This window comes from Lathyrus oleraceus, chromosome 7 (genome assembly GCF_024323335.1).
Source record: "Lathyrus oleraceus cultivar Zhongwan6 chromosome 7, CAAS_Psat_ZW6_1.0, whole genome shotgun sequence".
Taxonomy (NCBI): Eukaryota; Viridiplantae; Streptophyta; class Magnoliopsida; order Fabales; family Fabaceae; genus Lathyrus; species Lathyrus oleraceus.
In genome coordinates, this window is record NC_066585.1 from 48,669,530 (window position 1) to 48,730,477 (window position 60,948).

Here is a 60,948-nt window from a genome sequence, read left to right on the forward strand (position 1 = left end):
TCTTCGATCAGACAGTAAAATAAAGGCGAAGGAATAAAATATTGTGATCTAACGTAAGGTTAGATCTAGTTAAAGTTACACAATAGTTTCTGGTGTAGAAACTATTGTGAGAAAATTAATTGAATGCCTATAAAATTAAACTAACAAAGGAAATAAATTGCTGAAGAAAAATATGGAATGCTGAAAAAAAAGTATAATGCTGTAAAAATAATGGCAACAGAAACAAGGTTGCTGAAAAAGAAAAAAAATGCTAAAAGCTAGAAAGCTGAAAACTAAATTGCAGAGCGTAAAAAATGTAAAAGTAGGCCGTCCCCAATTTTTCCCATTTGGGTCCTTTATATAGTGTTCATTTGGTCTTAGTGGTTGAGAAAATCAAGGGTGACTTGGTTTTGAATGAGGGATCCGTGGAGAAAAGTTTGTTGGAGCAAAATTTGGCACGTTTGGCTGACTGCTTCAAAGCGTACTTCGTGGATGCGTCAAAGCCAAAAATATAGGAGTGGGGTGTGACGTCTGTCACACCATGTGTTACGCTCGTAACACAGAGTAGCAAGGCGTGACGCTCGTCACACCATGCGTGGCGCTCGTCACAGCCTCTCAGCGCATCTCCTTTGTAGTTGTGGGCTGGGCTTTAGTGGAATGCTCTTTCATCCTCTTTTTGCACCTCCTTTTCTTCCTTTTTCACTTAAGCTTCAAATAAGTTACCTGAGACAAATAGAAGGGAAAATACCACGTAATATCGAATAATATGAAATAAATTGAAACAAATAATAATATAATTTAATTAAATCGAGTCCAAAAATGTGATATTATTTCATGTTATCACTTGTCCTCGAGAAGACTCAGATGAAGGCTTCTTTTGAGACCGAGATTCGTCGCATTCGAAGGAAGTACGCGCCTTCAGCCAGATCTTCTGACACTATTGTTAGGGATCCTTAGGATGACTAGTCTCCTTTTCTCTTGTACCTTTTGCTTTGGTTTCTGAAATTGTACTCAGTGTAATTCTTCCAATTTATATAAATAAAAAGATATTTTTGGTCATATCAAAATTATTGCAATTGCCATTTTTTATATATTTGCAAATGATATAGTAAGTTCCTTGGAAATAAAAATAATCAAGAATTGTATGTCATGCATCATTTGCATAAGCAGGTTTTTGCCAGGTGTCTGATTGGTGTTCTTCTGTGCTTTAGCCAAGCTGACTCACCGGTACAACACTAGAGTTAATCGTCCAAAGATCATGGAACACCTCGAGCAAGAGAACTGAGATTTGAAGGAGGAGATTGCCCGACTGACTGCCATGGTGGAGTCAGTTCTTGCTGCCCAGAGCCAAGCTTCTTCCACACCTACAACTCCTCCCGCGAGGTCTGTCATTTCTGAAGTGGTTACCTCTACTATACCTGCTGCTACCACCCACTTCGCTCCCAACCTGCCTGCTGGATTTCCGTGGGGAATGCCTCCTAATTTTGTGCCAGAAGGTTTCGCTCCTACCTTTGCTTCCATGCCGGCATCTAGCCCGGTCATGTCTGTGCCACCTCCCATTGTGCACACTTTGCCTCGTGTAGAGGACAACATCAATCATTCCGAGCCATCTGAGGGCCCAGACGTTTATGAGAAGATGGACGAGATGAAAGACCAATTCCTTGAGCTATGCAAGGAACTGAAAATGCTAAGAGGCAAAGATCAGTTTGGGAAGAGTGCTGTTGAACTGTGCTTAGTTCCCAATGTGAAAATCCTAGTAAAATTCAAAGTGTCTGACTTTGAGAAGTACAAAGGGAACTCCTGTCTACTCAGTCATCTTGTGATGTATTCCCGCAAGATGTCAACCCAGACAGATAATGATCAACTGCTGATTCACTATTTCCAGGATAGCCTGACAGGTGTTGCACTCCGTTGGTATATGGGGTTAGATAGTGCAAGCATCCGTACTTTCAATGATCTAGGTGAGGCTTTTGTGAAACAAAATAAATACAACATGGATATGGCGCCGGATAGGGACCAGTTGAGGTCCATGTCACAAAAAGATAAGGAGACATTCAAGGAGTATGCCCAACGTTGGAGGGAGTTGACTTCCCAGATCACTCCTCCTTTGGAGGAGAAAGAGATGACGAAAATCTTTCTAAAAACCCCGAGTTCATTTTACTATGAACGTATGATCGCCAATGCCCCTAGTGATTTTACCGAAATGGTAAATATGGGGATGAGACTTGAAGAGGGGGTCCGTGAAGGACGCATGATCGCCAGTGCCCCTATGTCATTTGCAGAATGGTATCCATCATTAGTCCTCAAAAATTTGATTCAACCGAGGAATCCACCGCAAATCCCATAACCACTTCCTTGGTGGTATAAACCTGAACTTCGTTGTTCTTTTCACCATGGTGCACCTGGGAACGATATTGAGAACTGTTATCCGCTGAAGTATGAGGTGCAAAAGCTTATGAAGAGTGGCATGGTGTCTTTTGAAGACCGCACACCTAATATGAAAGCTAATCCTTTGCCCGCTCATGGGAATACCTCAATGAACATGGTGGACGGTTGTCCAGGTGAGTTTAAGGTTTTTGATGTCCGGTTTATCCGAAGATCTTTGGTGCAAATGCATAAAGATATCTGTTTGGTGAGTGAATGTAAACATGATCACGATGGTTGTGATATTTGTAGTGTTAACCCAAGGCGGTGTGTTGTAGTGAAAAGGAACATCCAGTGTCTGATGGATGAAGGCATGATTCAGATTGTTCAATCCCGTCATATAGATGACGATGTCAATGTCATAGTTCCCGTTTTCAAGCAACCAGAGCGGTTGGTGATCCAGTATGATAGCAGCAAGAACGTCAGCAATAGATTAGTTTCGCCGTTGGTAATACGGTTAGCGGGCCCAGTCCCGTATGCATCTGATAAGGCTGTACCGTATCAATACAATGCTACAATGTTAGAGAATGGTCAAGAGGTCCCGTTACCTACGACCAGTTCAGTGGTAAGCATTACAGATGTAATAAAGGTGACGCGCAGTGGTCAAGTTTTTGGGTCGGTGTTCCCGGAGAATAAGGAAGAAACTGTTGTTGGTAAGAAGGCGGAGGTGCCTAATGTAGATCCTGTTGGTTGTTCAAAAGATAAGTCTGGTGAATCCAGAAATTTGAAAGCCAATGGTGATGATGATGAGGTACTCCGACTAATCAAGAGGAGCGAGTTTAACGTGGTTGAGCACTTGCTCCAGACCCCCTCAAAGATTTTCGTGTTGTCTCTGCTTTTGAATTCTGAAGCACACAGAGAAGCACTCCAAAGAGTTCTTGAATAGGCATACGTGGAGCAGGATGTTACTATGGATCAATTTGATCACATTGTGGCTAACATTACTTCATGCAATAATTTGAGCTTTTGCAATGAAGAACTCTCTGGGGAGGGAAGAAATCACAATCTGGCTTTGCATATTTCGATGAATTGCAAAGAAAATGCTTTGTCAAATGTGCTAGTTGCCACTCGGTCGTCACTTAATGTGCTTCCAAAGTCAACATTGTCAAAGTTATCTTACCAAGGAGCTCCCATGAGGTACAATGGGGTGATTGTCAAAGCCTTCGATGGCTCGCGCAAAACAGTCATTGGAGAAGTGGACCTTCCAGTTAAGACAGGTCCGAGTGATTTTCATATTAATTTCCAGGTAATGGATATTCACCCAGCCTATAGCTGTTTGTTGGGAAGGCCGTGGATTCATGATGCAGGGACTGTTACTTCCACTCTGCACCAGAAGCTCAAATTTGTCAAGAATGGCAAACTGGTAATTATTGGAGGCGAGAAGGCGCTGCTGGTTAGCCATCTGTCATCTTCCTCGTGTGTGGAAGTTGAGGATGAGGTTAGAACTCCGTTCCAAGCCTTATCTATTGCTGCTGAGAAGAGAGTTGGGGAACCTGTGTCCTCTCTGAAGGATGCGCAGAAGATTGTTGAAGAAGGTCATGTTGATTAGTGGGGGCGCGTGGTAGAGGTCGCCAAGAATAAAGGAAGAACTGGTTTGGGGTTCTAGAAGGGCTCGTCAGCTGTTAGATCTGAAGAGATGTAACTTAGCTTCTGTAGCGGAGGGTTCATTCATGGGAATGAATAACACTTAGCTGCTGTGCTAGAGGACAATGAAGAGGAAGACTGCACCAACTTTGTGACGCATGGACAGACATGCAACAATTGGACTACTGTTGATATTCCTATTATTTTGCATCGATCTAAGTAATTGCTTTTATATTTTAAAATCCTTCTACTATGCCTAAGGGATAAGTGAACATTGTTTGGGCATTTTAAATTGATCATTAATAAAATTAATTCTATTCATCCACATCTTTGATGTTTATTTTTTACTTTTTCGCTTTATTCTGAAAATGGTAATCACAAAAAACATAAATAAACAATATAATTGTCCATCTGCATAATATTCGGTCACAAATTCACTTCTCTAAAATCAAAATATCAAATCATTATGCAGGTTGGTTCCTAACCCCATTGAATACAATGATCCTTCTCCTTCTCCAAATTTTGAAATCCCTGTGTTTGAAGCCGAGGAGGAAAGTGATATAGAGGTGAGTGATGAATTGTCTCATCTTCTTGAGCAAGATGAGAAGATTATTCAGCCGTTTGAAGAGCGGATTGAGCTAGTCAACTTGGGTTTCGAAGAGGATGTGAAGGAAGTCAAAATTGGATCTCGACTGTGTACAGATGCTAAGAAGGGGTTGATTGATCTTCTTCGAGAGTATGCAGATGTGTTTGCTTGGTCCTATCAAGACATGCCTGGGTTGGATTCTGATATTGTGGAGAATAGATTGCCATTGAAGCCAAAATGCCCGCCAGTCAAGCAGAAATTGAGAAGAACACATCCTGATATGGCTGTGAAGATCAAAGAGGAAGTTCAGAAGCAGATTGATGTTGGTTTCCTTGTAACCGCTGAGTATCCGCAATGGGTGGCCAATATTATGTCAGTGCCGAAGAAAGATGGAAAAGTCCACATGTGTGTTGACTATAGAGATTTGAATAAAGCCAGCCCGAAAGATGATTTCCCTCTGCCACACATTGATATGTTGGTAGACAATACTGCTAAATTCAAAGTCTTTTCATTTATGGATGGATTTTCCGGATATAATTAGATCAAAATGGTGATTCCTTCGGGTAATGTATCGGTGAATGCCTGAGTCAGCTTTCCTAATAATGGAATACCAAACAAGATGAGAACACTGCGGCGGTACCTGTTATGCAAGAAATGCTAATGATTATGCAAATGCAATGACATGTTTATCAATTTCAAAGGGTATTCTACCCCTTGATTCCAGTCTCACATTAGATAAACAGTGTAAGAAAACCCCGACTAGAATCAAGAAGAAGATATACACCCCTAGGAATAGATAAATATGATGCATGCAATGCTTATGATTTAATTTTTATATCAGAGGAACTTTAGAGTCTTATTTGCAAATTTTGGAAATATTAAACGTTTATCACATACGGAAATATCACGTCAATTAATATTTGGAAATGTTTTTACGCCAAAGAAGTACAGCCTTGGTAACCAAATACAATACACAAGAGAAGGAAAAAGAACATCCTATGGATCCCTAGAAGCGTCCAAAGCCCTCGAGACCGGAAGATAAGCTGCACGAAGCCTCTCTACCTCCCTCTCATAGGCTGCCTCCATATTTGCCTTCTCTTTGGCGAGTCGATCATACTTCCTCTTCCAAAACATGGAAGACTGAGGAAGTAGAGAAGTCAATGCGTCATCAGGACCATCAATAACCTGGTGCTCAAGGAACTCTATCAAAGCATCCTTCTCTCTGATCTGCTGAAGCAACTCCTCTCGTTCACGGATCCAAGCACGCGAACGGTCTTCGTCTCTCAACTCCTCTACTCCTTGGCTAAGGAGGGTTGAAGGCCCAGCCACAACCAAATGTGTAGGTCTTGGATACTCATAAGGCATGAGGTACTCGGAAGCTCTCCTCCTAACCCAAGAGGTATAGGGTTCCAAAGCGATATAGTTCTTTGGACCTAGCTCATTCCTTCCTTTCTTATGGATCTTGCGCCAAGCGCGGATCATCCTACCCTTCAAGCCTTGGGGATCTTTACCCTCCTAAAAGAACACACCCTCTAACAGAATGTTATTGGGGTTATCCTTTAGGGGGAATCCAAGCTGACGAAGTGCCAAAATAGAGTTGTAGTTAATTCCACTGCATGTACCAAGAAGAGGTACATTGGAGAATTCACCACAAGAGTCGATAATCTGCACACCATCATATACACAGTTGTACCAAAAGATATCATCATTATTGAGAGACATAAGTCTCGTGGACCACCGTAGAAATCCTTTGTTCTCCTTGAAGGCGAGCGTCTGAGGCAAGTGCGAAATAAACCACTTATACAACAGAGGCAAACAACACACAATGGTACCACCGCCCTTTGCATTCCTCATATGCAAAGAGAAATAAGTGTCACCCAATAGAGTAGGAACGGGATTAAGAGTAGAGAAAATCCTAATGGCGTTCACATCCACGAACTTGTCGATGTTGGGGAATAACACTAGCCCATAGATGAGAAGTAGAAATATGGCCTCAAAGGCGTCCTCACTCATAGCCTTCCCAAACGAAGTAGCTTGATCAATGAGGAAATTAGACGGGAGACCTTGAATGCCACCTTTGGTAGTCATATGAGCACCAATAATAGATTCATCTATACGCAACAGATCAGTAATCTCTTAAGAAGAAGGAACTCTCTCCAAGCCATGAACGGCAACTGATCTAGAATAGGTATGCCCACAAGATAGGCATACTTCTCAAGCGTGGGCAAAATCTGGAAATCCGGAAAAGTGAAGCAACTGTACAAGGGATCATAGAACTGCACCAACACACTCATTAGACCTTCATCCACTTGAGTAGCCAGAATAGGCAGAAGCTTCCCATGATGAGCCTTGAATTCCAAGGGATCTAATACATAGGATGTCAAACTCCTTAACTCTTTCAAGTCGGGTTGTCTGAAATTGTACTTCTTCGTATTCCTTCTTTGCTTATCCATGTCTGAAAATTTGCAAATAGACCTCTTAAGTTCCTTGAAAGTTTTCTCATTGTTGATGATATGGATGTGTATGAATGCATGAATGCATGGATGCAATAATCACACTCAAGGTTGAAGCAAATCACACCACACAAAGGTCATGGGATGGATCAAGTCATCCTTAATATCAATCATCCATTTTGGTGGATTATGGTTTACACCTTATCAACACCCAAGTTCCATTGATATTAAGGATACACAAGAACGGATCAACCACGAATCAAGGGTTTGTTGCGAGTCGCGAGCATGGAGTCTTGGTTAAGAACCACCCAAAGGGAGTGTACTATGGTTAAACCTGACAATCATGTTCTACAAGAGGTTCCCATAGTCATCATCCTATCTTTCGGTTATTATCGGATAAATGACTACTCGTATTCCAAAAATGTTCTCAAGAGAGACTCTTATGAATGTAGTATCGTGTAACAATCGTATCAAATCTTACACTTGAACGATCTTTGCACTACGTTCTAAAAATAGGCCAAGATGGGCGTGGTAAACTAAGGTCCTTGGCTTCTAAGGCATATATTGGAAAGATTAATGCCTAACCACGACTACTCTGGTGACATTATTGATCCCAACATAACCTCCACCAAGTGAATGGGCTTGCAAGTCAACTTGCTAAGGAATAACTCCACACAAGTCAACAAGACTATGCCATTCTCCTATCCTAAGTGCACTCGAGTTCGGGTATAGAACTCATCTCACAAAGATCACCAAGCATACAAGGAATTAATATTCAAACAATTCAATAATTACATACAATACAGTAATCCCAAATTGCACAAAAATATGTCACAAAGCAATATACCATACAATACAACAAATATGAACAGTAGGCAAAATCCACTAGGCAAATGATAGTCCCCAGCAGAGTCGCCACTTTTCTGTAGCGGGGTATTCGTTACCATTAGAGATATTGACTAAATCCAAGGTAAACCATACAAGTCGAGTCGCCACCGCACTTCTATTTATCCAAAGGAATGGTTAAAAAGCGAACAAAACCCTAAAAGTTTTATCGAATCAAAAACTAGTAAAAGTGTCAGAGATCTGGGTAAGGGGGTTGGTTATGCAATGGGAAGGTTTTAAGCACCCAAAACATCCTAGGTACTCCTAGGGAGCCCTTTTCATAAGTGTTGTTCTAGTCTAAAGGGTGTTGGTTTATCTAAAGTACTATTTACTAAAAGGAAGGTTAAAAGAAAATGACTCGCAAGGATGTCGGATCCACTGCCTACGTATCTCATCTGAGTATGAGAATCAGAGTCTTCGTAGCTCGGCTACCTGTGGGTTAGAGAGAAGTGTGCTCGGTAAGACGTCGCGTCTTATGCCTACGTATCTCATCTGGAATGAGAATCAGAGCAAAACGTAGTTCGGCTAACTAGGGGTTAAGGATTGCCATCTGAACATGGACTTACAAAAGAGGACACCAGCTGTGTCAAAGGAGGGTGGGCAGTGTGTTCAACGTCCTAGCAGTAGGTGTCGCAGCTCGCTGAATCGAGTCTTAGGCAGTTACCTCTTTGCAATAGAACGGACTGACATGCCACAAGATCGGAGACGCACGGAAGGTCTAAAAGTGGGGAAGCTCTGCTCTAGAGTTGTCATGCAATATGGACCTATGTGTTAGGATTTACAAAGGGGAACATCTACCTAATGTTAGCATGCAAAGAATAAGGGAATTCTATCTATGTTATCATACAAAGGGTTCTACCTAATGGGTTCTACCGAAACGGAACAAGATTCGACGGATGGAGCGCAAAGAGGAGTTACGGATAAGGGTAGATGGCGACGCCGGAGGCAATCGACTTACAGGTAGATGGCAATGCCTGAGCAATCGACTTACAAGAGGATGGATGAATGCGTGCTGGTTCTGTTAAGTTTTGAAAATGATTACTCGACGTTGGATCGAGCTTTTGATCTTATTTTGAAATGGTTATCGGATGTTCGTTTTAATTCTTGTATTAACAGGTGACTAAAGAAATAAAGAAATAAATATTATACACTTTATGGGAGAGGGGTACATTTGTTATGAATGGGGATTGTTCATGGCAAACAAACAATAAGAATATATGCCTCATACATCATACAAGTAGGCAACAGTTATCAATCAGATCGGATAAATAAACAATATATAATCAAACCAAAGAATCAAATAATAGAGCATTTAAACAATGCATGGGAGTATGAACATGTTAAATAATCAAGCAATGGAAAGCATGAATGAGAGAAACAAGTATAAAAGATAATAGATGAATCAAACAGATGAAAATATACACACAAAGGGTCCACTGAATAATTTAATCAGGAAATGAGGTAAGGACCAAATAAAATCAAGTTAAAAGGCCTCCAATACATGGCATATGAGATGAACAAGGGAGGATCAAAAGATCTCTTCAATTGCCATAAGAAATCCCTAAGTCAAACATCGATCATAAAGAAGTCAACTGAAAATTCAAGTCAATTAAAAAAATAACAAATAAATAGCTAATTAATCAAGAAAATTATGAAAAGTTAAACTAAATAAGGTGGGGTCACGACATCATCATCCCCCAAAAAGATTTTAAAAATAATGAAAATTGGCACGTGAATTAATTAAAACAAAACATAGGTCAAACCAAAAGTCAATTAATAAGACTAGGTTAGAAATAAATCAAGAATAAATAGTAAATTAATCAAGAAAATTATGAAAAACTAAACAAAATAAGGTGGCGTCAGGACATCATCATCCCCCAAAAATATTTTAAAAATAATGAAAATAGGTACGTGAATTAATTAAAATAAAACATAGGTCAAACCAAAAGTCAATTAATAAGACTAGTTTAGAAATAAATCAAGAATAAATAGTACATTAATCAAGAAAATTATGAAAAATTAAACTAAATAAGATAGGGTCAGGACATCATCATCCCCCAAAAATATTTTAAAAATAATGAAAATTGGTACGTGAATTAATTAAAATAAAATATAGGTCAAACCAAAAGTCAATTAATAAGACTAGTTGAGAAATAAATCAAGAATAAATAGTAAATTAATCAAGAAAATTATGAAAAATTCAACTAAATAAGGTGGAATCAGGACATCACATCCCCCAAAAAGATCTTAAAAATAATGAAAATTGGTACATGAATTAATTAAAATAAAACATAGGTCAAACCAAAAGTCAATTAATAAGACTAGGTTAGAAATAAATCAAGAATAAATAGTAAATTAATCAAGAAAATTATGAAAAATTAAACTAAATAAGGTGGGGACAGGACATTATCATCCCTCAAAAAGATTTTAAAAATAATGAAAATTGGTACGTGAATTAATTAAAATTAAACAGAAGTCAAATTAAAAGTCAACCAACCAAACTAGGTCAAAGATAAATCCTAAATAAATTGAAAATGTAAAATAAAATTCCAAGAAAAGGTCAGGTTGGCCATGAGACAGTGGTCAACCTTCATCCCAAAAATCAAATGCTAACAATAATTTTAAGTCATAAAAATAAAATCAATAAAAAAAGTGTGTTAAAATGGACCATTTAGAATAAATAATTAAAATAAAATATTAATATTAAAAAAATACGAAAATAAAAATTATATAAAATTAAATAAAACTTTAAAAAAAGTGAAAAATATTTTAGGGTAATTTTATGGACGAAGAAAATATTTTAAATAAGAAAAAGAAATATGAAAATGGAAGGATTAATGGTGATGAACATGGTAAGCAAGCGTAGATATATCAAAACATGGCCATGGAAGAGATGATTACCTAATGGAAAATAGAAGTGGAATGGAATCTGATATGTGATGAAGCTTTTCCTCCTTGCCACGAAATTCCAATGCTCTTTTAGGGTTAGGGTTTCAGCTTCTTAAATAGGGTGGATTAGGTGTTCTCATGGGCTTTTTAATAAGTGATTTATCCATAAGAATAAAAGTGTGAAGTGAGGTGTAAAATGTTCTTATTTTGGGCCAAAATTAAGTGAATTGAGGCCCAATGCATGGCCAAAAGAGGTAAAAAAACGTGACTGGTTTGTGCAACATGCTTAGAAAATCTTATTGGGCAAGCCAGGCCCAAAATCTGCCTAGAAAATCAAGTCATGGTGCCCACTTTAAATGAATATATCTCTCAAACCATGGATCTAAATGAGATGATCCCAAAAGGATGTGAAAGAGGACATGGCAAGGAACAATTGTTGTTAAGAAAGTATTTTCAAATAATGCCTTGAAGTGCAAGAAAACTGGCCAAGAAGTCTTGACAAATTTTGAAGATTTTGACTAAGTGTCCTAAAAAAATGTCTCACTTTGACTAAGCATAACTTTCTCAATTCTAATCCAAATAGAGCAAACTTTATATCTCTAGAAAGCTTGGAGCAAGAGGAACAACTTTCATGATGGACAAATTTTCAAATGGAGCTTTTATCTTGATGCAAAATAGGCTTAAAGTGAGTGCAACGATCATGAAAAGTTGCCCTAAATGGAAAGTCAACCATTTCCAAATTAAGTAACCTTTCCAATTCCTGATTAAATGATGAATCCATGATCCAACCTTGATAATATTTCACATGTAGGATTCCCTAGACATGGATTTTTAGATTCCACTCTCAAAATGTCAGGAGTTGACTTTTCTGGCCCCACAGTTGACTTTTCCCAAACTATCTGATTCCCGATTCCATTGATCAATTGAAGCACTTCTAGCTCAAATAAAGAGCTGATTTTTTTTATGTAGACCCTTGTAGACATATTGAGGTCCATGGAAAAGAGTTTCACCCAAAGAATCAGAAATAAACTGATTTTATACCAAACCCTAGTTTTAGGGCAAAATGATAAGGAACTGATTGCACTAATTGCCAATGGATCTTTCTGAGATAATTGTGAATCTTCCTAGGCCAAGATGCCTCTCTAATCATGACATGGATGAGCTCCTCTACTTCTAACCAAACATTGCCTGTTGCAGGTGTAGCACCTCAAATTTGCACCTATCATTGTGCATACCATCTCATATTAGGTCATAGCATATCATGGTCCATTTGCATAGCATTGCATTGTCCCCAGTTGCCTCAAGTGCAAGCCAAGCAAGAAATTAGGTCAAACTGATCAGGAGATTAGTCAACCAAGCAAGCAAGGGTTTTTCTCAAGGAGACAAGGCCTTAAGGTTTGCCCATCAAGGTCACATGACTTGGAGGTCCATTTGAAGTGTTTAAGTCAAAGATTGGAGGCTCAGAGGTCATCAGTCCATGCACAGTCAGTCAGAAACCCTAGAAAAGTCAACAGGAAGTCAAACTTGGTCAACTGTGGACTTAATCAGTGATTTGATGGATGGAATTGATTTGAAGGAGTTCATTCATGCTTGTATAAGCCTCATATATCATGTCAAATACCATCATGGAAGAATTTGAAGCAAAATCAGAAATTTCCAGAAATAGAAAGTGGACCTGTAATTTCAACTGCCAAAAATGGAAACTTCTTGATCTTAAACTTACATCATGATACAAGCTTCAAATGAATTTTTGCCCAACATGAAAGTTGAAGATCTTGTTTTCCCATTTTCAAAAAGTCCAAGAACTCTCAATTCCCATGCATGGTTGTCAAGATATGATCAATTCAATTTCAAAAATTTGTGAACTTCAAAGGGCCATATCTCTCAAACCATTTGGCCAATTTTGGTGGGGTTTTTTCCTACAAACCACATTTCATCTCCTCTTTCCAAAAATATAAATTTCATGAACCAAAACCTTGCCAATCAAAATGGCATTTTTTGACTTGTTCCATTTAAAATTCAAGTGGACCAAAAGTTGACTTTTTGATTTGGCTATTTTTAAGCAATTTGGACAATTGGGAATTGTTTGGCATGTCATTTACAACTTATCCAAAGCCCAATTTCGTGCAGAACTTGCACCTCCACTTCCATATGTTGAAATTAGCAAATGGTGCAAATCACTTCATTTAAGCTAACCAAGTTTAGTATGTCATTAACCAACCTTAAACAGCAAATATAAGTCAATTTTCTGTCATTTCACAACCCTAGAGCTGCAGCCTCCAAGCACAGAAAAACACTCTCATTCTCTCATTTTGGAATTGGCACGATTTGGGAAATTCTGCTCAAAACTCCAAAACCCTCGAGCTAGCTTTCATTGTTCCATGACCTGACCATCTTTGTGAGTTGTTTACAACCATTAAATCCCAGCTGGAACCCCCTCTTGAGTTCTGTTTTTTCCAAGCATACAACAATGGCAATTCGAGCTGTGAAGGTTTCCAAGCATCATTGAGCTAACCTACCTCAAAGATTCATCATTTCAAAGCATTATCTTCATCTGTTTCGAGCTGCATCACTCAAAGAACCACTGTTTTACAAATTTCTTCATAACCAAGTAAAATTTCGACTCTCTTCATTCTCTAATCCATGCTATATGTCCAATAGATCTTTACATGCTGAGCATTTTGAGCTTTGATTCACATAAAATGATTAAGTATTGAGTGAATAATTTGTGTTTAAAGATTGATGTTCATTTGATGTTTGGTGTGATTCTTCCATATGAGCTCGATTTGATGCAAATGCTTTTTGGAATCTTGTTGTATTTGATTTGCTGAAGTGGAAAAAGTTGGTAAAAATGAGGTATGGTGCTCAAAAGTGGCACCTGCTACTTATAGACCACTGCTGGGCTGTCATGTTCGCTAGGCGAGCAGAATGGCTCGCCTAGCGAGGGTCTAAAATGGGCACAAAAGGCCCCTGCGCCCAGAGAAAACAGGGCCTGCTGAACTGTCATGTTCGCCTAGCGAACATACCTTCGCCTAGCGAAGGACACGCTTCAACCTTCGCCCCAGCGAGGTTGAGAGGTTTTGCTACTGGAATGCTCGCTGGGGACTCGCTAGAGCTTTGCCTAGCGAGTGAGTGCTGGCTGCGTTTTTCACCAAAACAGAATGAACTCGCTACCACCTTCGCCTTGAACTCGCCTAGCGAATTAATTTGACAATTTACTGGAGCTGTTCGCCTGGAACTCGCCTAGCGAACCAATGCTTCGCCACAGCCTCGCCTAGCGAGCAGGCTGATGAAATGCTTCGGTGCACTAGTAAGGAATGAAATTCCCATTACATGTGATGATTGGAGAAATAAAGAGTTGAAAGAGTCCAAAGAAAAAATTTGGAGTGAGATAAAGGTACAATCATTTGGCCCTTAATTATACGGTATCAATTATGTTTTTTCAATTACCGATACTAACTATCAATCTGTATGTTTTTCTTAGCGATGTTTTAACATCGAAGAAGAAAGAAAAGGGTTTTGTATGAAATTGGCCGGAAAGCTTCTTAGAGGGTTTCGGACATTTTTATCATCCAAGTTCCTTAAGGATGCGGATGGTAATTTTGTGGATGCGGAGCTTCCTAGAAAATATGAAAGTTTGATATCGACTGAAGAATGGGAAGCTTTCAAATCCAAAAGACAAGACCCGACTTTTCAAAGAATAAGTGCTACAAATCGGGAAAGAGCATCAAGTCCCGCATATCCGTACCGAAAAGGACGTGTCGGATATGGACGCTTAGAACAATCCATGGTAAGTATTTATAAATTGCGAAAACAAATTTGTTCATCATATATTAGTTTTATCTGATCAAATTGTATGACTTAATGTGTAGCTGCAGAAGGAGGAAAGTTCAGAAACATCTCTTCCTGCACATGTTTTGTGGAAGGAAGCCCGTGTGGGCAAATCTGGAGTTCCTCAAGAAGAAGTTTTAAACGTATACCAGAAATGTGTAAGTATAACATTTTTTCATTAATTGAATAACATTTTTATACACAAATATTTGACAAGTATACGGTATTCATCTGATTTTTCAGGAGGAGCTATCTCAGTCTCTATCTCCCGATGATACTAAGAGCATACTTAGTCGGGCATTAGATGTCCCTGAGTATTCTGGTCGGGTGAGGGGTAAGGGATTTGGAGTCACTCCGACCTCCCTCAGTGTTAAAAAAGGAAAGGCTCCTAGTAATCGGGAGCTTCATGCAAGATTGGAAGCCATGCAAGCTGAGCTTGATGCATTGAGGAGAGAAAGAGAGGCTAGCGCCTCAACGGTATACAGAGATGCTTCGGACAAAAACAGTATCAACTGTACCTTTCAGCCGAACATTCCAGAGGTAATTACATATAATTGTCTTAAATTGAACTATTTGCTTAAATTATGTATTTGACATATATACACATTAACGATTTCTTGTTATTATTGGTTTTAGGGTATTTCCCATTGTCAGCTGTATTTGTCGTCACCATACTATCGGATGGTTGGCAAGGGAAAAGTGCATAACGTTAGCGGAGTATTACTCCACACTAGAGAGCTCCCTGCTGGATGTTTGAAGGTATCAGTTGATATTGCAGTTGAGCCGAATGCAGCATTACCATATCCTAGCGATGATTCGGATGCAACAACGGTGCACGAAGCAGTAGGTTCGTTTGTTGCATGGCCGACAAACCTCATATGCGTAGGATATGAGGTATGCTTAAAACTTATGTTAACTTTAATGTGTATATTCAAAGTTTAAAATTTATGCTTAAAATTTTACTTACATATTTTCCTTGATTATGTTAAATAGACTCCCACAAAATCCAAATCAAGAAAAGAGGTAATATACAATTATATGACATATATTCATGGAAGTTGTTACATTCTTAATTTGATCTAACTATTTATATGACATGTAGGTTCAAGAAAATGAGGTTAGCAATGCCTCCGCACAACAAAAAAAGGAGGTTAGGAACGCCTCCGCACGGGTAAAAAGTTCTGGTGCTAAGAAGACCGTAGCTAGGAAAAAACCTACCACCAAGTATAGGTCGTGCCTCAGGACATTTCTAGAGATGACCGATATACCGACCGGAGGTGTTCGGACTGTACATATGGAGGAAGGGATTTTCAGCTTTGCTCACGACCAAATGATTGGTAATGAAGACTTCATGCAAGTTTTTAATCATGAAGAAATCGGCGTCACCGTTGTCAATACATATATTAGGTAAATCCGGTCTACTTTGTTTTATTAATTAAACAACTTATGTTAATGATGTTTACTTTATGTTAATCCGGTTTACTTTATGTTTCAAAAGAGGTGTTAATGATGTTTTTATATTAGGTTTTTGTATGACAAAATGATGCGCCCCAATGATTTGGACGAGTCATTCGGATTCTTAGCACCCGCGACCGTTAACTTAGGTTTAATCTTAAGTAGACCGGATACCGTGACGGAGTACGTTCTTCGGATCCTCAATGACAATAAAGATGCGGAGAAGTTGTTTTTTATACCGTTTAATACCGGGTTAGCATTTCATTCTAAATTCATCTATTATAATTATTTTCCAAGTTACCATCTAACATTTGCCTAATCATTACAGTGGACATTGGTTGTTGCTCGCAATCAATCCTATCCGAGAAATTGTGTATTATCTTGACTCGTTAGGAAATGATTGGACAACATACCCGGATATGAAGGACCTAATTGACACGTAAGTATGAATGTTCAAAATTTTTCTTAGTTTATGTGAATTGTTCTAATTGCTTCATTTTTATTTTATTAGCGTCCTACAAGCTTTTCGGGCCCAACGAGATATCCAAACCTCAAGGAGGAGCGCCAACCGCATTACATGGATTAAAGTGGCGGTATATTTTTAATTACCACATTTTTTATTATATTAGTGATGACACTTGATAAAACTTAGGATTTATAATCCATATTTTTTTTTCATGTAGTGTCCTCAACAACGTAATCAAATAGATTGCGGGTATTTCGTGTTGAGGTTTATGCGAGATACTCTTGCTTTGGGCCGATTAGTGATTCCCACCGATGTATGTATTTCTAACTTATGAGTTATTTTTATATTTACACATATCTCATATAATTAAATAGTTGGAATTAATTCAAAATATGTTATATTATTATGTAGTACTTTGAGGAATTCAAGTGTGCATTTTATACAAAGGATCAAGTGGATGAAATCAAAGAGGAGTGGTGTCAATTCATGATAGAGCTCAAAGTTTTTTCATAAATTTGTGTAATTAATGTGTACATTTGTAGTATATGTAATGACTTGTAAATGTGTACATAAATTTGTATATATTTTGATACATTTAAGGCAAAATTGGTTTGAATTGGTATATATATATTTGTTAGCCAAAAATTGTTAGAAAAAAGGCCAAAATGGCATGTATAAAATGTGATAACTGTCTGTCAAAATCTGGTTGAAAACAGGTAGAAATTCTGGTTTATAAACCTGGAAAAAATGTGGTTTAAAACAAAAGCTTCAAAAATTTTCGTATACATTAGACAGCGCTTTTGTAAAAAGCGCTGTCTAAAGGGGGGATTAGAAAGCGCTTAAGGCAAAAGCGCTGTCTAAGGGGGGGGGGGGGGGGGGGGGGGCTTAGACAGCGCTTTTTGAAAAGCGCTGTCTAAGCCCCCCCCCCCCTTAGACAGCGCTTTTGCCTTAAGCGCTGTCTAAGGTATACCTAAAAAAATTAAAATAGGGGGGGCTTAGACAGCGCTTTTTGAAAAGCGCTGTCTAAGCCCCCCCCCCCCCCCCTTAGACAGCGCTTTGGCCAAAAGCGCTGTCTAAGGTATACCTAAAAAAATTAAAATAGGAGGGTCTTAGAAAGCGCTTTTGGCCAAAGCGCTGTCTAAGGGGGGGGGGGGGGGGCTTAGACAACGCTTTTAAGATTTAAAAAAGCGCTGTCTAAACCTTTAGCAGCGGAGGTTTAGGCAGCGCTTTAAAGCGCTGTCTAAGGCCAAAAAAAGCGTTGTCTAAGGTCTTGTTTGGCGTAGTGTATGCGAACTAGAAGCAACAATTAACTACGATATTGTTCGATAATTTTATGCGAATGCTATGCATCGCGAGGAGGGTACGGCTTTCATTTACCGATCCAGGGTAAGGGGCAAGATCGTTTCCTTTGGAAGGGATGACATAAATTCTTATCTGGGTAATCCCTTAACTCTCGGAGAAGGTGAGTGTTGTGAGTACAGTACCATGGAGGCAGCCAACAGGTGGAATTTGGAAGCGGTCAATGCTACCCTATGTCTCAGCGGAAAATCCTACGAACTGAATGATCAAGGACATCCGAAATTGTGGAAAAGAGAAAATTTTAATTTGGAAGCTAGAGCTTTTCTGGTGCTACTGTTGACTAATATCCGACCAAGAAGCCACACCACCACAATTCCTATGGACGTAGGGTGTCTATTGTACTGCATCATGGTCGGGAAGTCTGTGGATGTCGCTGCCCTCATTGCAGGCGAACTGAGAAAGATAGTGTTAAGCGGAACCAATTTCGGTGGCAAAGCTGGTGTACTCGCTTATCCAGGACTTATCATGGGGCTGTGCCGTAAGGCAAATGTTCCCATCCCTGAGGAAGTACACTTCTCGATCACTAGTGTGATCAGCGACTCATATTTGAACAGGTTTCTGCAAACCCAAACTGATAAGACTGATGCATCTGGAACTTCTTCATCCAGAGCCCGAGCCAGACCCAGACCTCAACCTCAACCTCAACCTCACACTACCCCAGGCTTTGATCAGTTGGCGTTTGCCAACTACTGTTGCGAGAACTTTGAGGCCTCCAGGAGGTCTCAATCATTTCTTTTCGATGCTATGCAGCAGCAGTTCCAGAACACGTTTCTGGCACCAGAGGCACGCACTTTTCCTTCGCAAGCGGACTATGCAGCTTATGCAAATTGGCCTGAGGGCAGGCCAAATTTTATGGGGGGTGTAGGAGGCAGTGCTTACCTAAATGAGGAGATGGAGGATGTTCTTGGAAATGTAGGTGGTGACGAAGAAGAGGAGGATTGAGAATGCGGAGAAGTGGGAAGTTGTTGTATTTCTGAGTTTCTTTGTACTATTTCTATTTTTGTTTTTGAGAATTTTTGATGTACTTTGGGTGGCTCTAGTTCACCATAACTTTATTTTGGCACTTTATTTTTGTTAGTATTTTGACAATGGCATGAATGCTAGTTGAGATTTAAGTGTGTTTTGATCAAATTGTGGTTTACCAACATTTTTGTTTAATTGTTCTTATTCTTAAGTTAAGCTTTAAGCAACCGAGAAATGATCGCAAAGAAAGAAGCATAGGACACTTCGAGTGGTGATGATAAGAATTAGTGTCGGCATTTCAAGGTACACTTTATCGCTTTCTAGACTTAACATGAGTAGTTTGATGGTTTGTGCAAATTCCATTTCATAAACTCATTGAAATGTATGTCATCTTTGAATCAAAGTAGGACTTAACCATTTGTGAGGAGGCTTTCCATTGTACACTAAAAAGCGGGAAACCGAGCATTATTTTAACTCATTCTTATCATGCTAAATCATGCATCAAGCTATTTGTGTGTAAATTTTTTGAAAATGATAGAGGCATTGTTTGTGAGAAAAAACCACTTGACCAAAAAGTTTGAATCAACTAACCTTGTGAGGAATAATCCTTAGTTAAACCCCTTTGAGCTTAATTTAGGATTCATTTTATTGATCATTGAAAAATCAATTGAAAATTGTGGAATAAATGAATCCTAATTTCTTTCGTGTCAATTGAAACCTTAAATCGAGTTGTTGAAAATTTTGCCTTGTGCTTATGTCTAAGTAGGGAGCATTATTGAATAAATTTGGTTTTGGAATCTAAAGTTGGGGAGAGTAAAGTGAAAAGTTGATTAGAAACTTGGAAAAGTGAATTGTTATGAAAGGGTGAAAATTTGAAAAGAAATAAGAAAAAGAAAATACCCTTGAAACCATAGAGCATAGAAAAAAAAAAGATTAGAAAAAGAAAAGCAAAGAAAATGCTCATGGTTGTGTGGATTTGAAAAGAAAAAGATAGGGACCAAGGAAAAGGAAATTGTGTAGAGTTGAATGTTTGGGAATGCTCCCTTAGGATAGGCAACTTTGTAAATTCTCTTAATCATATCCTTTCTTGTAACCTAAGCCACATTACAACCTTTGAAAGACCTCTTGATTCTCAATTTTCACATGATTTGGTATTTGTTATGATAACCGCATGATTTGAGTTGTTGTTGATTTAATTTCTTGGATGAGTGAAAGTAACCCTTCATGTTATTCATCATTATTATGATGTGTGTGTAAGTTTGATTCAATTTTGACATATATGGTTTTGAATTCCATTGGAATGATTTTTGCACTCAACCATTTTCCTTATTCATGTTTTGTCTAGAATTAAGATAGGTGGACTGAGAAAAATTGCCAAACACTTTTGAACCATTTGAATGTCCTTGGTAAATCCTTCTTCCAACCTTTTGTGTTATTGTCTTGGTTGTGAGGGTGGAAACTTTTGTTTAGGGACAAACAAAATGCTAAGTTGGGGAGAGTTGTTAGGGACCAATTAGTACTACTTTTTATATCATTTTATTGGTCCCTTTTACCAAGTTTTGATGTAATTACACACTTTTATTCTCACTATTTTGTATAAATGCAATTAGGTTTAATTTATTTTATTTTGAATAGTTATTTCACCTTTTTGTTAGTTGTGTAGAATTTTGGGATAAGAAAGGCCTTGGATTGCAACACCACATCTTGAAGGAAGCTTGCCAAACAAGGAAGCTGGAGAAGCAACAGTTCGCGCCGCGAACTGCCTTCGCACCGCGAAGGCTGCGAATCCAGCAAGCTGACTGAGGGTCAAAAGTGCTGTTCTGCAGGAAAAGTTTATTGCCATTTTGATGTCTGCCTGAGAATTGCTTTTCTGCTTTAGATGACAATGACCAATTAGGGAAATGTCAACCTTTTTGGTTAGAAACAAATACATTATGCTAGGGCATTGAAAAAATAGATTTTTTAACACTATTCACACATTGATATTGAGAGCTTTTTGTAAGAGAGAAAAACAGAGTTTTTCTTCTTTAACTTTCTGCTTTGTAACAATGATGATGAGGAGCTAAACTCCCTTTTGTCAAGATTGGAGGTAGTAGCTATTCTCATATGTTTATGTATTCCATTTGATTTATATATATGATAAAGATTGTTGATGTATTGAATACTGTTTTTGCCCTAAGTTGAAAACCAGATTTGAGTAGTTGTCGAGAGAGATTATTTGAGTCTTGACATAAAACAGATTTTCAAGTAGTGAATAAGTTGTAGAGATAGATTTATTCATTACTCTTCTTTGGTATTAAGCATTAAAGATCGCTATATTGATAGTTAGGTGAAGAGATCGTCTAAGGATCAATATAGTGATTATCACAATATCATTTAGACATAAATGACTTTGAGAGGATACTTGAACATCATCAATAATCTTAAATCTATATAGTTATCATAAGGAAGCATAAACATTTGAAATAGTGAACTCCAATCTTGCCAAGCTTTTATATTCGACTAAAACCATTTTACAGTTTTTGTTAACATTTACTCACAAGATAATTTTACAAACAAAACAACCCTGTTACTTTCTAAACTTATAACATTTGGATTATAGAACGGCGGTAAAATCAATCAATCTCTGTGGATACGATATAAAAATATTTGTCGAAGATATACTTTTCAACAGAAGGGTATATGAGGCTCTTAACCACTAACATTGACCGTCAGGGTGAGTAGATGAAATGGGAGATGAGGATCAGACCTCATAGCTCTTAACCTTGGCCTGGGTGAGCTTCAATCAATGAAAGTGTGGGAGTCCAGAATGAGGAACTCTATTCCATAATGACTGACTCTATATACAAGGATCTTGGGTGTTTAGTCAAAATGCATCAGCACGTGGTGCGAGCAAGATGAATGACTCAACTGAATAGCAGGGGATGGATTGCACATCCCTTCTATCTGCCAATGCCTCTTCACTTAGGAGGTCTTTACATCTACAAGGCACAAAGATAAACAACCACAAACATTGCCTCTTAAGGAGGGCTTCAGACAGGTGCCTGCCAACATAACATGACAGGTCTTCCAGACTACATGGAGAATAGGAAGTTACCTAGGTGGTATGCCAACCACAAGCAAAGCAACTCAAACAATGAGTTAAAGCGGCTAAAGTACCTGTGTAAACAACCAAACAATCAGCATAGTGTTCAGACAAACTATCAATCAGACAAACAATAGTGGTTCCCAATATACACAACAAGCAAGCTTTATGTGCAAGCATTCAAATTGTTTCATCATCTCAAATGGCCTACAAACAGAAAGGGTAAGTGGACAAAAGCATTTTGCATCTCAATTTATGATATCAACATCAACCATCAAGGCTAGAAGCTTGAACCTGAAATGCACAACTCAAAAGATGAGTACAAACCACTAGCACCAAGGCTAGGGTCAAAGGTAAGGCAAAAAGTCAAAACAACAACCAATATTTCACAATAAGCAACTTCAAACAAATGAGAAGATGTCCTAAAAAGGACCAAGTCAAAAGCATTGAGCAAGGCCATGATTCACTCAAGAGAAGGCAAGACAAGCAAAAGGTGCATATAATTGGTCAACCAGAACCAAAATTCCATATTAAATCAGAAATGACTCAAACAATTCTGGAAATTTTCATGAGCATACAACATGTCCAACATAATCATCATGTCAAAAATCATAAACAGAGGAGCTCAAATGGCTAGACAATGAAAATGGAGAAGATCAATATCAAATTGTGTGACACACATTGTCACACCATATTAGCATGTGCCTAAAACAGAAATGACAAAGGCTAAAAATGCACAACCAAGCCTCAAAAATCACACAACATGTTGAGAATCAGCACACAAAATTTCATGGCAATTGGATCATTTTTTAGCATTTCACATCAATTTGAATGAGGCATGGTCCAAATGTATACATGTTCAATCAATCCAACACAATTTATTTTCCAGAAATGATAAAATCCTAAAATCAACACCATAAAATTCTAGACATTCCAAGGATCATGTAGAAAAAAACCTGGAATTATTTGGATCATTATACTATTTTTGGTGATTTTTTGAAGATCATGGAAAAAATGAAATAAACATTGAAATATCATGAAAATAATAAAAAGAAATGGACAAAATGGAAATGTCTGAAGCCGGAATCGAAGTGTGTACGCGCTTATGCCAAAACTACGTCGTTTTGGCCAGGAATTCAAATGGAGAAACGCGCGCTAGTGAAACGACGTCGTTTCGCCCCAGGGTTTATAGGCGGCGGCTGGTACTGTAGCTCGCGGAGGAAACCACCGTCTTCCTCATGAAGACGGTGGTGGTGAACAGTGACATTCACGAATTTTTTTGCAGAATCATGAAAAATTTATATCATTTTAAAGCTTGTGACATGTAGGTTCCAAATCTACCATTATTTTACTCTAATTCATCATGATCACAACAAATCGAAGAGAAATCAACATGAACATTCAAACTTTAATCTCATGTATCTTCCTCAATATTGCGCCATTTTTCATGTTCTTTATACCAGTGGAATCAGCAAGCAAAACTCTACAACTCTATGTGTATAAAAAAGAGAATTAAGAGGTGCGAAATTCTGACCTCTTGGAGCTTCAACAATGGCAGTGGTAGATTCAAGGCTTGGCAAGCATCCAAATCCACTCCTGTATCACTGTTATGAAGCCTGAAGTTGAAATTGAGGCTTGGCACAACCTAGATCTAGCTCAAATAATCATTTCCATCTTCATGTTCTTCCTTGGATTATGCATGAATTCTGGCCAAAATCAATGATCCAAGGCTTGATCTATACCAAATCAATATCACAGAACCAGAATATGGAAGAAAATAAAGGCTTATGTGGAAGAAAATTGAATTTGGATTGGGAGAAATTTTGAGGGAAATTTTCAATCTAGATCTAGAATTGTGAATAATAAGAAATTCTGTTATGATTAGCTATTTATATGACATGTTAATCCATTTCCTAATCATGCTTAGGCTTGGCTAATTACATTTTAATAAGAAAAAATGTGTTATGCAAAATTTGGTTTTTTCACCCCATGCATGCAATCCCACGTGAACAGTAACAATGGCCATGCAATTTCACTTAAAATCCTCTTACAAACATGTTGGAATGGTTAAAAAGTCCATATGATGCACCAACTTTGAATTCATGATTTTCCCTCCAAAAATCACATGGATAAGCAAATGATTATATGACAAAATTTCATGCAATGTGATGAATGATTTGGAAAGTTCATGTCATGAGAAGAATTATGCAAAAAGGAGCACTCAATTTGGAGTTATGAGTCAAAAGTTATGCCCTTTTGAAGTTCCATGCACACTTGGCAATGATTTGATCATATCTTCTCAACCATTCATTAGATGCTCATGATCTTGGACTTTTTGGAAATGGGAGAGAAAGATCTTCAACTTTCATGTTGGACAAAATTTCATTTGAAGCTTCTTTGATGTTGGAAAGCTGAGTTGAAGTTGGTCCAAAAACTTGCCATTTTTGGAAACTTGAAATTACAGGTCACCTTCCATTTTTGGAAACTTTTGATCTGGCTTCAAAATCTTCAAGGTATGAGTTTGACATGTTGAATAAACCTCTTTTGGGACATGAATGAAGTGTCTCAAACTATTTCTCCACCTCCTAGCCCTCAGTTGACTTGCAGTTGACTTTTATGGGCCTTAGATGACCTGAAACTGCACTGATGACTTTTGAGTCTCTAGCACCTGGTACAATGGCTTCAAAATGAACCTTGATTCATGTGAGCTCTCTAGAACAACCATAGGGCCTTTATCTCATGGAAATGCCTGGTCTCTTGCACAGATGAATTCTCCTGATATCAGTTTTGACTGATAAGATGCAATGTACTATGCATTGTTAATGTAATGTTAATGACCTAAAAATGAAATGAATGTACAAATGGGGGGTGCAAATTTGAGGTGCTACACATAACCTAAAATTTACCCTGAGTTTTCAGTTACATCCTTATAGTAAAATTAATCCATTTTGTCGTGTATTTCATAAGTTAAAAGCATTTATTAGAGTTTAGATGAAAAGTCATGAATTCTGGCATTTTATCTGGTCTTGATGATATTCATTTAGTCATCTGTTGATTGAGAAGTCGAAAGACTTGATTTCTCGATCTGAGAGTATCATTTATTCTATTGCATCTTGTTTCAGAGATTTAGAAGGTGATAATCAAGAGAGTTGTCTTCTCTGAATATGTATAGGTTTTGTTTGTGTTTGAGAATGAGAAGCAAATGGTCCAAGAACGATTCATTTGCATCTCATTGTCCATTCTAGTTTATTCAGAAAACAATTTAGTTCATTTACAAGACGTCTGTATTTGAATACTTGTCACAACATGTATTTTGTTTTGCATAACACTTAAAATGTCAAACAAAATAGTTTTCCGGATCTACAGACAGAACAGTCAAATTGTTTCCCAACAGTACTTCGAATTTGTTGGCGAAAAAATTCAAAATTGAGCTTTTAGACGTCAGTTTTTTTAACTTACTATTCGCATAGTTTAAACTGGTGTGCTAATTTTAATTTTTCGACAACTTTCTCGGCCGCATTTTATCCGCCTGAGCCTTTTAACCGATCGATTTTTATTTCAAAAATATGATTTTTTCCGGGAAGCATATTTCACGCTGTTGATTTTGGTGTAGTAAGTTTTTTTTATTACTTTTTCGCCCAATTTTTATTTATTTTTAATCCGATTATATTTATTTTTTAGTCAAAATGTTCAAAATTAAATATTTAAAATTAGTTATATTTTTATTTCAATTTTATATAATTTATTTTAATTTGTACAAAATTCATTTGGTTTAATTTGTTTTAAGTAATTTTGTCACTAGATAGCACTAAAAAGGGTTATTGGCATTAATTTTATTTTATTTAAAAAATAACCTTAGTTTGAGCGACAATACCAATACATGTCTCTCTCTCACGTTTGGCTGAAGAAAAAAAAACAATAGATATTTGTTTTTGCTTTTTATCAAACCGCCCTACCTCTTATTTAGTAAAAAGGTGCATCGAAGTACAGCGAGCGAGAGAGGACTTGTAAGAAATTTTCTACAGTATTTTTCAGAAAGCCACACACAAGATATTTTCTCACTTCCTCCAACACCATCTCACCTCCATATCTATTTTCTTCTTCTCTCCCATTTTTTATCAGATAGAAATCAATTTTTTTAAGAAAAAGAGTAACGAAGATAGATCTCTCTTATTGGTGCATTTCCAAACATCTTCATCTGTTTCATTTTCTCTTGTCTATCTTATAAGCACAAAACTACAAAACCTTATTTCCCTCCTCCAAACAACAACACAAACTCGCCGTCTCACCGAAATACCACGACGTATCGATTCATGTGATGTTCACACCACCACCGCTGCTCGACGGCGCACTTCCGACGACGTTTACGCCGACCAATCCTCTCCATCTCATCCCCTCCTTCCGGTCACCGTAAGTTTTCATTTGATTTGTTTTATTTGTTGTGGTTGTGGTATTTTATTAACTTGTGTTGGAATTGTTTTTCTTTAAAACAACAAAGATGATGAACAAGTGACTTGAGAGAGAGGGGTAGATTTTTAGAATTATAAACGATAAAAATTGGTCTTTGTTGTTACAGGGAAGAAGAAGTGCTATACACATGAGAAGATGAAATAAATTGCTTTTTTTTTTATTATTTTGTTTATTCTCTGCCACGTGTTAGGCAGGGAGTGGTTTTATAAAAAAAACCTGGAAAAATCTTCATCTCCCTCTTATGAGTTAAATCTCATTCCCTTTTTTTTATTATTACTAATATTTTTTATTAATTGATTTTTTATTATTGTGTTTTTTTTACTTATTATTATTTTATGATTATCATTTTATCATTATTATTAGGAATAATTGTTTTATTAATATTATTCATTTCTATTATTATGTGTTATTATTATATATATTTATTATCATCATTATTATCTTTATCCTTATTTTGGATCATTTATCATTATTGATTACTGGTATAGATTATTATTATTATTATTATTATTATTATTATTATTATTATTATTATTATTATTAAATAGATTTTTTTTGATTTATTTGTCCGGTCGATTTTTTCACAGATACGTAGTAGTTTCAAAGTTAAAAATTTAATTTAACTTCAGAAATTGCTTACACGTATAAAGTCTTATTGACTGACCTCGTGTAGGGTGATTCCTACATGAATCGCTTTACGATTGTTTAATTTAGTGCTAAATTTCTTTTTAGTTTAATTTCTGATTTTGACTTCAAGTCTCTTGGCTTTCTCTTGAGCCTTCTTACAACGATATTCTTTTATTTTATATTTGTCTTTCAAAGCTTATATCATTTAATTATTGTATTGTATCCCCATTCGACAAACTGTACCCCCATTCCCGAAAAAGTGTAATAAATTTTATTGCTTTTGTTTATTTTTATTGTATTAGTTGATTGTTAATTCCAAGATTAAAATCAACCCTTTTTTAGAAAAGAACAAAAACAAACACTCGATCCAACGTCGAGTCTTTTGTCCTAAATCAAATCCAAATTGATTACAAAGTCAAATATACCCCTGCCACATCCAAATTATTTTCATAAGTCAACTTCTGACACTTGATCCAATGTCAAGTCGTCCCCCTATTTTCAAAAGATTTTCACAATAAAGATGGAAGAAACTGATTAAGTTTAGACTTTCTCTATTTCGGATGTTAGGATACTGCTGTAGAGCTCAATGTTCAAACATTCGCCTTCCATATTAAAGTACAATAATTACTAGAATTACGTCATTTCTCTTATAGAAGAAAAAGATTGATTGGGTATCGACCTTCTCTTTCCCGATTATTTGGACACTGCTTTAGAGCTCTATGTCTGATTAATCGTCTTCCGTTAATGAACTTTGACCTAATTTGCCACATTTTCATAAACAAACTTTTGGATGAAAAGAGAGTGATTGGGCTTAGGCTTCTTCCTTTTCGGGCATTCGAGTATTGCAATAGAGCTCCCTGCTTGGATGCCTGTCTCCGCTTAAAATTAACTCAAATTCATCAAACTTATTTTCCGCCCTTGTGCGACTCCGAAAACATTTTCAGAAAAGAGTATGCAACATCCATTTTGATGCGAAACAAACAAAGACTTCAGCCTCCAAGAGCGAGCAGCAAGTAAAGGTTTAATCGCTCAAATATGATCCAAGCATCACTCTCTTTAAAAGCAATCCACCCAGTAGTTCTCTTTGGGGAGAATTACGTATGCCTTGAGTTCTTCATAGCACCTGGAGATACGTAGGAGCAGGATTGCAAAATCTTTTCAGGCACATTAGTATTAAAAACCATAAGTCTTTCCTTTCTTTATTTCTCTTTCCTCACCCGATAAGTAGAAGATCACAAACGATATCACGCTAACACTCTAATACAAAACTAACTAAATGGGTCCCATCGAGTACGATGGATGTGAAGGGTGCTAATACCTTCCCCTTGCATAACCGACTCCCGAACCCGATTTTGGTTGCGACGACCATTTCTTTTTTATTTTTATGGGTTTTATCGATATTTCCCCTTTCCCTCTTTGGGAATAAATAAAGATCGGTGGCGACTCTGTTTCGTTTATATTTCGAGCGTTCCTTACGCTTGGGTATTTTTCGCGCCGCCACAGCTGGCGACTCTGCTGGGGACTTCCATCTCCTATGCGAGTCCACCCTAATTTAGTTTGTTTTGTGTTTGAGTTTTTGCTTTTATCTGTTTATTTGCTTCTTACTTGTTTTATCTATATATGCCTTTATTATTTGTATTTCCAATTTCTGTATTATTGATATATGGTATCATTGGAACTTTTTGGACTATTGGCATTTGTGTGAGGAAAAGCTTTATACCCGAGCTATGAGAAAAACTTAAGTTAGGATGGTGGTTGTGTAGTATTGATCCGCGAGACATCGGACTCGTTAGGTTGATGCGAGAACCCCACTCAGATGAGATCCCTTGAAAGTATTACTGTCTTATGATTACTGTCTGAAGAACTTTTGTATAACCCTGAACCTATGGCTTTTAGGACCGATGGTTGTGTAGTGTTGACCTATGAGACTTAGGACTTGTTGGGTTAATGCAAAAACCTCACTCATAATAGATCAGTCTTTGAGGACATTATTGTCTTACGAGTAGTCGTTCTGACGATAATATTGTCAGGTGTGATCCATGACTCTGGGAACCGTGTCTAAAACCATGGAGTCGATGGTTGTGTAGTATTGACCTATGAGACTTAGGACTCGTTGGGTTAATACAAAGACCTCACCTAGAATAGATCCTTTTTAAGATATTATTGTCTTACGATTAGTCGTTCTGACGATAATATTCTTGAATTGGGTCCATGACTCTAGGAACCTTTTAAACCCTAGAGCCTACCTGTTTGGTTTTCCTATTCCTGGAACCTTTCCTCCATGAAGTAATTAATCATAATGTTCCAATGATCACCTACCCAACTGTACATACATAAACATAAAACATTTCATAATCATAACACATATGACATGTGCATATTTTCAAGGGACCTAAAGACTCGTTTGAGTGCAGGCATTTAGAAGACATGGGTAGCAATAAAAAAAGTACTTATTCATTCAAGTTCAGGAATCCAAAGCTAGGATTGATTAAGGGGTTGATCTCAGATGTGAAAAAAATCAGAAGGAACAAGTTTTGTGTTGAGTATGGTGACCTGTTGACTATCATGAACACCGAGGTGGATGCTTGGGCCATTTTCACTTTGGCACAATTCTATGATCCTCCCTTGCGGTGTTTCACATTCCAGGACTTCCAGTTGGCGCCAACACTGGAAGAGTTCTCACATATAGCAGACATTGGTATCAAGGATGAAGTCTCTTACACTGGTCTAGGGGAATTTCCTACACATCAACAAATAGGTTCATCTATACGTCTAGATAAAGCGGAAGTGAAAGCTAATCTTGGACCAAAAGGAGACACTTTGGGCTTCAATTTGATGTTCTTAGTGGGAAAAGCTTCAGATTTCAAAATTAAAGAAGATTGGGTCGCTTTCAATGCTGTGTTAGCCTTGATACCCTATGGGATTGTCTTGTTCCCAAACATTGATGACTTCGTGGACATGGCTGCTATACGCATTTTCTTGCTCAAGAATCCCATTCCCACATTGCTTGCAGATGTTTATCACTCTATCCATTGGATAAATGAGAAGAAGAGGGGATGATCCAGTGTTGCGCTCCTTTACTGTATAAAGGGTTCTTATCTCACTTACCAAGCGAAGGGCCTTTTGTTCAGAACAAGAATAACCTCAAGTGGTCTCAAAAAATCATGTCTCTCACTGCCAATGACATCACCTGGTACTCTCGTGTTTATGATGATGTGGACATAATCGTCAAATGTGGCAACTTCCATAATGTGCCACTCATAGGAACTCGAGGTTGCATCAATTACAACCTTGAGCTTGCTATGCGGCAACTTGGGTTTCCTATGAATGGCAAACCAGAAGACAAGTTGTTAGAAAGTTTCTTGCTGGGAGAAGGAGTGAAGGACTTTGATCTGGTGAAGAGGATAGGTCGTGCCTGGACTAAAGTTCGTAGAGAAGGAAAAAGGGAGCGTGGAAAGAAGAATTGTATAGCTAGAGGGCCATATACAAGTTGGGTCCAAGCCAGAGCTTCTCAAGACAAACTACCATACCCTTATGAGCCTCCAATGCATACAAATCCTCTAGAACCTACTCACGTCACTATGGAGGAAGCTAAAGACCTCAAAGTTGTCATCCAAAATTTGGAAAAAGAGAATGAAGAGCTATGGTTGAACCTTCTCCGGATTACTGAAGAACGGGATAATCATAAGTGGGAGCTTGGGCGGAAGAAAACACAGCTTCAAGCAAATGTAGAAAGGACTGATAAGGAGGAATATAAGAGAAAAAGAGTCAAACAGGGGTTAGATCAGGCTGACAGCTGCTTGAATACCGTCAAAAGCCAACTGAAAGAGGCTGAGAGGGATTGTCGTGAGAAAGAGAAATGGTGGAAGCTCGCCACAAAACAAAAGAAGGAGATAAGAGAGACGCTTGAGGCTGAGATAGCCAACCTCAGTGTTTCACTCTGTGAATCAAAAGAAAGGGAAGAACGAGAACGCCGCAGTAAAGAGAGTGCTCTGGCTGCTACTCAGGTTACACCTGAAATATGGAAAGCAAAGTGCTAGGAGGCTGAAAATGCTAATGAGTGGGAACGATACTGGAGAGGCCAACATGACTCTTTGCTATGAGAAGGTGAAGATTAGATGAACGCAAGGGAAAATGTGAATGCTAGTTTGGCAGCCTGCGAGGAAACCATCCAGTTTTTACATGAACAAAGAAATGAGTATCGAAATAGGTTTGCCAGTTTGATAGACTTCTGTAATGGCATGGCTAAGAATGTGCCTTTGATGCTAAGATGTGCTCTGGAAGACATAGACAATGACAACATCCCTCTTTCAGTGACCAAATTTATTTATCTTTGTGAAGACATGATGAAAAGGTTCAAAGGAGAGTTGGAAGAGATCAACAAACAGAAGCCTACAGTCTAACCCTGTTGTTTCGTACTTTCCTTTATGTTTGAAAGAATATTTTGTACTCAATCCTTGTACTCTGTTTTGAATTGAATGAATGAAGGATTTTGAGTTTCTTTTATACAAAAAGTTGGGTTCCATTCTTGTTTTATTCCCCGTGATCTCTTTGAATGCTTGCTAAATAACAAGGAATCTAACACGGTTCCCTGAAAATAAAATTGAACATAAGCATAAAAGACATTTTTTATAGCCACGTGTATCAAAGTATGCATCATGCATTTCATTTCTTAAAATAAAAATTCATTTCATTTTTTCCTCGTCTCCAGTAGTTCAAGTTGATTCCTCAACGTGCATACGCTACCCGCTCCAACACAAGAAGAATCATGGATGTAGTTCGAGAAGAACAAGCTGCCTTCAGAGAGGAGAGGGACTCTGTCAAAAGCAAGATTGAGCAGATCTAGTTCTGGCTAGAAGGGAAGAAGAGGCTCGTGTTGCCGCTGCTGCATCGAATGATGCTCTAGTTCAAGGGGTTGCTCTTCAGTCAGGACCTTCAGTTCCTATTCCAAATCTCGTTATCTACGGTCTTCCTCGAGGTTTTGTTCCACCTCCTAAAAGAACTCATGTTCCTCCGCATGCGCATACTTCTGAAGTAGCTGATGGAGTCGTTGCGCAAGGACCTCCGATAGTCAATCAAGTGGTCATTCCCCGCACTGATGAGGAGCTCCAGGACGAGTTTGAAATGCAGAATTACAATGGAGCTACTCCAATGGTCATCCCTACTGCTGCCCAAGATTCTGAGGCTATCTTGATGTGTCATGCTCTGGCCGAAAAGCTAAGAATCTTGGAAGGACATAACTCAACCCGATTGAGTGCCTTGGAGATGTGTCTGGTCCCAGACGTGGTGATTCCTCCAAAATTCAAAGCGCTGGAATTTGAAAAATACAAAGGCCTCACATGTCCTAACATACACTTGAAAATGTATTGCAGAAAAATGGTTGCCTATGCCAGAGATGATAACCTGATGATCCATTGCTTTCAGGACAGTCTAACTAGGGCATCTTTGGATTGGTACATGCAGTTGGAGTGTAGCAACATCCACACTTGGGATGAGTTGGCTGAAGCATTCGCAAAGCAATACTAATATAATACTAACATGGCACCAAACCGTACTCAGCTTCAGAGTATGGCCCAGAAAGACAATGAATCTTTTAAAGAATACACACAACGCTGGAGAGAATTGGCTGCAAGGGTGCACCCACCATTGGTTGATCGTGAATTGATTGACGTTTTCATGGGTACCTTGTAGGGCCAATATTATGAAAGATTGATCAGTAGTGTGTCCACAGGATTTTCTGACATGGTGATCGTGGGAGAAAGAGTAGAAGAAGGACTGAAAAGTGGTCAAATCCAGGGAGGTTCCAGCAGTCAACCAATCTTGAAGAAGCCTTTCAACGGATTCAAGAGGAAAGAGGGTGAGACTAGTGCCATTTCTTCTCAGAGGGGGAGGCCACCATACAAGGCTCCTGCTTCTGTGCCTTATTATCAGTACCCTTACGTAGCGGCTGCTCAATATCCAACCATGCCTTACCGTCCAATTGCTCTTGTATCTATTCCAGCTCCGGTACCTCACTATCAAGTTCCAGTTCCTCATTATCAACCTCCACAATCTCAGTTCCAGGATCCTCCACCTCAACATCAACAGAGAAATCAACAGAATAATCAACCACGTCCAGTTCAGCAGCAACGACCAAATCAACACAGGCCATATCAACAGGACAATAATGTGAATACCACTCCTATCCCAATGACTTACACTCAATTGCTACCGTATCTGATTCAGAATGGGACTGTTGTGCCAAGGGCATTACCTCCAATGCCGAAGCCGCATAAGCCTTGGTATGATGAGAATGCTAGATGTGCCTTTCATGCTAATGCAGAGGGTCATACAATAGAGAATTGCAAGGTGTTCAAACTCCGGGTTCAAGAGTTGATAGATCAGAAAATATGGTCTTTTGTTGATGTTCCAAATGTGGGGAACAATCATTTGCGTAAACATGATAGTTCAGGTGTCAATGCTATAGAAAGTTCAACTGATGATGGATCGATAAAGGATGTGTTCAAGTTGAAGACTCTTTTAACAGTGGTCTATGCTAGATTGATGGAAGCAGAATTGATGAATGGAGTACATGATAATTGTGTGATGTGTTCGTCCAACCCCGATCAGTGTGGTGAATTGAAAATTTATCTTCAACATTTGATGGATCAGCGGGTTATTCAGTTCACTAGAGCAAAGATTGATGAGGATGTTGCCGTGATTGTGCCTGTGTTTGATCAAGAGAGGCTTCCCAAGCCTTTTGTGGTCCCTTATCAGAGAAATGTTGACCTAGAGCCAGTGAAGAAGATTGAGCCCATGGTTATTTATGTTCCCGCTCCATTCTCATTTGACAGTACCAAAGCAGTGCCTTGGAACTATGAGCCTATAGTTTATGTGGGTAACAAACCAGTAATCTTGAAAGAGCCAGATATGACTAACATCACTGGAGCTAGTGGTGTGACTCGAAGTGGAAGGGTTTTCGCTCCTGAAGTGATCCCAAACAAAGAAAGTGCACCAGCAGTTGAACCAACAAAGGGGAAAGAGGTGAATCCTCCAGAAGCAGGAGAAGGCTCATCTAAGTAAGCAGTGACTGCTGAAGAGGGTAGAGAATTCTTGAAGATAATCAAGAAGAGTGATTACAAGGTCGTAGATCAGCTCAACCAAACTCCTTCAAAAATCTCCATTCTTTCTGTACTTATGAGTTCTGAGGCTCATAGGACTGCTCTACTGAAGTTCTTGAACGAAGCTTATGTGGCAGAAGACATCAGTGTTATTCAGTTTGATAATGTGGTTGCTAATCTCAATGCTAGTAGTTGTTTGATGTTCACTGATGATGATTTACCCCCTAATGGGCGAGAACATAATATGACGCTTCATATCTCCATTCAGTGTACAAATGTTACCTTGGCTCGAGTACTGGTGGATACAGGTTCATCCTTGAACGTGTTACCTAAGACTACCCTGGCACAATTGAATATGGAAGGGGTGCAGATGAGACCCAGTGCTTTGATAATGAAAGCTTTTGATGGGTCTAAGCGAACAGTTATTGGGGAGATTGACCTCCAAATCCTGATTGGCCCTCAAACTTTTCGTATTACCTTCCAGGTAATGGATATTAGGCCTGCCTATAGCTGTCTGTTAGGTAGACCTTGGATCCATGCTGCTGGAGCTGTCACCTCAATACTTCACCAGAAGCTGAAGTTTGTTACTTCTGGTAAGTTGGTATCAGTATCCGGAGAGGAAGATATTTTTGTCAGCCATTTGACTTCTTTCAGATACATTGAAGTAGGTGAAGACATTGTTGAAAATCCTCTTCAAGCCCTTGAAGTGGTCAATGTGGTTCAGACTAAGCCAAAACTTGTTGAAGAACCCAAGGGGGTCATGTCCTCGTTGAAGAGTGTGAAAGCTGCAATTGAAGCTGGTTGCCCTGGAAGTTAGGGCACAATGATTGAATTACCAGAGAAGAAAGATAAGTGTGGATTAGGATATCAGCCGTCTATTGAACTTTTCAAAGATCAGAAGATACATCAGGGGAAGGTTCCTAGCATCAAGGAAATATTCTCCAAAGCTGGTTTCCGAAGTGATGATCAAGTGAATGCTCTTGAAGATGAAGATCCAGATTTGTCCAAGATGGTGTTTTGTGTACCTCCGGATGCCGCTCTCACTAATTGGAAGGAAACAGATGTTCCGGATATAGTTTCTTGTTCAAAGTAATTTACTGTTTTCTAAAAACATCCAATGCCATGCCCAAGGCATATGGATAGCTTTGTAGGGCCCATTTTGTGTTAATATTTAAGCCTTATCATCAATGCAAAGCACATTTTTTGAGATCCTTGTCTTTCATCTTTTTAATTTTTTTACAAATAAATAAGCAACAAAATTAAAAAATGGCAATTTTGATTTCACATCACTTTCATTTTTCAAAATCTTTCGCTAAAAAGAAAAATCATTTCCATGCAGATCATTAATAACTGGATCCATTGAACACGACAATGCTATATTTCCCTATGACTTCGACCTCCCGATTAACCAAGTTGAAGAGGATGGTAAGGAAGACTGCGAACTCCCAGAAGAGTTGACCAGACTTTTGAAACAATAGGAAAAGATGATTCAGGAACCAGTGGATGTGATCAATCTGGGGACTGAGGAGGATAGAAAGGAAGTCAAGGTCGGAACTGCTTTGAAAAAAAGTGTGAAGGAGGAACTAGTCAAGCTACTACATGAATATGTGGATGTGTTTGCTTGGTCATATCAGGATATGCCAGGACTCGACACCGACATAGTTGTGCACAAGCTACCGTTGAAGCCTGAATGCCCGCCCATCAAGCAAAAGTTGAGAAGAACTCGACCAGACATGGCTGTCAAGATCAGAGAAGAGGTCAAGAAGCAGTTTGATGTAGGTTTTCTAGTTGTTGCAACTTACCCGCAGTGGATTGCTAATATTGTGCCAGTTCCGAAGAAAGATGGAAAAGTTCGAATGTGTGTAGACTACAGAGACTTGAATAAAGCTAGTCCCAAAGATGATTTTCCTTTACCTCACATTGATGTATTGGTAGATAACACAGCTCAGTTCTCTGTATTCTCCTTCATGGACGAATTTTCAGGATATAATCAGATTAAAATGTCTCCCGAAGATATGGAGAAAACAACTTTCATTACACCATGGGGCACTTTCTGTTATAAGGTAATGCCTTTCGGCCTGAAAAATGCTAGGGCAACCTATCAAAGGGCCATGGTGACTCTTTTCCATGATATGGTACATAAGGAGATTGAAGTCTATGTGGATGACATGATTGCCAAGTCTCAGACAGAAGAGGAACATGTTATTCATCTGAAGAAGTTGATTGTAAGATTGAGGAAATACAGATTGCGCTTAAACCCTGCTAAATGCACTTTTGGAGTCAGATCTGGAAAGCTTCTAGGATTCATTGTGAGCCAGAGAGGCATAGAAGTTGATCCTGACAAAGTCAAAGTTATTCAAGAGATGCCAGCACCTCGGACAGAGAAGCAAGTTCGTGGTTTCTTGGGTAGATTGAACTATATTTCCATATTCATCTCGCATCTGACAGCCACTTGCAAGCCAATATTCAAGTTGTTAAGAAAAGATCAAGCCGTTAGGTGGAACGATGATTTCCAGAGTGCATTCGATAAAATAAAAAAGTATCTGCAAGAACCACCAATCTTAGTGCCACCAGTTCCAGGAAGGCCTCTCATTATGTATTTGACAGTACTCGATGAATCCATGGGATGTGGACTGGGGCAACACGATGAGACAGGTAGAAAAGAGCATGTTATCTACTACTCGAGCAAGAAGTTTACAGAATGTGAAATCAGGTACTCCATGCTAGAAAAAACTTTTTGTGCATTAGCATGGGCCTCTCGTCGTCTAAGACAGTACATGATCTGCCATACAACAATGTTAATATCCACGATGGATCCCATCAAGTACATATTCGAGAAACCTGGATTAACTAGCAGAATTGCTCGCTGGCAAATGTTGTTATCAGAATATGACATTCAGTATGTAACTCAGAAGGCCATTAAGGGTAGTGTGTTATCAGAGTACCTTGGGCACCAGCTAGTGGAGGACTATCAATCGATGAGACTCGACTTCCCAGATAAAGACGTCATGTACATAAGAGACTATGAGATTCCAAGCCCGAAAGAAGGACCCGAACCAGGATCTCGGTGGACGCTCGTGTTCGATGGTGCCTCAAATGCATTGGGTAACATAATTGGGGCTGTTATAACTTCTCCAAAGGATTTTCATCTTCCCTTCACGGCAAGGTTATGTTTCAAATGCACCAATAACATGGCGGAGTATGAAGCATGTATCTTAGGAATTGAAGCAGCTATTGACCTATCAATCAAGATTCTTGAAGTGTATGGGGACTCAGCACTTGTCATCTATCAAATCAAAGGAGATTGGGAGACCCACCATTCCAATTTGATCCTGTACTGAGAGCATGTCATGAAGCTAATCCCCTACTTTGATGAGATTAATTTCCATCATATTCCTAGAGAGAGAATCAGCTAGCCGATGCATTAGCTACTCTATCATCTATGTTCAAAGTCAAATGGGCTAACGAATCACCAACTATTACAATTCAACGTCTAGACGAGCCAGCACATTGCTTAGTAGTTGAAGCAGAAATAGATGGAAAGCCTTGGTTTTATGATATCAAGCGATATCTTGAGAAGCACGAGTATCCAAATGATGTATCCATCACAGACAAAAAGACCTTAAGAAAGTTATCAGCCAATTTCTTCCTAAGTGGTGGTGTTCTATACAAAAGAAACTTTGATTTAGTTCTGCTCAAATGCGTGGATAGACATGAAGCCGACCTACTCATCAAAGAAATCCATGAAGGTTCTTTCGGCATTCATGCAAAACGGACATGCAATGGCGAAAAAAATCCTTAGAGCTGGTTACTATTGGTTGACAATGGAAACAGATTGTTACCACTATGCCAGGAAATGCCACAAGTGCCAAATTTATGCTGACAAGGTACCCGCGCCACCTACTCCTCTGAATGTTTTATCATCTCCATGGCCATTCTCAATGTGGGGCATAGACATGATTGGTATGATTGAGCCTAAAGCTTCAAATGGCCATCGGTTCATTCTGGTTTCCATTGACTATTTCACTAAGTGGGTAGAAGCAACTTCTTATGCCAATGTGACAAAATAAGTCGTCACTCGGTTTATCAAGAAAGAGATAATTTGTCGCTACGGAACTCCTAGCAAGATTATCACTGATAATGGATCAAATATGAATAATAAGATGATGAAGGAGTTGTGCGAGAATTTCAAGATTGAACATCATAACTCGTCACCTTATAGGCCAAAGATGAACAAAGCTGTAGAGGCAGCTAACAAGAATATCAAGAAGATCATTCAGAAGATGGTGAAAACATATAAAGATTGGCACGAGATGCTACCCTTTACTTTGCATGGATATCGAACAGTTGTTCGCACTTCAACAGGGGCAACCCCTTTCTCACTAGTCTATGGCATGGAGGTTGTGCTACCGATAGAAGTTGAGATCCCCTCGTTGAGAGTCTTGATGGAGACAAAATTAGAAGAAGCAGAATGGATTCAAACCAGATTTGACCAGCTCAATCTAATCGAAGAAAAAAGGATGACAGCGTTGTGTCATGGTCAGTTATATCAGAGGAGGCTCAAGCGGGCATTTGACAAGAAGGTTCAACCTCGAGAGTTTAATGTAGGTGAACTAGTTTTGAAAAAGATAATCTCCCTCTAGAAGGATTCACGTGGCAAGTGGATTCCAAACTATGAAGGACCATCTGTGGTGAAGAAAGCTTTCTCTTGTAGAGCTTTAGTTCTCACGAACATGGACGGAGAAGAGTTGACACACCCCGTCAATTCCGATGCAGTCAGAAAGTATTATCCCTAAGAAAAAGAGATGGATAATAAAAGCTCGCTAAGTTGAAAACCCGAAAGGGCGACTTAGGCAAACAAAAATGAGCATCCCGGTGAGTTGAAAACCCGAAAGGGCGGCTCAGGCAAAAACTAGGGATAAACAAAAAAACTTAAGCCCGGTAAGTCGAAAACCCGAAAGGGCGACTTAAGCAAAAAAGGGTAAAATCTCTCGGTGAACTAAAACTCTTAAGGAGCAGTTCGCGCAAAAGTTAGGGAATATCCAAAAGCATAATACTGCAGCGACATAAGTCAACACTACAACAAAGCTCAGATGAAAGAAAACAGTCCAATTACCATCTCCAGAAGCAAAGGAATGAGGACTAGAGGACATAGGGGAAAGTAGCAAAGTTGTATTTCGTTGGAAAATCAGTTAAATTTTTGTTGCCATTTACTTGCTTTCTTTCTCTATAATCTCCTCTTAGAGGGGTTTACATCTTCATGAACACCGTGTATGAGTTATTCTTCTCATCAAATAAAATTGTTCAGTTGAACATTGCTTTACCAATTATTTCTGTTTTTCTGCTTAATGTCGCTTTTTATTTTTGATAAGATAAAAAAAACTTTAAAATAGTGGAAACGACAAAGCTTTTGAAAACTTTAATTTGTTTTGATTTTGAAAGTATAAAAGGAATTTATGTTGGTTTACAATAATGCATCTGGTTCACAAGACGTGGGACATTTCCTAGATCATTATAATCTAAAGTAAGTTTGAAATGGATTTTCTTCCAGAAGCAAGAAGTCCTCATTTAAGCCCGTTTGGCGGAAAAGCAGAAATCAGATTTTTTTTTGCAACAAAAAAATCATCTTCATGGTGACAAAACTATCCAAGACAAGGCGTTGGGGAATCCGAGCTTGATACCCACAAAATGCATAAACTAATATATTCATGCATTCACATTCATTTTGCATATCATGTACAAAAATAGATCATGCATAAACCTCAGCCGAATTCAGCAACCTCTCAAGGAAGTTCAATATAATCCTCAACAAACCAAGATTCAAGGGGTGTGTGTTCTCAGGAGTAGAATAATTATTCTCTTCAGTAAGAACTTTCAGAATTTGATCATTGTTGGCATTGATTCTTAAGATGAGTTTCTTCCCTAACAAGGTGATTGATGTTCTCCCATTGGAACTCTGGTGTCAACAAAACTTCTGCTTGGTTTCCCCAGTAGATTATCTCCCCACAGAGTTTCTCCAACATTGTATTTTCTCCAATAAAAATTTCATAAACTCCCCAAGCGATTTTCATACCAGTAGGATTCCTTGAGAAAGGTATCCCCAACAACATTATCTCCAGCAAGTCTCTTTGAAGTAGCTGCCTAAGATTGAAATCTCTTCATAAGTTAGAAATCTCCCTAGTGAGTCTAATGGACAGGAGTTCCATGACAAACAAGCTTTGTTGAATGTTCCTCAGTATATCTCCAACGAGTCTTTTGTGTGTTTATTTCCCAAAGAGTCTCTTATATTCCCCAACAGGTTGCTTCAATCAATCCTCGGCAGGGTTAGTGTTTCATGCTGATCTACTATGAGATGGAGCATCTGATTGGACCTGTCAGTTCGATAATTGAGAGTAATGTTAATCCTTTTAGTTATCATTAACTTTTAATCCCCATCAAGTCTCTGGGATCTTCTCATTCCCCAAAAGAGTCTTTTGTCAGCCAAGAGCAGCTGAATATGCAGTTATTCCCCAAAGGAAGTATTTTGCTTATTTTTCAACAGTTTGCTTCAACCAAGAGCAGTTGGATGCATTAGTTTCAGCCAAGAGCAGCTGAATACTATTTTATTTTCCATCAATTTGCTTCAACCAAGAGCAGTTGAATGCAGTGGTTTCTGCCAAGAGCAGCCAAATACTATTTTTATTTCCTAGTTTTTCTTCAACCAAGAGCAGTTGAATGCAGTGGTTTCAGCCAAGAGTAGTTGAACACTATTTTATTTTATGCGGTTTTGCTTCAACCAAGAGCAGTTGAATGCAATAGTTCATCCAAGAGTTGTTGAATTTGACATCTTTATCTAAGAGCAGTTGAATATGATCATTTGTTCTCCCAGGAGTGTCTACCGTCAGTCAAGAGCAACTGGACATGATTCTCTCATCCCTAGTCACTTGCATATCATCTAAGAAATCAAGAGCATTTCTCAGTACATTTACATTCAATGATTAAGGAATCAAGAGTATTTCTTAACTCGTCTTCATATCATTTGAGAAATCAAGAGTATTTCTCAATTCATTTACATTTATGATTAGGGAATCAAGAGTATTTCTTAATTCATTTGCATAGCATCTGAGAAGTCAAGAGCATTTCTCAGCATATTTACATTCATGATTAAGGAATCAATAGTATTTCTTAATTCATCTACATTCTCATGATTAAGAAATCAAGAGTATTTCTTAACTCATACATAGTTCATTTAGATTCATGATTAAGAAATCAAGAGTATTTATTAATTCATTTGCATTCTCAATGATTAAGGAATCAAGAGTATTTCCTAACTCTTTGGAATATCATATGAGAAATCAAGAGTATTTCTCAATTCATTTGCATTCATGATTAAGGAATCAAGAGTATTTATTAACTCATCTTCACAGCATTTGAGAAATCAGGAGCATTTCTCATATCATTTATCATCCGATGATTAAGAGATCAAGAGTATTTCTTAATTCATCTGCATTTTAATTCATCCATATGATGATTAATAGATCAAGAGTATTTCTTAATCCAATCATCTCTAAGGAGTCAAGAGTACTCCTTAGCATCCATCTTAGTTATCATTCATACAGTTGAGAAATTGAGAGTATTTCTCAATTCATTCGCATTCATTTTTAAGGAGTCAAGAGTACTTCTTAAACCTTCATTTACATTCATACCACCCGACGATTAAGAAATCAAGAGTATTTCTTAAATTTCATTGTATTCATATGCATTACTGTTTGCTGATTAAGAAATCGAGAGTATTTCTTAAAACCCAGTGCGTTCATTTGTAATCACAAACATATCTTTCTTTCCCATAGAAGGGGAAAATTTGGGTCTGTTTTGGTATTTAAACTATCTTTCACCATGATGATTTGAAGACAAGAGTTCTTCATATCCTCCAGTTAAAGATATTTAAATAGGGGGAGCTGTCATACCCTAAATTTTACCCTCAGTTTTCACTTACATCCTTATAGTAAAATTGATCCATTTTGTCGTGCATTTCATAAGTTAAAAGCATTTATTAGAGTTTAGATGAAAAGTCATGAATTCTGGCATTTTATCTGGTCTTGATGATATTCATTTAGTCATCTGTTGATTGAGAAGTCGAAAGACTTGATTTCTCGATCTGAGAGCATCATTTATTCTATTGCATCTTGTTTCAGAGATTTAGAAGGTGATAATCAAGAGAGTTGTCTTCTCTGAATATGTATAGGTTTTGTTTATGTTTGAGAATGAGAAGCAAATGGTCCAAGAACGATTCATTTGCATCTCATTGTCCATTCTAGTTTATTCAGTCAACAATTTAGTTCATTTACAAGACGTCTGCATTTGAATAGTTGTCACAACATGTATTTTGTTTTGCATAACACTTAAAATGTCACACAAAATAGTTTTCCGGATCTACAGACAGAACAGTCAAATTGTTTCCCAACAGTACTTCGAATTTGTTGGCGAAAAAATTCAAAATTGAGCTTTTAGACGTCAGTTTTTTTAATTTACTATTCACGTAGTTTAAACTGGTGTGCTAATTTTAATTTTTCGACAACTTTTTCGGCCGCATTTTATCCGCCTGAGCCTTTTAACCGATCAATTTTTATTTCAAAATTTGATCAAAAATATGATTGTTTCCGGGAAGCATATTTCACATTGTTGATTTTGGTGTAGTAAGTTTTTTTTTATTACTTTTTCGCCCAATTTTTATTTATTTTTAATCCGATTATATTTAGTTTTTTAGTCAAAATGTTCAAAATAAAATATTTAAAATTAGTTATATTTTTATTTCAATTTTATATAATTTATTTTAATTTGTACAAAATTCATTTGGTTTGATTTGTAATAAGTAAGTTTGTCACTAGATAGCACTAAAAAGGGTTATTGGCATTAGTTTTTTTTTATTTAAAAAATAACCTTAGTTTGAGCGACAATACCAATACTGTCTCTCTCTCACGTTTGGCTGAAGAAAAAAAATATAGATATTTGTTTTTGCTTTTTATCAAACCGCCCTCCCTCTTATTTTGTAAAAAGATGCATCGAAGTACAGTGAGCGAGAGAGGACTTGTAAGAAATTTTCTACAGTATTTTTCATAAAGTCACACACAAGATATTTTCTCACTTCCTCCAACACCATCTCACCTCCATATCTATTTTCTCCTTCTCTCCCATTTTTTATCAAATAGAAATCAAATTTTTTAAGAAAAAGAGTAACGAAGATAAATATCTCTTATTGGTGCATTTCCAAACATCTTCATCTATTTCATTTTCTCTTGTCTATCTTATAAGAACAAAACTACAAAACCTTGTTTCCCTCCTCCAAACAACAACACAAACTCGCCGTCGCACCGAAATACCACGACGTATCGATTCATGTGATATTCACACCACCACCATTGCTCGACGACGCACTTCCGACGACGTTCACGCCGACCAATCCTCTCCATCTCATCCCCTCCTTCCGGTCACTGTAAGTTTTCATTTGATTTGTTTTGTTTGTTGTGGTTGTGGTATTTTATTAACTTGTGTTGGAATTGTTTTTCTTTAAAACAAAAAAGATGATGAACAAGTGACTTGAGAGAGAGGGATAGATTTTTAGAATTTTAAAAGATAAAAATTGATCTTTGTTGTTACAGGAAAGAAGAAGTGTGATACACATGAGAAGATGAAATAAATTGCTTTTTTTTATTATTTTGTTTATTCTCTGCCACGTGTCAGGCAGGGAGTGGTTTTATAAAAAAAACCTGGAATTAGCTTCATCTCCCTCTTATGCGTTAAATCTCATTCCCTTTTTTTTAATTATTACTAATATTTTTTATTAATTAATTTTTTATTATTGTGTTTTTTTTACTTATTATTATTTTATGATTATCATTATATCATTATTATTAGGAATAATTGTTTTATTAATATTATTCATTTCTATTATTATGTGTTATTATTATATATATTTATTATCATCATTATTATCTTTATCCTTATTTTTGATCATTTATCATTATTGATTACTAGTATAGATTATTATTATTATTATTATTATTATTATTATTATTATTATTATTATTATTATTAGTGTTGTTTTATTATTATTATTATTATTATTATTATTATTATTTACTGGTATTATTTATTTTTAGTTATTAAATAGATTTTTTTGATTTATTTGTCCGGTCGATTTTTTCACAGATACGTAGTAGTTTCAAAGTTAAAAATTTAATTTAACTTCAGAAATTGCTTACACGTATAGAGTCTTATTGACCGACCTCGGGTAGGGTGATTCCTACATGAATCGCTTTAAGATTGTTTAATTTAGTGCTAAATTTCTTTTTAGTTTAATTTCTGATTTTGACTTCGAGTCCCTTGGCTTTCTCTTGAGCCTTCTTACAACGATATTCTTTTATTTTATATTTGTCTTTCAAAGCTTATATCATTTAATTATTGTATTGTATCCCCATTCGACAAACTGTACCCCATTCCCGAAAAAGTGTAATAAATTTTATTGCTTTTGTTTATTTTTATTGTGTTAGTTGATTGTTAATTCCAAGATTAAAATCAACCCTTTTTTAGAAAAGAACGAAAACAAACACTCGATCCAACGTCGAGTCTTTTGTCCTAAATCAAATCCAAATTAATTACAAAGTCAAATATACCCCCGCCACATCCAAATTATTTTCATAAGTCAACTTCTGACACTTGATCCAATGTCAAGTTGTCCCCCTATTTTCAAAAGATTTTCACAATAAACATGGAAGAAACTGATTAAGTTTAGACTTTCCCTGTTTCGGATGTTAGGATACTGCTGTAGAGCTCAATGTTCAAACATCCGTCTTCCATATTAAAATACAATAATTACTAGAATTAGGTCATTTCTCTTATAGAAGAAAAAAATTGATTGGGTATCGACCTTCTCTTTCCCGATTATTTGGACACTGTTGTAGAGCTCTATGTCGTCTTCCGTTAATGAACTTTGACCTAATTTGCCACATTTTCATAAACAAACTTTTGGATGAAAAGAGAGTGATCGGGCTTAGGCTTCTTCCTTTTTGGGCATTCGAGTACTGCAGTAGAGCTCCCTGCTTGGATGCCTGTCTCCGCTTAAAATTAACTCAAACTCATCAAACTTATTTTCCGCCCTTGTGCGACTCCGAAAACATTTTCAGAAAAGAGTATGCAACATCCATTTTGATGCGAAACAAACAAAGACTTCAGCCTCCAAGAGCGAGCAACAAGTAAAGGTTTAATCGCTTAAATATGATCCAAGCATCACTCTCTTTAAAAGCAATCCATCCGGTAGTTCTCTTTGGGTAGAACTACGTATGCCTTGAGTTCTTCATAGCACCTGGAAATACATAGGAGCAGGATTATGAAATCTTATCAGGCACATTAATATTAAAAACCATAACTCTTTCCTTTCTTTCTTTCTCTTTCCTCACCCGATAAGTAAAAGATCGCAAATGATATCACGCTAACACTCTAACACAAAACTAACTAAATGGGTCCCATCGAGTACGATGGATGTGAGGGGTGCTAATACCTTCCCCTTGCATAACCAACTCCCGAACCCGATTTTGGTTGCGACGACCATTTCTTTTTGGTTTTTATGGGTTTTATCGATATTTCCCCTTTCCCTCTTTGGGAATAAATAAAGATCGGTGGCGACTCTGTTTCGTTTATATTTTGAGCGTTCCTTACGCTTGGGTATTTTTCACGCCGCGACACATAGTGCCCATTTTCAAGCAGCCGGAGAAATTGGTAATCCAATACGACATCAACAACAGTAATAATGTCAGCAATATATCAGTATCGTCGTTGGTTATATGGTTAGCGGGCCCAGTCCTGTATTCATCTGATAAAGTTGTGCCGTATCAGTATAATGCTACAATGATAAAAGGTGATCAAGAGGTCCCGTTGCCTACGACTAGCTCTGTAGTGAGCATTGCTGATGTTACCAAGGTGACCCGCAGTGGTCGAGTGTTTGGGCTAGTGTTCCCAAAGGATAAAGAAGAATCGGTTATTGGAAAGAAGGTGGAAGTGCCTGTTGTAGATCCAGTTGGTGCTTCAAAGGGTAAGTCTGGTGAATCCAGCGATTTGAAGGCTAACGATGATGATGAGGTACTTTGTTTGATCAAGAGAAGTGAGTTCAATGTGGTGGAGCAGCTGCTCCAAACCCCCTAAAAGATCTTAGTGTTGTCTCTGCTCATGATTTCTGAAGCGTATAGAGAAGCACTGCAGAGAGTTTTGGAACAAGCATTTGTAGAACATGATGTTATAGTGGATCAATTCGATCATATCATGGCTAACATCACTTCTTGCAATAATCTTAGCTTCTGTGATGAAGCACTCCCCAAGGAGGGTAGAAATCATAATCTGGCTTTGCATATTTCTATGAGTTGCAAAGATGATGCTTTGTCGAATGTGCTCGTTGACACCGGGTCGTCACTGAATGTATTGCTGAAGTCAACCCTGTCAAAATTGTCATATCAAGGAGCGCCTATGAGGTATAACGGTGTAATCGTCAAAGCTTTTGATGGTTCGCGCAAAACAGTTATTGGTGAAGTGGACCTTCCAATTAAGATAGGTCCGAGTGATTTTCAAATTACTTTTCAAGTAATGGATATCCATCCGGCCTACAGTTTCTTGTTGGGAAGGCCATGGATCCATGAGGCAGGAGCTGTTACCTCCACTTTGCATCAGAAACTCAAATTTGTGAAGAATGGAAAGCTTGTGATCATTAGTGGGGAGAAGGCGATGTTGGTTAGCCACCTGTCATCTTTCTCTTATGTTGAAGTTGAGGATGAGGTTGGAACTCCGTTCCATGCCTTGTGTATTGTTGTTGAAAAGAGAGTTGGGGCACCTATGTCCTCATTGAAAGATGCAAGGAAGATTGTAGAAGAAGGCAATGTTGATCAGTGGGGGCGCATGGTAGAGGTCTCCGACAACAAAGGCATAACCGATTTGGGGTTCCATCGAGGTTCATCAACCGCAAGGTCTGAAGATATGCAACTTAGCTTCCGTAGCGGAGGATTCATTCATGGTAATGAACAACACTTAGCTGTTGTGCTAGAAGATGACGAGGAGGAAGACTGCACCAATTTTGTGACGCATGGAAAGGCTTGCAACAATTAGACTACTGTTGATATTCCTGTTATTTTGCATCAATCTAAGTAATTTCTTTTATATGTTTTAAAAAAACAAACCTTCTCCTATGCCTAAGGGAGAAGCGAACATTGTTGGGCATTTTCAAATTGATCATTAGTAAAATTAAATCTATTCATCCACATCTATGATGTCTTGTTTTTACTTTTTGCTTTATTCTGAAAATGGTAATCACAAAAAACATAAATAAACAATATAATTATCCATCTGCATAATATTTGGTCACAAATCCACTTCTCTAAAATCAAAATATGAAATTATTATGCAGGTTGGTTTCTAACCCCATTGATAACATTGATCCTTCTCCTTCTCCAAATTTTGATTTCCCTGTGTTTAAGGCCAAGGAGGAAAGTGATGAAGAAGTAGGTGAAGAATTATCTCGTCTTCTTGAACAAGATGAAAAGACCATTCAGCCCTTCGAAGAGCAGATTGAGCTAGTCAACTTGGGTTCCGAGGATGATGTGAAGGAAGTCAAGATTGGGTCTCGACTGTGTCCAGATGTCAAGAAGGGGTTGATTGATCTTCTTCGAGAGTATTCAGATGTGTTTTCTTGGTCCTATCAAGACATGCCTGGTTTGGATTCTAAAATTGTGGAGCATAGATTGTCATTGAAGCCAGAATGCCCGCCAGTCAAGCAGAAGTTGAGAAGAACGCATCCTGATATGGCTGTGAAGATCAAAGAGAAAGTGCAGTAGCAGATTGATGCCGGTTTCCTTATAACTGCTGAGTATCCGCAATGGGTAGCCAATATTATTCTTGTGCCGAAGAAAGATGGAAAAGTCCGCATGTGTGTCGACTATAGAGATTTGAATAAAGCCAGTCCGAAAGATGATTTCCCTTTGCCACACATTGATATGTTGATAGACAATACTGCTAAATTCAAAGTCTTTTCATTTATGGATGGATTTTCCGGATATAATCAGATCAAGATGGCACCCGAAGATATGGAGAAGACCACATTCATTACACCTTGGGGAACATTCTGTTATAGAGTGATGCCTTTCGGTCTAAAGAATGATGGTGCAACTTACCAAAGAGCAATGACTACTCTTTTTTATGATATGATGCATAAAGAGATTGAATTTTATGTCAATGACATGATTGCTAAGTCGATTGATAAAGACGACCATGTTGAGCATTTGTTGAAGCTATTCCAGCGTTTGAGGAAGTATAAACTTTGCTTGAATCCCAATAAATGTACTTATGGTGTTCGTTCTGGTAAATTGTTGGGTTTTATTGTCAATGAGAAAGGTATTGAAGTTGATCCTAGCAAGTTCAAAGCAATACAAGAGATGCTTGCGCCCAAAACTGAGATGTAAGTCAGAGGTTTTCTCGGCCGCTTGAATTATATTTCCAGATTCATTTCACACATGACTGCCACATGTGCGCCTATATTCAAGCTTCTTTGGAAAGATCAGTCTTGTGATTGGACTGAAGACTGCCAGAAAGCTTTTGATAGTATCAAGGTATATCTGCTTGAGCTTCCGATTTTGTCTTCGCCTATTGAAGGAAGACCGTTTATCATGTATTTGACTGTGCTCGAAGATAGTATTGGTTGTGTTCTTAGTCAGCAAGATGAGACTGGAAAGAAAGAATTTGAAATTTACTACCTTAGTAAGAAGTTCACCAACTATGAGACTCGGTATTATATGCTTCAGAAAACTTGTTGCGCATTGGCTTAGTCTGCTAAGCGTCTATTTCAGTATATGTTGAATCATACCACTTGGTTGATATCCAAAATGGATCCGATCAAGTATATATTTGAGAAGCCTGCTCTAACTAAGAGGATTTCCCGTTGGCAGATGTTGTTATCAGAGTATGATATCAAATACCGATCTCAGAAAGCGATCAAGGTAGTATCTTGGCTGACCATTTGGCTCATCAACCAATTGAAGATTACCAGTCAGTGCAGTATAACTTTCCTGATGAAGAGATTTTGTACTTGAAAATGAAAGATTATGATGAACCATTGCTTGAAGAAGGGCCAGAACCTGGTTCCCGTTGGGGCATGGTATTTGATGGAGCTGTTAACCAGTATGGTAATGGCATTGGGGCAGTGATTATTACTCCTCAAGGCATGCATCTACCATATACAGCTAGATTGACTTTCAAGTGTACAAAAAACATGGCAGAATATGAAGCTTGCATTATGGGGCTTGAAGAGGCTATGAATCTCATAATCAAGTATTTGGATGTCTTCAGAGATTCCGCTTTGGTTGTGAATCATATCAAAGGTGATTGGGAGACAAATCAACCTGGTTTGGTACCATATAGAGATTATGCGAGGAGGATTTCGACTTTCTTTATAAAAGTTGAGTTCCATTAGATTCCTCGGGGTGAGAACCGGATGGAAGATGCTCTTGCAACGTTGGCATCAATGATTGTAGTGAAGTATTAGAATGAGGTTCCCAATTTGTCAGTGATGCGTCTTGATAGGCCAGCTCATGTGTTCGTTGTTGAAGAAGTCAGAGACGAGAAGCCGTGGTATTATGACATCAAATGTTTCCCCCAAAGTCAGAATTACCCGTCTGGGGCATCCTTGAAAAATAAGAAGATTTTGAGAAGATTAGCCGGTAATTTCTACTTGAATGGTGATATACTGTACAAGAGAAACTTCAACATGGTTTTGCTCAGATGCGTGGATAGACACGAAGCAGACTTGTTGATGACTGAAGTGCATGAAGGTTCCTTTGGTACTCATTCCAACGGATATGCAATGGCGAAGAAGATGTTGCGAGCAAGTTACTATTGGCTGACAATGGAATCTGACTGTTACAAGTTTGTGAAAAAATGCCACATGTGTCAAATATATGCTGATAAAATTCATGTTCCTCTGACGCTATTGAATGTTATTTCCTCCCCATGGCCTTTCTCCATGTGGGGAATTGATATGATTGGGATGATTGAGCCCAAAGCTTTGAATGGACATCGTTTCATTTTAGTGGCAATTGACTACTTCCCGAAATGGGTTGAAGTGGCATCGTATGCAAATGTAACCAAGCAAGTTGTTGTGAGGTTTATCAAGAATCATATCATATGTCGTTATGGTGTGCCAAGAAAGATCATTACTAATAATGGATCGAACTTAAATAATAATATGGTGGAAGCTCTTTGCAAAGACTTCAAGATTGCACACCATAAGATAAATGGGGCTTTTGAAGCTGCGAATAAGAACATTAAGAAGATTATTCAGAAGATGGTTGTCACATATAAGGATTGGCATGAGATGCTCCCATTTGCTTTACATGGGTATCGTACGTCCGTCCTCACTTCAACAGGGGCAACCCCTTTCTCTCTTGTATATAGTATGGAAGCAGTGCTCCCCGTAGAGGTTGAGATTCCTTCATTGCGTGTGTGTAGCGGGGTATTAGTTACCATTAGAGATATTGGCTAAATCCAAGGTAAATCATACAAGTCGAGTCGCCACCGCACTTCTATTTATCCAAAGGAATGGTTAGAAAGCGAACAAAAACCTAAAAGTTTTATCGAATCAAAAACTAGTAAAAATGCCAGAGAGATCTGGGTAAGGGGGTTGGTTATGCAATGGGAAGGTTTTAAGCACCCAAAACATCCTAGGTACTCCTAGGGAGCCCTTTTCATACTTTTTGTAAGGTTGGTATTTTGTGAAAATTTATTTGTGCAAACATGATTGAAGAGATGAGAAGAGAATATACAAGTTTATTTGCATTTTGTGTTTGGATGGATAAACCCATTGCCTACGTACCATCTTTAAAAGATTAGGATCAAAACCTCGTAGTTCGGGGTAAAAATCTCAAAATGAGTTGGTGAATTGATTGGTCCAAAAGCCTTAAGGTCTTTTGTTATCCAAGGGAGAAAACTCAACCTAAAACCACAAATCCACCATGTGAGGATAACTTCAACATGCTAGTGAGGGGTTAACCCTATAATAAGCATGGAAGACTCATTGTCCATCACTAAGGATATAGGTGAGTATTACATCTACCTCAAGGATAACCCAAACCTAATAGCTAAAGGTTATGGAAAATTTGATTAAGAAAGTGGCCATTGAAACCACAAAAAGACATTTGAATGGTATGTATTTACCAATGAAAAGTATGTACAAAACATGGTCAAAGTTGAATTAGAAGTTTGATTCAGAATAAGTGTTATGAAAAGAAAGTTTGAAAATCAAAAGCATAGGGCTTAGGTTTCTAATGTTGAAAACAAGTGTTAAATGTTTGCACAAAAGTTTTGGCTTGGGTTAGAGTGGAGAGAAGAAGAAGAATGGCTAAAGTCCTAGGCATACAAGAGGTGAGGGATAAAGAAAAAGACCACAAATGGAGTTCCTCTCTTGAGATCACAAGTAGCTCCCATCCTTTGGAATAAGCAATCACAATAATGGTAAACTCAAGCAATCAACAATCAAATGAAGCTCTTGGAAAATTCCTCAATGTATCTTGGATCTCTCTCCCTTAGAAGCTCATGGTAATGGTTCCTCAATTTGGCTCAATATGGGAATCCCTAGCACAAGAAACACACACATCAAAAGGTTCTATTAACAATCAAAATAATGGACAAGAGGGAGTTTAGAATATGGTCCTTTCAATGTTCATCTTCAAGCTTTAAGCATTCTAAAGGCATGAGGCCTAGTTTCTCTTCAAACTCCATTAGCTTGGGTAAAGGTCCTAAAGTCTAAGTCCATTTTGTCCAATTCTTTGCATTTGGTTCACAACAATCAGACAAACACAAACACAAAAGATATATACACAATTATGTGCTCAAGTGAGCAAAAGGCAAATGACATTAACATAAACATGTGCTCCAATGAGCAAAAGGAAAAGCAAATGGATAATATGTACAAGAATGATAAATTGCATAAAGTAAAGAGCAAAAAGTAAATGTTAATGGTTAATGGTTAGTGTTAGTAGTTAGTGTGCCATAAGGCAAATTTAGCGCTATGTTAAGCAATCGTAATTGGACTTATGTAGAAGTCACAACTATCTGAGGCCGGTCAATAATAATGTACGCAACAACACAAGTTAGAAGTCTTGATTAGTGAACCAAGTTCCAACAACTTTCCATGCCAAAAGAAAAGAGAATTGATCTTGTATTGGTTTAAGTCCTTTGTATGATTTAGGAAACAACCTATCCTTAATGCAAAGCCATTCACTTGATCAATGATCAAGATGAATTAGATTTGAATCAAGGAAGGTTAAGTCTCCCCAATCAATGCTAACTTATCAACCTTTAACTCATTGATAAAAAAGAAGAAAGAAGAAGGAGAAGAAGATGAATAATGAAAAATGGAAAAGGAAATAATAAAGTGCATTAAATGAAATAAAATGTACCAATCAACAAGTGTTGACCAATGACATTAAGGATCATGGTCAAACAATCAAAAACAGAAGTGAGATGAAGATTGGAAGTCAAGAAATGAACAAAATATTTTTGGCATTTTTAATATTTAAAATAAACTTGAATTAAAATAATAAAGAAAGGTCAAACTTCAAAATCACTTCAAATCAACCTTGAAAGGTCCGAGTGATTTATCCCAAGTTCAACAAGGTCAAACAAAGTTTGACAAAAAATTTCAGCATTTTTAAAAGTCAGAAACTATTTTTAATCAATTAAAAATGAATAAAAATAACCTAATTGAATTAAAATATCAAATAAATCTCAAATCAATTAAAAAATTGATGAGAATATGATCGGTCACCATTTCCATTGAATTCCCACCGTTACTCCGACATATTTTCAACATTTTGGTAAGATTTATGTTTGTTTATAGTTGCTTCAGAGTCATTTATCATGTTTTATTGGTTTGGTATCGCATTGCATTTTATTACAAGTTTATGTCCAAAAGATCTCTTTTACGCTTCGTTTGGTAGTGTTATTGTTACAGGCCATTGCACAGGTTTAAAAGCATTAATAGTGAAGTTATGGATACTCAGAAAGGCAAAAATATGAAGAGACAGCAGGTCAACACGGGCACCCGTGTGCTACAACACTGCCCGTGTTGTTGGTCAGGCAAAGCAAAATGGGAGAAGAAAAACAGAGATCAACACGGGCACCCGTGTGGTGACACACGACCGTGTTGTTTAAAACAGTGCATTAACACGGGCACCCGTGTGGAGGAACACGGCCCGTGTTGTTGCCTCTGTAGCTTGATTTAAAGATGCCCATTTTGGAGAGAACACACGGGCACCCGTGTGTACACACACGGCCCGTGTTGTTGGGCGCGGCTTGGAAACCTAAACTTTTGCTTTGTGAACCTATTCTGCTCATTAAGGGTAGTTTGGACCTTTTGCTTGGAGGAGATTCATCTAGAAGGCTTGGAAGGGATACGAGAAAACACTTTTTGACGTACGAAAGAAAACACAACATTGAGAAGATAGCTACTACGGAGGATTCGATGACGGCGAGATTCAAGGGTTCCGACCATTGAAGATCCAAATTTCCTAGTTCTTTGTAATGTCTAATTTTCATACTATGATTTCGTTTCCTACTATGAGAGGCTAAACCCCCTATGTTAGGGGGGTGGTCCTGATTTGATCGTATGTTATGAATTTGAACAAATGATTTCCTTATTACTATGTTACTTATTTCAATTCAATTGTGTGATGTTATTATGCATTTGTATCGGACAAATACAAATTGATCTATGACTATCAATAACAGGATTGTGATTGTTAGGGTTTTCACACAATTAGGTTTATGATTGCATCATCTAGGACTAGTAACTTTTGTAAACCACCGCAAACCTTGATATTGTTTATGATTAAAACCAATGATTAATTGAATGGACATTTGAGTAAGAATTGGTAGTTTAATAGTTTCTTTCTTACGGACTTAAGGAAGAACATTCTGAGGTTAGGTAATTGAATGTGTCATATGTATTAAGGAAATCTTGACTGAATTCATAACTGGTTAAATCAACCACTTCCCCTAGCATGCTTTAACTTAATTAATTACATTGTTACTGTCTTTTGTGTTTATTGTTGAAATTCCTAAAACAACCAAACCATTATATTTTTGTTCTGATAGAATCAAAGTTAAATAAGTATTTCCTACGCAATCCCTGAGATCGCTACTTGGAAATAAAACTCCTTATTACTACATCGGTAAAAATAGTACACTTGCTATTTTTCCGATCAAGTTTTTGGCGCCGTTGCCGGGGGTTGCCAAAATACATATTTTAATTTCTATTCTATCGAAATTTTGTTGCTCGCCAACCAAAATTTTATCTGTGACAATTTTGTTATTCAATTCTAATCTTTGTCTAACTTGTTTATGCGAGGTAAGGCCTCAGCGGATTTTCCTTTTGACGCAGATCCAGAAAGAACTCTTCGCGCTAGGCTAAGACAAGCTAAGAGAGAAAAACTGGAATTAGCAGAGAAAGCGGAGGGGGAAGTTGTTTCAGTGCACTCAGAGAATTCAGATTCAGACGCGGAAACAGTTCCTGAAATCATGGCTGCTAACCCACCACCACCACCAGAGAGACTCCTCGGTGACTATGGTGGAACCAACACCCCGGGTGGTCGTATGACAATTGTTAACCAACCGGTTAATGTGGAACAATTTCAGCTGCATCCCAGCACCATTAATCAACTCGAAAGACGGTCCTTCTCTTGAAGAGTGAATGAAGATGCCAACAAGCATCTGCAAAGATTTTTAACCATGAGCACAACACTGAAAATGCCTGGACATAGCGAAGAAGCAATCCGACTTCGTATGTTCCCATTCACTTTAGCAGATGAGGCCGAAGAGTGGTTCTATTCCTTACCTGCTGGTAGTATCACTACATGGGAGCAAATGGAAACAACATTCTTGCAGGAGTATTTTCCCGCATCTGTGTCATTGCGAAAAAGATATGAGATCCTAAACTTCAAGCAGAAGGAGGGTGAGTCACTAGGAGATGCCTACAAAAGATTCAAGAGAATCCTGGTGGCTTATCCTACTCACAACATGGATGAAACTGAACAGATGCAAATGTTTGTCAATGGCCTTCGAATTCAAATGAGACAAATCCTTGATTCAGCAGCTGGTGGCTCAGCCAACTTTGCAACAGCCACCGGTATGAAGAAGATAATTAAAGCAATTGCCTCGAACAAGCATTTGGAGTTATATGGCAGGGTATCAAGCAAATCTGCAGTTATTGACTTGAAGCTTGAAACAAACAAACAGGTGAAAATTGAAGAAGCTGTTGCTGCGGAGGTAGAGAAAAGGTTGAAAGCACTAAACATAGGTGCTCAGAAAGTGGCTCAAGTGCAACAGGCACCGAGTGATGTGTGTGGCATCTGCAATGGACCACACAATACTGTTCATTGCTTTGCAACACCGCAACAGATAGAAGATATAAAGTTTTTAAAGCAAAACAACCCCTACTCCAACACATACAATCCGGGGTGGAAGAATCATCCCAACTTTGCATGGAAAGATCAAAGAGGGAACGTGCAACAGCAGGCACAGGGTCAATATCAAAATCAGTATCAGCAGTAGCAACAACAGGTACCTAAGAAGGCAGATTGGGAGATCGCAATTGAAAAGATGGCAGCTCACAACATCCAAATTCCAAGAGGAGACTCGAAATAATCAGAAGAACACTACAACATCCATAAAAAATCTTGAAATTCAGATGGGTCAAATTGCTCAACAGTTAGCCTCAAACTCCCAGGCACCTGGCACGCTTCCTAGTGGGACAGTCGTTAATCCCCGTGATCAAAGTCACATTAAAGCTGTGGTCACCAGAAAAGGAAAAGCTAAGGAACTACAAGTTGACGAACAGGTCGAAGAAGATGGATTGTTGGAAGTTGACTTGGAGATTAGAGAAGAGCCAAAACAAATTGAAGAAGTGGTGGTGAAGCCGACAAGCCAGCAAGAGAAACAAAAACCAAAGATCATTCTTCCTTTTCCGACAAGAACAAAGAAGAAAGATCTCCATGATTTTTTTTTTGAGAAATTCTTAGAATTATTCAAGAAGCTCGAGATCAACATACCTTTTGCTGAAGCTCTGGAACAGATGCTGATCTACGCCAAATTCATGAAAGACATCATATCGAAGAAAAGGTCGATCGACGACGAGCCAGTCATGCTATCTGAAACTTGTAGTGCTATTTTGCAGGGCCTAAAAATTCCGATGAAGAAAAAAGATAGAGGTGCAGTCACTATTCCTTGTAGCATTGGAGACAGATCATTCAAAAAGGCACTGATCGATTTGGGAGCAAGTGTTAGTCTAATGCCCCTCTCGATTTACAAAAAAACTTGAGTTAGGGGAGGTGCAGGATACTCGCATGACATTGCAGTTTGCGGATCATTCTATGAAGAGACCCTATGGTATAACAACAGATGTTCTAGTGAAGATTGATAAATTCGTATTCCCGGTGGATTTTGTGATACTCGAGATGCCGGAAGATGAGGAAATTCCTCTCATATTGGGAAGACCGTTCCTTGAAACTGGAAGATGCATGATAGATATTGAGGAAGAAACCATGACCCTCAAAGTTTATGATGAAAAGCTCAAAATTGATGTGAGGGATACTATGAAATTCAAGGATGACGAAGGGGCGAGTAAAAGTATTGAAGTGTTAGATACAGTTTTTGCTCAATCTATGCAGATTACAACACCCAAGCTTCCTTTGGAGAGAGTTTTGAGTTTATCTATCGTTGAGGGTACTGAAGGAATTGATGAGAAAGAATCCGAAGTGGTAGCGATGTTAAAAGAACAACCGCCTTGGGTTCGTTCCCGACCGCAACGGTGGGAAGAGCTTCGACCTAAAACATATCCAGAATCAAAACAGGATATAAAAAAAGGGATAGAGTTGAAACAATTACCAGAACATCTCAAATATGTCTTTCTTGACAATGAGGAAAAATGTCCAGCAATCATCAATTCAGGTTTGAGAGAGATCTAACAAGGAGAGCTAGTCAAAGTCCTCAAGAAATACAAGGGTGCTATTGGATGGGCGATGGACGATTTGAAAGGAATCAGCCCGACACGGTGTATGCACAAGATTTTGATGGAGGATGATTAGAAACCGGTCGTCCAACCTCAAAGAAGACTGAATCCAGCTATGAAAGAAGTCGTTCGCAAGGAGGTTGTTAAACTTTTAGATGCGGGGTTGATTTACCCAATATCTGACAGTTCGTGGGTGAGCCCAGTTCATGTGGTACCAAAGAAGGGAGGGACAACTGTGATAAAAAATGAGAAAAATGAGTTGATCCCCACCCGTACTGTTACAGGTTGGAGAGTTTGCATAGACTATAGAAGACTGAACACTGCAACAAGGAAGGACCATTTTCCCTTACCTTTTATTGATCAGATGTTGGAAAGATTGGCAGGTCATGAATTCTATTGTTTTCAGGATGGGTACTCAGGGTACAACCAAATTGCTGTGGCACCTGAGGATCAAGAAAAAACAGCGTTCACATGCCCGTATGGAATCTTTGCTTATAGAAGAATACCATTTGGTTTATGCAACGCACCTGCGACATTTCAGAGGTGCATGACATCCATATTTTCCGATATGCTTGAGAAGCATATGGAGGTGTTTATGGATGATTTTTCGGTTTTTGGATCTTCTTTCGAAAATTGTTTGTATAATCTATCACTTGTGCTGGAAAGATGTCAACAAACCAATTTAATCCTGAATGGGGAAAAGTGTCACTTCATGGTGAGAGAAGGGATAGTACAGGGTCATAAAATTTCCCATAAAGGAATAGAAGTTGACAAGGAAAAAGTGGAAGTGATCTCCAATCTCCCTCATCCTGTGAATGAGAAAGGTATACGGAGTTTCTTGGGACATGCAGGATTTTATCGTAGGTTCATCAAAGATTTCTCTAAGATCGCAAAACCTTTGACTAGCCTGCTTGTGAAGGATACTCCATTTCTGTTTGACAAAAAGTGAAACGAAGCCTTCGACACTCTGAAAAATAAATTGGTGTCTGCTCCTATAGTGATCTCGCCTGACTGGTCTCTACCCTTTGAGATAATGTGCGATGCGAGCGACATAGCAGTAGGGGTAGTCTTGGGGCAAAGAAAAGACAAACTCCTCCACGTCATCTACTATGCTAGCCATGTGTTGAATCCAGCCCAGATGAATTATGCAACCACAAAGAAGGAGTTACTGGCTGTGGTTTATGCCTTTGACAAATTTCGGCAATACTTGTTGGGAACAAAGGTAATTGTTTATACTGACCATGCTGCTTTGAAATATCTTTTTTCTAAACGGGACTCGAAGCCAAGGCTGCTCAGATGGATCTTACTGTTGCAATAATTTGACCTTGAAATTCGAGACAAAAAGGGGTGTGAAAACACCGTTGCTGACCACCTATCTCGAATGTCCCCGATTGAAGAGACGGAAGAAGAACATCCCATAAAGGACGAGTTTATAGATGAAAGAATCCTCACGATGGTGGGTGTTCCTTGGTTTGCTGACTATGCAAACTACCTGGTGGGTGGTATAATTCCTGACGACTTTGATTATAACAAAAAGAAAAAGTTTCTTCATGATTGCAGGTTCTATTTGTGGGACGAACCATTCTTGTATAAGAAAGGGGTAGACGGACAGGTTCGTCAGTGTGTCCCTGAGGAAGAACAAAATGAAGTCTTAAAGGCATGTCATGACTCAGATTATGGGGGACACTTTAGTGGAGACATGACAGCCGCAAAAGTCCTCCAATCAGGGTTGTACTGGCCTACGTTGTTTAAGGATGCCCAAGTCATTGTGAAGGAATGTGACAGATGCCAACGGACAGGGAATATTTCTAGGAGGAATCAGATGCCTCAAAAGGGCATGCTTGAAGTGGAATTATTTGATGTTTGGGGGATAGACTTTATGGGGCCATTTCCACCCTCATTTGGAAAAAATTATATTCTGGTGGCTGTGGACTATGTCTCCAAATGGGTGGAAGTCGTTGCCCTCCCTTCTAATGATGCGAGAGTAGTGGTAAACTTTCTCAAACAAAACATCTTCTCAAGGTTTGGTGTGCCTAGATCACTTATCAGTGATGAAGGAACACATTTCTTGAATAAGCTCATGGAGAACTTATTGAAGAAATATAATGTGAAGCACAAGATTGCCACACCATATCATCCCCAAACGAGTGGGCAAGTTGAAGTGTCTAATCGGCAAATTAAACAGATTTTGGAAAAGACAGTGAGTGATTCAAGAAAAGATTGGGCGATCAAATTAGATGACGCTTTATGGGCGTACCGAACCGCTTTCAAAACCCCAATTGGCATGTCTCCGTATCAACTGATTTATGGTAAGGTGTGTCATCTTCCTCTGGAATTAGAGCACAAAGCCTTTTAGGCATCCAAGTTCTTAAATTGTGATCTTGCAAAAGTCGGTGAATCTCGAATTCTTCAACTTCACGAGTTAGAAGAATTTCGTAATCAGGCATATGAGAATGCAAAGATGTACAAGGAGCAAACAAGGAAGTGGCATGATCAGAAGAAAGATTTCTGGGAAGGACAACTGGTATTGTTGTTCAATTCGAGGCTCAAGTTGTTTCCTGGGAAATTGAAATCAAGATGGTCCGGGCCATTTGTCGTGCATAAGGTCTCTCCCCACGGAGCAATAGAGATTAAAAACCAAAACAATGGGGATATATTCAAGGTGAATGGCCAGAGGCTGAAGCCCTATTACATAGGCCAAGAGTCTGGATTGATTGACCATGTGCGCCTCGCCTAATGAGGTGGACAACCGTCGAGCCATGCGACGTTAAACGAAGCGCTTCGTGGGAGGCAATCCACGTGTTCGATTGTTAACTTATTTTGTTTTTTCTTTTCTGTGTGTGTGTGAAACGTTGTTGCAGGTAAGGAGTGGAACTTGGAGTGTATAGTCATAATCACCTCTCAGCGAAAGGATACCATACATATGAAGCATAGAAGAATTCAGAAATTGAGGAAAACAGGTCATCCACACGGCCACCCGTGTGGTGACACACGACCCGTGTTGTGCTGCAAGAGGGAATACTGGGCATCCACATGGCCACCCGTGTTGTGACACACGGACGTGTTAATTAAAATAGTGGATTAACACGAGCGCCCGTGTGCAGGAACACGGCCGTGTTAATTAAAACAGTGAATTAACACGGGCGCCCGTGTGCAGGAACACGGCCGTGTTGTTCTTAACGGGTTGATTTTTGAAATTTTGTGATTTTGGATACTTTTAATGTTGGGACCCACTTGATATTACATCTCTTCCCCACATCTTATTCTCACCTTTTCTGTTTTTTGAAAGCTTTTCTCTCCCTCTTCCTCCATTGTTAACCTAGCCTCCATCACTTTAAGCTCCACTTTTCTCATAGCTCCACTCACTTTAACCTCATCTCACCTTCACGAAAATCGTTCCTCTCGCCGTCCTCTACACAGTGACGGTGGCAGTTTTCACTAATCTGTTCTTTGGATTTTGAGAAATTTTTTGCAGGTACCATTATGCCCCCAAAGCGTATAAGCAAGGAGAAGGATGTAGCCACGTCTTCTCGGCCAAAGCAACGGGCTAGACGCTCTCTGAATCCTCATGGCATTTTGTTTGAACAACTGAATCATCAAGAGAGGTATGTGATTCTGCTAAACGTAAGCTCATTCCGACACAATATATGTATGATGCTACACTGGATGAGTTAGGTTTAAAGGAAGAGGTGCACCGCATGTTTCACAACATCGGTAT

General features: G+C 38.2%; 3 protein-coding genes across 3 annotated transcripts; all 3 read left to right on the plus strand.

The window, feature by feature from the left end:
• Nucleotides 1-31,174: 31,174 nt before the first annotated feature.
• LOC127101951 (uncharacterized) lies at nt 31,175-32,582 on the plus strand. Its single transcript, XM_051039375.1, has 2 exons — nt 31,175-31,410; nt 31,913-32,582. Exons 1-2 carry the CDS (start codon nt 31,175-31,177, stop codon nt 32,580-32,582), a joined length of 906 nt encoding a protein of 301 aa, XP_050895332.1.
• A 216-nt stretch (nt 32,583-32,798) lies between these two features.
• LOC127101952 (uncharacterized) lies at nt 32,799-34,118 on the plus strand. Its single transcript, XM_051039376.1, has one exon. It carries the CDS (start codon nt 32,799-32,801, stop codon nt 34,116-34,118), a length of 1,320 nt encoding a protein of 439 aa, XP_050895333.1.
• Nucleotides 34,119-36,966: 2,848 nt separating this feature from the next.
• LOC127101953 (uncharacterized) lies at nt 36,967-60,118 on the plus strand. Its single transcript, XM_051039377.1, has 4 exons — nt 36,967-37,437; nt 37,557-37,754; nt 56,890-57,009; nt 60,092-60,118. Exons 1-4 carry the CDS (start codon nt 36,967-36,969, stop codon nt 60,116-60,118), a joined length of 816 nt encoding a protein of 271 aa, XP_050895334.1.
• Nucleotides 60,119-60,948: the final 830 nt, after the last annotated feature.

Excerpts from the sequence above, each read along its gene's own strand:
- LOC127101953 (XM_051039377.1), top strand. The coding sequence starts at position 36,967 with ATGGATCCCATCAAGTACATATTCGAGAAACCTGGATTAACTAGCAGA. Across the intron at positions 37,755-56,889 it reads AGCACGAGTATCCAAATGAT|ATTACAACACCCAAGCTTCC; the intron begins GTATCCATCACA and ends CAATCTATGCAG. Across the intron at positions 57,010-60,091 it reads TAAAAGAACAACCGCCTTGG|GTAAGGAGTGGAACTTGGAG; the intron begins GTTCGTTCCCGA and ends ACGTTGTTGCAG.
- LOC127101951 (XM_051039375.1), top strand. The coding sequence starts at position 31,175 with ATGAACGCAAGGGAAAATGTGAATGCTAGTTTGGCAGCCTGCGAGGAA. Across the intron at positions 31,411-31,912 it reads TGTGAAGACATGATGAAAAG|AAGGGAAGAAGAGGCTCGTG; the intron begins GTTCAAAGGAGA and ends AGTTCTGGCTAG.
- LOC127101952 (XM_051039376.1), top strand. The coding sequence starts at position 32,799 with ATGGTGATCGTGGGAGAAAGAGTAGAAGAAGGACTGAAAAGTGGTCAA.